At 42.6% G+C, this 72,089-nt stretch overlaps 1 protein-coding gene across 1 annotated transcript; it reads left to right on the top strand.

Annotated features, from left to right (window-relative positions):
* Positions 1–28,775: 28,775 nt before the first annotated feature.
* Positions 28,776–64,486, top strand: NARS2 (asparaginyl-tRNA synthetase 2, mitochondrial). The gene is made up of 15 exons (XM_075198619.1): positions 28,776–28,921; positions 30,719–30,909; positions 31,394–31,503; positions 33,539–33,659; positions 34,378–34,518; positions 37,139–37,219; positions 39,502–39,602; positions 40,637–40,769; positions 41,447–41,545; positions 41,984–42,021; positions 43,327–43,393; positions 43,995–44,132; positions 49,312–49,409; positions 62,082–62,108; positions 64,120–64,486. Exons 2-15 carry the CDS (start codon positions 30,772–30,774, stop codon positions 64,262–64,264), a joined length of 1,437 nt encoding a protein of 478 aa, XP_075054720.1. The 5' UTR covers positions 28,776–28,921; positions 30,719–30,771; the 3' UTR covers positions 64,265–64,486.
* The last annotated feature ends 7,603 nt before the right edge of the window (positions 64,487–72,089 follow it).

Raw genomic sequence — 72,089 nt, 5'->3', positions numbered from 1 at the left:
TATAGAACAAGTGTGTAAAAGACATAGGACACTGTTCAAACATATGTTCCTATTTTATTATGCAGAATAACAAATTTATGTTTTAATTTGAAATAAAACATCAGCAATATTTCAATTGCATTTCTGCATATTGTTAAATAAAAAAAAATATTTCAAAATAAACTGTGTGATTCTTGTTTATATTAAGCTGCACACACTCAAACACAATGATCATATTAGGTATAACTAGGTAACTGGTTGGTTATCAATGGAGTTCGGGGAGAATGGGGAGGTGATGACTGTGAGAGGACGGATAGGGTTCCGGCCACACCTCCGGTCCAATCAGATCCTTATTTTGGATATAGTGACTGGGAGAACAAATAGCTTCCTGCTGGTCTGCATGGTCATCCCCCATAAGCCAAGACTAGGGGGTGCCCATAAGAAGCACACGCACAGGGGCCCTAGAGCCCTATTGGAGGCCCTGAGTACCACGGATACAGACTGCCAGCTGATATACAGAGGAGGTTTGTTTATAACCAATCAGTGGTTCAGCAGGACATGAGCCGTCCCCATGCCGCAATACTCTGTGGTGTTATCTCATGTTAGGAATTCTGGGAAAGTAGTTTATTCTGCAAAATTACCAGATGGTAATAAGAATGGAAGGAAGGGTCACATGACTACTAGATAATCACTATGAATACAGATAGAGTTAAAGGTTATTTTACCTGGAAAACCATTAACCAGATAATAAAGAAAATCAGAAAGGAGGACTGTAAATAATTGCTGCTATTTGGTGATAATGTCATGCACACAGACATGATCAGAAAGTGTCTCCTTCAGTTACTGTGAGGAGCTCTGCTTCACTACTGTCAGGGGGAGAGGAATGCCGGGGGTAGTAACTGGAAAGACTATTTCTATTTATAATTTAGTGTATTTAAGGCAAAGTGCTTCAAAATATAGAAAAACCCTTCTTCATGAAGCATAGTCCCATGTATTTTGGATAATAGATCCCATAGCGGTAGTGTAATATAATGTAATGTTGATAGGTGATTTCTCAGCCTCTTGGTCACAGTGAATTTACATTGGTCACACTATGGGTAATCCCACTCCTACAGACATTGGCTAATTAATAACAGTAATATATATTTACATAAAACAATGTGTATGACATATGTAAGAAAAATACATATATAAATACGTAAATATTGGGACTTTTCTAGTAAAACCATAAAGAACAGCTCAGTGTATTGTTAAATAATATGAAATTCCTTATGTGTAGAATGCTTCATCATACGTTAAAGAACAAGATGTTTGACAGCTGGATACCTGGATCCGCCTCCCATAGGTGCAGTCAGTGGTCTTTTCACACCTTTATCCCAAGATTCACACAACAAAGTCATACAAGAAGTGAGAATTACAGCTTAGATCTTCATTACATGCAGCTCGGAAGTTTCTGACGTTTCTCAAATGTATATCAAGATGTTTCTGATTATCAGCTAAGGTTTTATACACTTTATACACTATACGTTGCTGTGTAGAACTGCAAACATCAACAGGGTTACAACATGAGCGGACTGACACTTAGCCATTATACACCTTACACATATAACTTGTGTTTCCCAGCTTAACAACATATTCCTGGACCATCTCTGTTCTGCGGTCAGTCTTAACTTCACAAGTAACCTGGTCCTTGGGACATCTGGGATAGTTCCTGTTTTTCTTCCTGTAAACAATTTATGTAATAATACTGAGTGAAGCATATTTAATTTGATACATTTATAATAACATTACACTCTTCAATCAATATAACAAACATGGCTGAACTATGGTTCACATTTGGGGTCCATCTGCTATACCACTTAACTGTTAACACTGAACCAATAATAACAAAACAACACAACCAATTAACAAAATAAACATAGGGATTCAAAGACTATTGAACACACGGCAGCAGCAAGTATAGTTGTTCTAAATCACTATGCAAAAATTAAACTGCTTATTTGAATCACTATAGATCCAATAAACACCAGCCGAAAAAAAGGGCTAAATTCTAATTATACTCCTAGATTAATAACTTAGTTTCATATATGCCCGTGTAAATGATAGAAAGAGCCTTCTCTAAAACCAGCAGAGGAAGGATGCTTAGTTAGGATACATGGTGAAGGACAGTTATGGTCACTTAAGATTTCTACAGTGACTGGTTCACGTTTCGTGTCTCCGGCTTCTGCTGCCTCTCCTCGTTCTGACCGTAATACACCTTCAATAGCTGCACAGAAATGCCAGTCTCCAAAGGCTGCATTATTATTGGGGGCTGTGACTGGATTTTTCCATTTCCCTACCAAAATACGGGTTATCGGGTTCTCAGGGTACACGGAGGCTGCTCCTGCGTCACGTATCTGTGCGACTGCGCAAATGCCCTGCAGCCACCGACTGAACCTGGAATGCTCTCCTAAATCTCCCCCCTCCTCTTGAGGCATATGTAAATATCTCATCGCACAACATGAAGTCTCAGGTTTGCATTTGAGTTCAATACAAGGCATAATATATATATAATAGTGCTCAGCGTGAACCAGGGACATAGGAAAGCAGTAGAGTCCTATCATTATTGTAAAGCAGTTCTGTAGAGAACAGTCAGCTACAATAGTTTACTGCTCAATTGCTATTAATATCAATCTTAAATAGACTTTACACAGTGGCTACTGGTTGTTGTTAATGCCTCACATTGCATATATCTAATAGTCATAGTCAGTATATACAGACTGAGTTACATAGATATCATTCTGAACTAATATATTCTTTGAGACAAACAGTGCTTTTGCTGTCAGACTATTAGCAGCAGAATCCAAAAAACAAACAGATTTCTTTCTTGTAAACTTGAATGTTTTTCTAGTGACAGTAATCTTGTGCGGGGCAGTGACAAGGGAAATACATTTTGAAAATAACTGGGTGTTTGCGTGTGAGATTCAACAGCAATTGCACATCCCCAAAAAAGCTATATATTCTAATCTTATTTTTCAATAATTGTCTATTTTAGAAGGGTCATTCAGTGAAATGTATATTTAAAGAAGGATGTTTGTGAGAGGTCAGCACGCAGCAGCACACCCCAAAAAAAACTATTCTTTTCTATTTTTCCATCTATTCAATTCTATCTAATTTGCTGTCGTTATATAAATAAATGAGAATGCTGGGAGACGAAGGTGTCATGCACCCACACTACAAAGATTCAAAGATTAGGCACACAATATAGGGCCTGGATAAGGCTTATGGCCATCCTAGGCTAATATAGCCATAGCACCCCCTCTCCCTCAAATTAATAAAGGGAAATTTATGATTATATTCCAGCAAACAAATTTAGACAGATTTTCTTACCTGTTCTTTCTGTTCTTTCTTACTGTTCTTGTAGCTTTGTTATCGCTTAGCTTTATCCTCATGAACGCCAAACAATACAGAGATCATGCTCCTTCAACAGCCATTTCATCACACCCTAGTGGCCAATTTATGATGCCCCTGACAATTTCATCACCCGTTTCTCAAGTTAATTCATCTCTTGCCTCGCAGCCAATTCATCATCTACCTTAACCCCCCACTGCAGAGCACACTGCCCCCCACTGCAGCACACGCTGCCCCCCACTGCAGCACACCATCCCCCTTGCAGCACACACTGCCCCTCAACACACTCTGCCCCTTGCAGCACAGTCTGACCCCCATTGCAGCACACACTGACCCCCTTATACCCCATTCATACTGCACCAAAAACCCGGGTTTTTGCAGAGGCACGCTGAAAAACCCAGGTCTTGGTGCAGTATGAATAGTCCAACCACAAAATCCCGGGACTTAGACCCGGGATTTTGCGAGGGGTAATTCCCGTGTTGGACCCCGCTCGCCTGCAGTATGAATGGTGCAACCCGTGTAATTCCCGGGTCTCACCATTCATACTGTAAAAAAAAAAATTGTGAAGTAAAAAAAAAGATTTTAATTACTAAAAAATACATAAGAAATGTGTACTTAACTTATTTTCAGCCAGCGGTGTTTCTGGTGCGTTGCCGGCTGTCAGGGGGACCTCTGGGTACTAAAATGACGTCATTTCTAATGGACTAGAAATGACGTCATTTTAGTACCCAGAGGTCCCCCTGACAGCCGGCAACGCCCCGGAGACACCGCTGGCTGAAAATAAGTTAAGTACACATTTGTTTTGTATTTTTTAGTAATTAAAATCTTTTTTTTCACTTTTTTTTTTTCTAAAACCCGGGTCGGGCAGGTGCAGTAGGAACCCGCCCGACCCGGGATCCTTGTTATCTTTACTGCCCTGTGCCCCGGCAATATCCCGGGTTAACAACCCGGGATATTGCCGGGGCGGCAGTATGAAAGTGGTATTAATCACACTCTGCTGTCCCCCTTATTTAACTATGCAGCTATGCCCCTCTTGGCTGGTGCAAGGTTTCTTGGTGCCCTAGGCAAAATTTCCTAGAGAATTTCACACACCAAATACCCACTTCCCAGACCCTCACACACTTGACTTGTGTAAAAAATAAATAAATAAATAAAAAGATAAACCTTACCTCCTCCAGCGGTCCAGATGCAGCGATGATTGATGCAGAACACAATCCAGTCTCCACTGCTGCCCAGGAGCAAACACAGGATTTCTAGATGGGAGGTGTCCAGGTGATAGATTTCGGAACAAAAATCACAATAAGTCTATGTATTATGCTCTTGTTAAAAGCAATGGACATCTTCCTTCCTTTATTGGTCCAAATGGAAATGACAAGTAATCCAAATAGACATCCCTAACATGTCCCTTCATCACACCACTGCTCCCCCTTGTGCATCACAGCACTGCCCCCCCCTCTGTGCATCACTCCACTGCCCCCTTCTGTGCATCACAACTCTGCCCCCCTCTGCATCACAACTCTGCCCCCCCAGAACATCACAAATCTGCCCCCCCTGTGCATCACAAATCTGCCCCTCCTTGTGCATCACAAATCTCCCCCCCTGTGCATCACACCACTGCCCCCCCTGTTTATCATGCCACTGTCCCCCCTCTATGCATCACACCACTGTCCCCCCTCTATGCATCAGACCACTGCTGCCCCCTGTGCATCACACCACTGCCCCCCCATGCATCACACCACTGCCCCCCCCTGTGCATTACACCACTGCCACCTTCTGTGCATCACACCACTGCCCCCTCCTGTGTATCACACCACTGCCCCCTCTTGTGTATCACAGCACTGCCCCCCCCTGTGTATCACAGCACTGCCCCCCCCTGTGTATCACACCACTGCCCCCCCCCTCTGTGCATCACACCACTGCTCCCCCCTGTGCATCACACCACTGTCCCCCCTGTGCATCACACCACTGTCCCCCCTGTGCATCACACTACTGCTCCCCTCATTGCACACAACTCTGCCACCCCTGCGCATCATACCACTTCCCCCCTTGTGCATCACACCATTGCTCCTCTGTGCATCACACCACTGCCCCATCATCTGCATTACACTGCCCCCCTGAATCACAGAGCAGCCAATGTCCAAGGGGATAGGTGGTGTGAATGTTATGAGGAGTATGAGCTACCTAGTGCTTATAAACCACTAGTGATAATATTAGTGGTGGTGCAGGTTGAAGGCCATAATCTCTCTTGGTTTGTGTGGCTAGGGGCTGTGGGACGTAGTTAGAGTATCTGTGGGATGCGGTGAACCTGTTGTATAAAGGTCCTACCTCACTCAACCTGCCGATCTGTGGAGAACTACCAACCGGTCACCGGAATCATAGGTGTAAGGACGTCTCACCTGCAAAGAGAAGCACAAAGGAAAATCTGAGATTTCCTGGACTGGGTGAGTTCATGGTGTGTAGCTGAGGTACGGCACTATTGCTCCTGTCCTGGCTACACTAGGTTGGGCACAGGGGGACTGCAGATGTCCTGCACGGACATGTTTCCTGCACGGGCATGTTACTCACACGTGTGTGATTGCAAGCCGGTTGCCTCACAACACAGATCCTGATCACTTTGATCTCAAAGGCTCTCCATGATCGTAGATTGTTCTTCTACACCTGCAAATATCAAAACAACATAGTTGTGAATTATTATTTGTGCTCCAATATGTAAAAGCAGCCTAAACAGTTTCTAAACTAGATGATACACAACATCTAAAGACCAAATGTGAAAACCCAAATAAAATTGAAATATTTCAGTACTAATCTTACCCCTAGATGTACCTCTTGCAGACCTAAATGTGAATGGTGAGTACTTTAACACTTGTTGAAATCTTCATTCATTAGTTCATAATCCCATCCTGCATAAAAGAAAATATAAAAGACAAAACATAGTTGTTGTTTTTTATATATATTCTTGTTAAATAATTTTTTGTCGTTTATTGTAAATTCAAGATCTACAAAAAGAGAGCGAGAAACGTCACTTCTGGTTTCGTAAAAAAAAAAATGGAAATTTGAAAATGAGCTTTTTTTTAAAGATGATTTTATGTGATAATGTTTAGATGGTTCATAAAAAGTGTGTTATGTAAGTTATTCTTCAGGTATTTTTAACTAAATTTAAAAAAAAAAAATGCTGACCCCTCCCCATATTCTCCGATTGGCTAACTGGAGTTTAAATATGGATTCAAATTACAAAATTACATAATACAAATGGAGAAGGTGATAAGCGGGAGCATCCTAGCATGAAGTAAGAAAACATTGACCCAACAACAGGGCCCGAGACGCTAAAGGAGGAGATAAAGTGACCGGCTAGAGTGAAGGGAGTACAGTAAAGGGGGACGGTAGAAAAACATAGGGAAGAGGGCCTTGTACATGAGAGCTAACAATCTAGAGAGGAGGGGCAGACACAGGAGAGGGTAATGCTGCCTGTCCGTAGGTTGAGGGGAACTTCTGGTCTGCGGCAGTGTCACATGAGAGAGCAGAGTAGGCTTGCTCCTTGGAGTACGCTGGGGAGACCATCAAGGTGCACTGGTGAAAAGTCCAGGTGTTTTGCAGTGCGTGTCAGGTTGTGCTTTGTGAATGATGCCCCCAACCTATGGCAGGAACCTTGTTTAAAAGGACAACTCACTGCACACTTGACATGACCAACAGGTATTTTGGTCTTAGCATATGTAGATTATTCTACATCCTACCAGCTACTGGTCTTGTTCTGTTTTTGACCTTCCCTGCTGTACAGTTGTGTACCGGTCACTCGATGATCAACCTACCTTGTCAATCACCATTCCTGTCTGTCCGTAACCCTGACCTTTGGCTGTTTTGAAGTGCCTCTCTCCTGCCAATGACGATATCTGTACCTCCTCTTCAGATCTGTCTGGCATCCACAGCTGCCTAGAGGGGCAGACTTGGAAGTGCGTCCAATGGGTGCCTCCCTGCACGGCTTAGAAGAGATGCGTACCATGATGTGCTCTAGGCAATTCCATGCAGAACCATGGGATTTTACAGCATTGTTACTGACATTTTTTATGTACTTTCATAAATGCTGTTGACGATGATACTGCTATGCCAAGCTACTTAGAAATAAATATATGATTGGCATTTTTCAAGTTGTGCTGATCTGGTTTGGGGTAACCAGACCCAAGTCTCATCCGCTACCTCTCTTCTGCCACCCTCTTTCAGGAGTTTCAGGGGCTTTGTGTAAAAAGAACTGGCCGTCACTAAGTACCGTAGGAATCATCCTGAAGACAAAGGGCTGTTACAGTCCTTGGTTCTCTGCTTAGGTGACAGATGTGAAAATCAGTTTATTAACTAATGTGGGTGCTATTGGCAGAGTAGCTAGTAACATTGACATACCTATATCTGTAGCACAATGTTTCACTGTAGACTGTTCTGGAATGACGAATGAGTGAAGGAGGATTTTAGCAAGTTCTAAAATCCTGTGATGTTTTTCCTGTATACAAAATTATTCATTAACACTAACATTAACATTAAGCATCCTTAGACCCAGCTTACTATGAATTCTCAAGTGTTTGCCTGTATCACAATGGAAATGGTATTGATCACTTTTCTTTAGTAGATAAAGCAATTGCATCTCACCCAAAAATTCTGCCCCTCTTCCCTTCTTATTATAAACAATTTTAAACATTTAACTCCTGTTACTTTTTTAATTGGAAAAGTCTAGGTACATAATAATAGCTATTCAAACTACTTAAGCAACTTATTTTTTTTAAATATTCCATTTATATTAAATATTAGACCATAGGAAATTACTTTTTAATGGTGCATGATAATGAACTTAAATTATTCGGCAAGGTTGAAAACTCTTACCTATGCAGTACTCATTGTCCTGGGGGATAGCTGTATTTTTAAGAACATTTTATGATATTAAGAGGGAACATATTTAATTGTGTATAGCTTCATTTGTTAAAGGGAAAATATACTTTTTTAATTTATTCACCAGATATTTTCATAGTACAATTGAGCATCATAATATATATGGATTATGTCAAAATAGCCCAAAAAAATAGCGATAAAAGAGAATGATTGACTCAAGAAAGTCAACCATATATAATGCAAAAGATTTAAGAACTATTAATTACAAAAATCCCAAGAAATCACAAAAGCTTTGACCTTCTACTTTAAAACCTTTCAATAATTAATAATGTTAAAAGTTAATTACACCCCACAAAAAATAGTTTGGGATGGAACTGGGTGACTTAAATTAAAGTTGACAGCTAGGAACAGTGAAAGCTATATATTATATATATATATATATATATATATATATATATATATATATATATATATATATATATTATATATTTATATTACATTATATATATATATATATATATATATATATATATATATATATATATACACACCTGTGTGTGTGTGTGTATATGTATATATATTCTTATATATTATATATCATTCGTCCGATTCAAGCTCTGTGCATCTCTGGGGTATCAAAAAAAAATTTTTTATTAATGATTAGTAATAGCATTTTGGAGGGAAAGTCTTAGGATTTGGGGAAGAAACTTAGTTACAATACTGGAAATGGTGATAATAGATTTAGAATATAAATTTCTCCTGTCATGAAACATTGTCCGAAAAAACTACAGTACCGCTTATGATCACAAGGTGGCGCTAAAGAGTTCTTCCAAATGAACTATGTATTTATTGTAGTTTGTAGGCTATAATAGGTCAGAATTCACATTTATCATACTTATGTTTATTGCATGTATGTTTCCTTTAAATCATATTACAAATATTTAGTGGCATTTGACAAAGAATAGAGGGGGATATCATTGCCCAATAGCCCCACTTCATAATCATCCCCTTTTATTTATAAAGCCCCACCAATTCCGCTGTAGAGAAAATATTTGTCATACACAACAGACCCCACTGGAGCTTACAATCTAAATTCCATAACACACACAGACTAGGGTTAATTTTGTCAGTAGGCAATTAGCCTGCTAGTATGTTTTTGGTGTGTGGGAGGAAACTGCAGCAAACCCATGCAAACGGGTGGAGAACATATAAAGATCACACAGATGCTTTATCTGTGGTCGGGAATCGAACTCATAACCGCAACGCTGTGAGGCAGAGATGCTAACCACTGAGCCATCGTGCTGACCACTCTCTTTGAAATTAATTTATCATTGAAACGTTGGTAAATTCCTGTAAAATTGTTGAGGTGGGGGAAACAAATGTATCATTTGTTGAGGAATGAAGTTATTTGGCCTTAAGTTAACTTTTGTGGAAAGACTATGCCTGCATCAACCAAAGTCTTTTGTCCACTTTAAATTCTATTCCCAGGTGAACTATATTAGATGAGACATAGCGGATATGTAATGCTGGACATGTTTGGTGAAATCTATGATAATGTCAGCAAATTGGCTCCATTGTGCTGTACATGTCATGCCAAAATAACCATGAAAATCTTTTGGCTCATTATTGGACATGTGAGTAAATCTGGTGAATAGAGGACTAATAACTGCCTGTGTGTACCAGTTGGCAACCACAATAACAGTTATACATTGCCATCCAGCCTTTCCACCGTAGAGCCTAACTGACTTATCTTGGACGCTGTAGCAGAACTGACCATCATGTTACCAGATTTACAATGCTAACTGTTACGTGAGGTAGAATAATATTTATATATTATTTACATTTTAAAGTAAGTGATATATGTTATGTATATAGCTCATATCAAGGACATGTGAGTAAATCTGATGAATAGAGGACCAATAACTGCCTGTGTGTACCAATTGGCAACCACAATAACATTTATACATTGCCACCCAGCCTTTCCACCGTAGAGCCTAACTGACTTATCTTGGACGCTGTAGCAGAACTGACCATCATGTTACCAGATTTACACTGCTAGCTGTTATGTGAGGTAGAATAATATTTATATATTATTTACGTTTTGAAGTAAGTGATATATGTTATGTATACAGCTCATATCAAGGTGGTAGTGGCTTCTTAGCATCTGAAAAATACACATTAGGGAACATTTTATGCTTTAGTGAGAAACGCAAGAGTTTGTCTATAAGTTGATGGTTGAGGACCTTAATTTATTGCCTCATGAGCTTCGCAAATTAAGAAGAGGAGATAAGAGACAAAATAAATAAGAGAATTGGCCTTTGGTTTTGTTATCTGGGAAAAGCGACAAACCCTCAGAATGCTCATTAGTATTATCTCTGGAAGTAAAGTACTCTCTGAAAGTTTATTTTATGCTGCCTAATTTATAACTTAAACAGACTTTACCTTTTATGTCTAGAAACACATTAGAAATAAAAAACACAAGGCTAAGGCTTGGTACACACTACAAAACATTTCTTGGATGCGATATCGTTAGCGATTTGAAGTCCTAATCGGCATGACGATTCATGCGCACACACTTTTAACGTTTTACACGATTTTTACACGATTTAGCGTCCGAGCTGCGGTTTTTGTCTGTCATAACCATCGTCTCAAAATATCGTGACTCCGTACACTGTACAGATATATGGCCAGCTTGGTGTATACAGTACGTTTCTTAAATGGGTTGGAAACTGCACAATTACTATGATTTATTTTAATGTACTGACCACAATAAATCAACAAAAGGCTTGTGGTTTTTTTTCTTCTGGCTATGGCAAGAAACACAGAGCCAGAGGGAAAGAAGAAGAAAGAATCTGACTTGTTGGACTAAGGACTGGTTGCTGAGGACAGACTACTTTTCTCAGATGCCCCTGCTACAGGAGATACAGGACAAGAATCCTGATAACTTCCGGTATTTCCTGCGGATGAATGATCCCACTTGCCAGGAGCTGCTTTAACTGGTCACCCCACTCATCCAGAAGGAGGACACCCATCTAAGGAGACCAATATGTGCAGAGTGGAGACTGGCTGCTACCCTACGAACTTTGGCCACTGAAAGGACACCAGCTGATCTGAAATACAGCACAGCTATTTCACCGCAGGCTCAGGGTATGATCATACCTGAGCCCTGTGAGACTATCGGACAAGTTCTGCATGGACAATATTGAGAATATGTATTTTCACGTGTGTTAACAATTCATGTTGTATACACTTGCATAAAGGGACACATAGATGACATATGGAGCATGTAACAAAGGTTTATTGTAGATTTAGTATAAATTCGCCATTATAAAAATCTATATTTCCATTTGATTCACGTTTTGACAACGTACCACGTAGGAGACATAGAGACAACATCATAAATTTAAATATACATGCCCAGAGAGGCGTCGCTGTTTAAGGAACCATCGGCAGATTGTCGGACAGACAGTCGTGAGCGCGTACACACTGCCGAATTGGGAATTGGTACAACATCGTTCCATCGATGAACGAGATTTTTAGTCCGGTTTAAAAATCATATGAAACGATACGATGTGCTTTGGAACGATAACCGCTCCTCGTTGCAGAGTACACACTAATGTGAAATCGGGCCGAACGGTCGTTTATCGTGTGATTGGCCTGATAATCTGCTGAAAACACTGTAGTGTGTACCCAGCATTAAATGTACAGCTGTAACAATATCTAAGTTACCTGCCCCGTGCCACCAGTGTACACAGCCCCCCCCCCCCCTCCCGCACACAAGACCCGGCGTTGTGTTTCTGGTGAGTGTGACATCAATTCGAGATGATGTCATGTACTTCTCTCATTGTATTTGGCACAGGATTATGCCTGACTCCAAGCCTGAGCTAGGAATTAGTTGTGAAAACACCACTGAATGTTGGGAGTGTGTAGCTTAACTTCTGCCAGCTAAACACTCTGGGCCTGATTCCTTAAGGAACATAGATGTCAATACGGGCTGAATGTTGCGTAAAACTGCTCTGTGCATACCCAGAAAAGGACTCTACACCAGTGAATGCAAGTAAGTGTATGCATGCCACAACATGTGTTTGCAATTAGAAAATGTCATTTTATACACAGTACCAGTGGCGCACGCAGGGGGGGTTTCTGAGTCTCCAAAAACCCCCCTCCCCCCTGCGCCAACTAACTGGCCACCATAGCGGCACTGTCCTATACAGCAGCCGCGGCGCTGTCAAAGAAGCGTCCGCGGCGGTGCTGTATTGTATACAGCACCGCCATGGACGCTTCTTTGACAGCGCCACGGCTGCTGTATAGGACAGCGCTGCCGAAATGCGCGGGCGCATGCGCAGCAGCTCTCTCTCTCTGGGTTTTTTTGGTGGGGGAAACCCCCCCCTGACAATCCTGCGTGCGCCCCTGAGTACACATTGAGAACATCTCGATAAATGTATTTGGTGTGGGGGGAAAAAAAGAAGAAAAAATATTTTTCTTAATGATTATATTATTAACAGGTGACAATAGTTGAATACTTTTTTTTTTCTGTGTGTTCTGCTGGGATGTTATATTCCATATATGTATTCAAATATCCTGCTCTGTGTTGTGTCTGTCTCAATACAGCAAGTGCCATATATGCAAAGCGATCCAAAACCTGTATTCAACAAGAAACGTATCTTCAAAGATCCGCTTGTAGTGGAATACGGACGTGTGTATGCCCGAATTACATGCAGTTTTTTAAAATATAAATATATAATAAATATATATATATATATATATATATATATATACACACACATTACGTTAGTTTTGGGAGCCTTGATGAAACAATCCTCTGTTTTCCCCCAACCTTGACATCGGCTAGAGTTTGCAGTTATTCTGTTGTCTCTATCTTCGGATAGGATACAGTTCAAATGTCTAGGTCGGATATTTTAGTCCATACTTGTGCCTTTGTCCTACTCCTGCCTGATACAAGCAGCGCTATAAAAACTAGAGATGCTCACTGACCCCGTGAACTAGTTTTGGTTTTGGATCTGGATTAGCTTCGTGTTTTAGTTTTGGTTTTGACAAAACCGCCGTCGTGTGTTTTGGTTTTGCATTTCTTTGAAAAATCCTAAAATATGCTAAAATCACATAATATTGCTCTTTCTTTGTTCCTACATTATTATTAACCTCAATAACACTAATTTCAAGTCATTTGCAGTCAAATTTGACCACCTCACAGATCACAATATTATTATCATACACTTTGGGACAAATACTGCAGCGACCTGGCTGGATGGTAAGCGACAGAGCAATGACACAAACACACGGCAGTTCCTACCACATCTAGGACACATTAGCACAGCAGTGGCAGAAAAGATAAATGGGGGTCTACCCTCCTTCCCACCCCTCGCTATGTTGGATCTTAAAAAGGAATTCAAAACTCGCGAGATCCGACGACGTAACGATGATGTTTTTGCCTCGTTTTCGATTCCGAGGGCGAGCGATGGTACCGAGCCGGCTCGCGAGCCGACTCGGAACCTCTAAGTTTGGGTGTGTCCGGTTCTCGAGGAACCGAGCCTGAGCATTTCTAATAAAAACCCGCAGTGGGACAATTGAACGGATAGGAATTTAATTTTATTGTTTCAGAGAAGTTTTATAAGACATGAGCGGATTACATGTGGTACCTGAAAAACACTCCAGACCAATCTTGGTTATTAATCAATAAAGTTTTCATGTCCAAGTTTTAATATTTTTTCCAATAGAACAAAGCAACGCTCCGCAGATTTAAAGGCTGTTGGGCCTCATTTATCAAGAAACATAAAATGAACGACTTGTGCTTTCTAAGGAACGTCCGTATTCAATAAGGGGCAGATCTGAACATACGTTTGTGGATGAATGCGGGTCTTGGTCCGCTGTGCTCTACTAGAAAAGACAAGATGCGCCCAATACATATGTGAAATATAAAGTCGCAAAAGAACGCACAGGAAAAAAACCAAACAATTTTTGTCATCTGTTTATAATATAGTTATTAATGACAAACCATTACGAAATAAAAAAAGCGTTTTTTGTCCTTTGTTTCCATTAAATACATTTATTACAATGTTCTTAATGTCTCCTGTGCAGAAAATTAATTTCTATCATCCCCATCATCATCATCATCATCATCAACAACATTTATTTATATAGCGCCATAAAATTCCGTAGCGCTGTACAATTGGGAACAAATCATCATCATCATCATTTATTTATATAGCGCCACTAATTACGCAGCGCTGTACAGAGAACGCATTCACATCAGTCCCTGCCCCATTGGGGCTTACAGTCTAAACTCCCTAATATAGACACACACACACACAGACAGTCAGAGACAGACGCACAGACTAGGGTCAATTTTGATAGCAGCCAATTAACCTACCAGTATGTTTTTTTTGGAGTGTGGGAAGAAACCGGAGCACCCGGAGGAAACCCACGCAAACACAGGGAGAATATACAAACTCCACACAGATAAGGTCATGGCACAAACAGAGCCGGATTTAGACCTCATGGAGCCCTAGGCAAGATATTGGTTTGGGCAACCCCAAACCAATATGCACAATACGGCACCATTCGGCTATGTAGTTGAGTTTATTCTGGGTATAATTTTCTCTTTCGCTTGCTGGAAAACACATGAATGCTTAAAGCTGCTATTTATTATAATTATACAAAATGTTGATGATAAACTCTCTTGTACTCTTTGTCAGAACAAGTTTTCCCGTTTCCCAGCTCCAGGTTAGGAAACATTATGTTCCCCTAATTTACAGATACATTCACGACTCCTCCCTCTGGCATTTCAGATCTATACCGTAAACAAGGAAAAAAATAAAATATTACATGCAGCACTAAAACTGCCAGAAGCTTCGGAGGCGCCCGATATTTTTTATGCGGTTGGAATTGTGTCTGCAGACTTCACCAATCCCTTGCAGGATTTCTCTGCCTTTATCTGCGTTCTACGCTGCTCCATCGCCAGACGTGCTAATATCATTGTGATGCAGATATGTTTCCCGGGATGGAGCCCAAAAGCTAAAAAAGAACATGTGTGCGGATTGATAATATGTGATTTAATAATTCCAGAGCTTGGGGTGTAACATGCTGTTCATATAATTGATAGAACAGTAGCCTGAGAACATTTTAGCTACAAGAGACGTACGAGTAAACTATAGCTGTGGTTCTTTTAATATAGGAAGTATCTTGGCTCATTGTAGCCGCAGCTACATATTAATTTTCGCATTTATGTTTTCAAGTTGTTCTGTAAAGAACAAAGACAATAACATCCTCATTCTATAACTTGAGCAGAGTGAGGACTTTGGCAGTTAGTATAGATCGGCGGTCCCCAAAGTGTGCGCTGCGGCTCCCAGGGGTGCCGCGGCGCTGTCACTGGGGGGCCGTGGGCCAGCCCTAGAAAAAAGAAAGCAAGCAGAAATTTACCAATCCGCGCAGCGCTAGGACCCTGCAGCCTCCTCTCTCCCGCAGCTGTCACTGAATATCGACGTCAGTGACAGCTGCACGAGAGAGGAGGCTGCAGGGTCCTATCGCCGCGCGGATTGGTAAGTTTCTGTTTGCTTTCTTTATTTCTATAGCTGGCGCCTGGTGCGGGGCAGAGGGGGAGAGAGAGCAGAGGAGGAGGGCAGATGGCAGAGGAGGGGGCAGGGCCGGATTAAGGGAATGGAGGCCCCTGGGCTAAGGGGGCCTCCATTCCCCCGTGAGGCCCCCAATGTGAGCCACCCGCCGCCCCTCCGTGAGGCCCCCCCCAAGCACTTATCTGTCAGTGCAGTCCTCCTTCAGTGGCGCGCTGTAAGCTCCTTATTGAGGAGATCTCGCGAGAGTTCACGAACTCTCGCGAGATCTCCTCAGTAAGCAGATTACTGAGCGGCGCCGGGGACGGAGGACTGCACTGACAGTGCTCAGCAGCATTGATCGGGATGGGGCGCCCCCACCCCCAGACCGATCAATAATGCTGCTGAGGACTTTGAAGGGCCTCCTGGATGCCTGAGGCCCCTGGGCTATAGCCCAGTTAGCCCTAGGGTTAATCCGGCCCTGGGAGGGGGACAGAGAGCAGAGGAGGAGGGCAGATGGCAGAGGAGGGGGACAGAGGAGAGGGACAGATGGCAGAGGAGGGGGACAGAGAGCAGAGGAGGAGGGCAGATGGCAGAGGAGGAGGGCAGATGGCAGAGGAGGAGGGGAGGGTAAAGGGCAGAGGAGGAGGGCAGATGGCATAGGAGGGGGACAGAGAGCAGAGGAGGAGGGCAGATGGCAGAGGAGGGTGACAGCATGAGAGGGAAGAGGAGGGTGACAGCGTGAGAGGGCAGAGGAGGGTGACAGCGTGAGAGGGCAGAGGAGGGTGACAGCGTGAGAGAGGGCAGAGGAGGGTGACAGCATGAGAGAAGGCAGAGGAGGGTGAGAGAGGGCAGAGGAGGGTGACAGCGTGAGAGAGGGCAGAGGAGGGTGACAGCGTGACAGAGGGCAGAGGAGGGGACAGAGGGCAGAGGGGGCAACGTGAGAGAGGGCAGTGTGCCTGGATGCAGAGGGGACAGTGTGTCTGGTTGCAGAGGGGGCAGTGTGCCCGGATGCAGAGGGGGCAGTGTGCCTTTTTGCAGAGGGGGCAGTGTGCCTTTTTGCAGAGGGGGCAGTGTGTCTGGATGCAGAGGGGGCAGTGTGCCTTTTTGCAGAGGGGGCAGTGTGTCTGGTTGCAGAGGGGGCAGTGTGCCTGGTTGCAGAGGGGGCAGTGTGCCTGGATGCAGAGGGGGCAGTGTGCCTGGATGCAGAGGGGGCAGTGTGCCTGGTTGCAGAGGGGGCAGTGTGTCTGGATGCAGAGGGGGCAGTGTGACTGGATGCAGAGGGGGCAGTGTGACTGGATGCAGAGGGGGCAGAGTGTCTGGATGCAGAGGGGGCAGTGTGCCTGGATGCAGAGGGGGCAGAGTGTCTGGATGCAGAGGGGGCAGAGTATCTGGATGCAGAGGGGCATTTTTGCATACAACTAAATAAGTATTTCTGTTGTGACCTAAATACTTATTACAATTTTTTGACCCAACTACTTCTAAAACAGGACTGCTCAGTAAATATTTTGGAGGGGTGCCTTGAAAAATTTTGGAGACTCTAAGGGTGCCGCGAACTGCAAAAGTTTGGGAACCACTGGTATAGATCATTTTCAACATGCATAATGTAAATCGCTTTTATTTAAGACAATAACTAGATTCTATTTATCATTCTCTAGAATGTATAAGATAAATGAGAGGTAGAATCTGATTGGTTGCTACGGGCAACACCTCCACTTTTCCTTTTTCGAAGGTTTGATAAATCTACCCTCTCGAGTTCTGATAAGGCTCAATCTCTGCCCTGATATTTACCCCTTTGTGATCATTTGAATATCCCATCCTGTAAAACAAATATTTTTACATGACTCACTGTCTTCTACAGCTTTTCCAGTTTGCCCTAATCCTGTCCCAAAATTAGGTATTAGGAAATAGTAGTGTGACCTTGGCAGGATTGGATTTGGGTTACAGGGCAAATGCCCACAGAGCTACCCTAGTTTTTCTGAATGCTGACGCTGATTTAAAAACATGTCGTCATGCATATGAAGCTGGCTGTATTGTTGTTGCGGCTGCTGTCTGAGATATTCAGCTGCATAACTGGTAATACGTGTGTAATACGTGATTTAAATGTCTGTTTGTATTTTATAGTTTATTTCAAGTGATGATAGTCACTTTAGTCAACTATAATAAACTATGCTCATGACTCATGCTCTGATGTCAGTTTGCGCGCCGTATCGGGAGTGGAATAGCTCCGGCAATGCTCCAAAACGGACCTTACGCCAATGAACGCAATAACAGGCAATTCATGTCTGACGGCAAATGACACATACGACTGCCTACGTCTTAAAGAGCGGTACAGGGGAGGGAGGGGGCGGACTAATGTAAGCAATGTACACTAAGGGCATGCCGACGACGCAGATAGGGCAAACTGAAGTCCTGGGTCTCTCATAAGTGCTCATTTCCACGCACTACAGGGCAGGTGTAAGTGCCGACTGGTAGTGATGAATAACACGCTATAGTCTTTGGTTTAAAAACTACATATTTGCGTGCCACTGGCTAGCACAGAACATGTTTATGCTAGGGAGCTAGACCAACACATAAAAACACATTATACCATACGCATTAACATGTTTATGCTAGGGAGATAGACCAACACATAAAAACGCATTAAACCATACGCATTAACATGTTTATGCTAGGGAGATAGACCAACACATAAAAACGCATTAAACCATAGGCATTAACATGTTTATGCTAGGGAGCTAGACCAACACATAAAAACGCATTAAACCATACGCATTAACATGTTTATGCTAGGGAGATAGACCAACACATAAAAACGCATTAAACCATACGCATTAACATGTTTATGCTAGGGAGATAGACCAACACATAAAAACGCATTAAACCATAGGCATTAACATGCTTATGCTAGGGAGCTAGACCAACACAAAAAAAACGCATTATACCGTACTCATTAAAACATTGGTTTATGCATTTTATCTATTTTTAGTTTGTAACAATCCATAATTTTATTAATAATTATACTGTTTAGAGTTATTCTTATTATTTTATAATAGAATTTTTTGGGACGTTCGTTCTGATGTGACCTTATATTGGATTAGAATATGTACCTGTTCCAGGCTGATTTTTTTTAAACGAAAGTCGCGTCACGGGGGCATATGCACATGAATCAGGCCTTTATGTTGTATATTTTCCTTCTGTATTTTTTAAGGTGCTGTTGTGTTACAGTTCTATAAATATTGGTTCTTTGTTTTATTCCTTTTTGCAACAGGTCTTTTTTATTTTAGTCCACTTCTACTATTGCATTCTCTAATATTTCCACTTTTGTGCAATAAGACTCCTTCCTCTGCAGCGCTCATATATTATATTATCTTTTTAGATAACTATGCAGAAATAACATTTCTATTGCAATATGTGGATACTTTATTTTTACACTTTGAAACTACGTTTATAAATAAAACTGATTGTACTTAGGGTGTAAAAATAATGTAACAAGTATAAGTGACCAGCAGTACTAGCGTATATCATATGTAGTTTAAATATAAATAATAGATGTAATAGTCATACAAAATGTCCAGTAATACAAATGTTACTGCATCCTACTGATACAAAGTAGAATTGTAATTCATATCCAGATGTATTTTACCTTCTTTATAAGTAACTTGTAAAAGAAATGTTGGCACATTTTATTTTCTATCTACAAAACGTTGAGAAAATTCATTTTGATGATGAAAATCTTTGGCCCAACATGGGCTGAGTTATATCATCCCGGCAAACTCATTTCTATGCACATCCGCAGGTCACACGCCATCCGCAGCTGTATATCACAGCTCCTGTCAGCTTTCAATATGTCATCGATCAAAGAGCGGGCTGCTCTGTACATACAGGAGCCATAGATCCCTCTTAGATTCACGTGTAGGTGCCCATAAATATGATAGCTGACACGGGAAACAATCTATTCATTGACACTGAATTCACACATGAGACGTCGGGGCAGGGGATGAGGTGGATTAGCAGCTTTAAGGTGGAAGGAAGGGATTCCACAGCCCTATTACGGCTCGGGCAACCGGTGGCTCTACAGCTCCTGAGGAACTACAAGTTCCAGCTGGAGACTTGCAAGGCACGCTGGAGAAAAACAAGCGGGAGAATCGAAGGCATAGGCAAACCGAGGGGGTTTCATAGTGCCTGGAAACCCCCCTCTACAAATCCTGCGTTTGCCCCTGGAAGGTTGCCTATGTTCTGTTCTGGTACTAGCCACATTCTGTCACTGTCAGTGAATTATATTTTTAGATGTCTACTTTTTTACACAGTAAGAGGGGTATTCAATTGTTAGCGAGTTGTTGTTTTTTTGACCACGTTAAGTAATTTTAACACTGTTTTTTATTATTTTTGAGCGGGTTAACTTTACCCGCAATTCAAATCCATTTTTAACGCTACGTGTTTTTGCATGAAACGGTCCTATTGAAAGTATAGGGTGTGTGAGAGGCAGCCGCGTTAAAAGCTATTCAATTGTTTTAGTGAGGCACATTAAACAGGCCAATATGCTGTTTTATCTCGCACCTCCTTGGGGTGTGTTAAAAATAAAAAACCCTCTGAAAAGTATTTGAAATCATGTAATAATGTGGGAAAAAAAGTTAAACTTATGTTTGTCGCTAATGCCTAACTTGTGTAAGTTGATTTTCTTGTGAAAAAATAATGAAATAAAATAAACATAAAAAAAATAATAATAATAATAAAATCACTATTTAATTATATTATTGTATGTTTTTGGTACAAATATGAATGTAGTAATGTGTTTTGACATGGTATAGATGATTGTGTGGTAAAAAAAATAGTTAAATTAAAAAATATGCTAAAGAAAGTACTGTAATGTAGATATTATCAATGTGTATTGCAATCTAATGTATGGAAATGTATGCAAAACCTTTTTTTTGTGTTATACATGACTGCGTTAAAACTCCCCTTCACTCCCCTAGAGTCTCGCAAACACAATTGTTAACGCACAGGAGCAGCGTTCCCTCTTTTTCAATTGAATTGCACGAGTTTTCCCGCTGCGCTAACTCAAAACGGGCGTCAAAAATCCGAGGGAGATTTTTTTTTTATTTTTTTTTACGCGGCGGACAAAAAATAAAACTCGCTGACAATTGAATACTCCCCCCCCCTATGGGTCATATATGAGCATGAAAAAATGCATCACCGCAGCACATGGGCCGTTATTGTGTGATGCAAGGCGCTTTTTTGCTGTAATGTGCTTGTGTTTAGGGGATACCAAGATGGTGAACTGTATGTGCGGTGTATAAATGTCTGATAGGACATACTTATCAACTTTTATAACCTCCCCTCAGGTAGATCCCAGAGGGAAGGTCAGGTGACAAGTGCAGTAGGGGGCGTGGTGTCATGTCACCCTGGCCCCTCCTCCTGCCATGTAATGCTGAGATTCACAGCATCGCACATGGCATAACTGGGGGCGTGCCCAATGATGCAAATCACTTTATTAAGCCCCACCTCCACCAGGATCTGAAAGGGTGGAGGACTCCCCAAAATTCAGGAGCCTCCTATAATTTCCAGGAGACTAGGCAAGTTTGTGATAGGAGGATCTGACCGGATGGGGGCGTTTCCGGCTTTGTTTACCTGGATTTGTGCCCAAAATTTGTTTTTGTTTTGTGAGACAAGATATTTAAATGAGGTTAAAGTTTCACTACCTCCAATACAATACATTTTACTAACCTCTTCCTGTGTGGCTGCTCCGTGCAGTAATTTTTCCAAAAAACAAATAATATTTTAGGGGAAAAAAGGTAAAATTTTAATGTAATGAAGGGATAGGTCATAAGTGGTAATGGCAGGGATGGTGCTGGACCAGATGGTCTCAGAGGGAGGACTTTCTTGCCACCAATGTCCCTTGACCCCTATAGTAGAATGCATTTTTACATGAACAAAAATATAAAAAAAAAGGTTTTACTTACTCCACCTCCGCTCCTGCCCGTTATAGGCTCCAGCGTGTCTGTGAGAGACAGCGGGCTAGACCAACTGACTGGGAGAAGGGGCAGCTGGAGATCAGATAAAAATGTACAAATAATTTCCCTTCCTGCCTCCCCCTGCCAGGGCTGCCACCAGAAATTGCAGGTCCTTCTCTCATTCCACCCGCAATTTAAATTATTCTCTTCCCCCCCATTATGAACACCCAGCCTGTCTCAAATACAGCAATCTGAAACAGCTGGCCATGACTGGAGTTACCTTGGTCACTTACCAATGAATACACCTTTTCTGCCACCACAAAGGATTTAGTATGGAGTCCTTATGTTTACCAAAACCACTTATTAATATTACACACTTAAATCACATACACATGTAGCATGAGCCTCTCTTGGCTTCATAAATTCACAAAAAATCACGGAGAATCAATCTGCTAGATAACATGTATTTAATCCCCCAAAAATTCCAAGACTTAAGTACAAAACAGTTAATAACAAGACATACAAAACAAGTTGCACAAATAAGTTTCAGAAATAAATTAGGAAATAAAACCAGAGTCACTAACTTACTAGTTTAAGACTTGGCGTGAGAGGAGTACACTTTGAGATGGATGTCACACTTCACATAGATACAGTAGGTCTTCTCTTAGAAATGAACACTATTATTGGGTCAGGCAATGGATTTTAACTCCTCACACTGCTCTCACCCCCACCTTTGGAACTTAGCTCTCGCAATGTCAGGGCAGATTAATTTCCAAAATGACACAGGGCTTTCGAAGTAAGTTATTTATCCCTGAGATATATGTCTGGCATCTCAGAGGGCAGGATATCTCACCTCTGCTCTGCTTGACTGGCCGGACTATTTACACAACTCTGGAGCGTCTCAGAGATGTTATCTGTCTAGCCTGGTTACTTTCAAAAGACTCTTGACACTTGCATAGGTCACTGGTGTCAGTCAGCAAAGCACAGTTTGACATTACATTACAGGGTTACCTACGATATACATATTGTCATACATGAATATTCAGGGGAAAAGTAACAAACAGTGATTAGGTGCATTACATAATCGCCACAGCCCCCATTCTCTACAGTCACCCCCCATCCCCGGCTCCATCTAACCCCTGCAGTAGTTTACTTACCTCTCTACATCTTTTTGCTGACTCCTTTCGGCTCCTCTCTATTGACAGCGCTGTGTCCTTATTACTTACACAACGTCATAGGTACCGCAAGGAGCCTCTTTGTCTTGTCGCGGCTCTCTGTTCGGGAGTAAGGCACCTGGGTGGTGGGGACTGGAGCAGGTGGCGGCTGCCGTGGGGCCCCGACATCTTGGGAGTGGAGGCAGACATGCTACCTACAAGAGGGCCCGCTGCTGCATCCTTAATTACGCACAGAGGTCTCTTCCTGCACCACCACTAACATCTCAGGAGCAGCTGCTGCTTATAAATGGCACCCGCTACCTCCCTTAATTCACTGCAGAAGCCCCCCTCCCTAATAAATTTGTTTGGTTCCAGTGCTAGTGGGGCCTCATCCCCTGCAGCCAGAGGTACAACCCTGGGGGGTGTAGTGGGCAGGGTTATGAAATTATGTTTTCACTCTTTTAGAAACAAAATAAAACTTGTTTAACAATGTAAACTATATAGAATTTACTATAGGAAAAGAGGAACCAAACAAATTTATTAGGGAGAGGGGCTTCTGCAGTGAATTAAGGGAGGTAGCGGGTGCCATTTATAAGCAGCAGCTGCTCCTGAGATGTTAGTGGTGGTGTAGGAAGAGACCTCTGTGCGTAATTAAGGATGCAGCAGCGGGCCCCCTTGTAGGTAGCATGTCTGCCTCCACTCCCAATATGTCATTTCTGCATTTATGACATACCTCTAAACACTTGTTAAAAAGTCCACAAAGGGATAGATATATGTGCCCGTCTCTAGGGGATGTGGGCATGTAGAGCACAAATGGATTGGCCATAGACTTTACTAGGAGATTTCCCAGTAGGCTGATGTCCTCCCCATAACGTTATGGCTCTGATTTGGGCAAGGCAGGCTGGTCCAGTCCCAAATGCAATGATTTGGGCCAGCCCACAATCATTTTAATAAATTAATAGGGCTTTTTCTCTTGTCAACGGGTTACTGCCAGCGATAATGCTGCCATTGCTAGCGGTAGCACCCACCGGCTGAAAAATTTTCTTGCATGTGAAAGGCTATTTATCAAGTATCACAGCTGTACTGGTACCACCAAAGTACCTGTTCTGTTATCGCCATCTCAGGCAGAGCCGGATTTAGACCTCATGGGGCCCTAGGCAGGATACTGTTTTTGGGCCCCCTCCCTGAAACAATCCATAGCACTATATTTTTGCAGCCTACCATATACCCCTATAGTTACGTAGAAGTGAAAGCATGTGCCGCCGCATGCCTACCATATACCCCTATAGTTACGTAGAAACAACTTAATAAATATTGAAGTCAGGGCAGAAATACTTACTTAAGTTGTTTGCAAAAATAATACGCATAAATCCAAGTATGTGCTCTTGTCACTTTTGTCCCTCTATCATCACACTGTGCCCCTTCATTGTCACTTTTGCCCCTTCACAATATCACATGTGCCCTTTCACCATCACCTCTGTGCCCATCACCATCACCACCTCTGTGCCAATCACCATCACCACCTCTGTGCCAATCACCACCTCTGTGCCCATCACCACCTCTGTGCCCTTCACCATCACCACTTCTGTGCCAATCACCATCACCACTTCTGTGCCCCTTCACCATCACCACCTCTGTGCCAATCACCATCACCACTTCTGTGCCAATCACCATCTCTGTGCCCTTCACCATCACCACCTCTGTGCCCATCACCACCTCTGTGCCCATCACCATCACCACCTCTGTCCCTCCGTTGTATTACTTACCTTTCTATTGCCTTTCTTCTCCGGCGCGCTGCTCCTCCTCGGTCAGTCCAGATTTTAAAAAAAAGTCACGTGATCGCTCGTCGGGTCCCAGCAGCCTCTTCTCCTCTCTCTCTATAACTGAGACACTGAGAGAAGAGGCCCCTCCCCCGATTCGCGGCACCCGATCCCCCCTCCCCCGACTCACGCCCCCCGCGACTCGGGGGAGGGGCCATTTTTTTAAAAAAAAATTGCTCCTGTCCCCCCCAGCTGTGCCCCCCGAGAGCCGCTAGGCCCTAGGCAGGTGCCTAGGTTGCCTAGCGGTAAATCCGGCTCTGATCTCAGGCATTGTTCCAGCTTACCATCGTCCTGGCTAACTGAGAAGGGGACCAATCATAATGTAATTATTAGCCAATAGTACAGGCAGTAGCTGCTGCAGAGTCTGCCTAATGCTTTTTGGTAATAAGCATCAATGGTGGGGTAACATTAGGGTGGCCCCATGACTTGAGAGGGTGACGTATCCCAAACATAGTGCAACAGCTACACTGCTATAACTAATAGATCACAATGCATTTCTAGTCTTGAAATCAGACGGCTCAACAAAAGGGCATTTGATGCAGAGGACTATGGGGTATATTTACTAAACTACAGGTTTGAAAAAGTGGAGGTGTTGCCTATAGCAACCAATCAGATCCTAGCTGTCATTTTGTAGAATGCACTAAATAAATGATAACTAGAATGTGATTGGTTGCTATAGGCAACATCTCCACTTTTTCAAACCCGCAGTTTAGTAAATATGCCCCTATGTGTGATTGTTGCCATAAAAGAAGATAGGTCCAGATGATGTTAGATACAGCTGGCACTTAAAACTAATTTCTAATTGACCGTGCATAATTTATGTGGTTATAGTATTGAACTAGTACATTCAGGTGCAGTACAACCAGTTGTTGGTAAATCAAAGTCATTTTTTTTGTCCATCAATAACATAATAAAGGTCAATGGAATGTTATTAGACAGGGCTATAGGGGCTATCCAAATATCGGATGCATTGGACAAATGTAAAGATTAACTTTATTGTATTTATTAAAAGAGATTAACTTATTCATCACTGACTAAGATTAATATCACAATCAAATCAGATCCAGGTATAATGTATTTTTGGAAAAAAAGAAAGGTCGTAAATAGATTATATTGTTTAATGGCCATTGAATTAAATAAAATCTGACTGCAGGTGGACAGACATCAACAGGTTGTGAGTTTGTGCAGTAGTGGGAGAATGGGCATGACCAATAATGAAGTGACTTTGAATGCAGTACGGTGGTAGTCCTGAGATGCACCTATATTAGTGCACCAAGAATAGGGACACTGCTGGGTTTTCACGTAGGATCGTGTCACTGGTGTATCAACAATGACCTAGTACCTAAATGCAGGGGTTTGCTGGGCTGGGGGACAAAATGTTTTAAAATGTTTCTAATAAGCTACTGAGCCGAGCTGTAGCGCCCCTAAAATACATCCTGCTGGGTGTAAATAAACAGGCCATGTTAATGGTAGCAGCGTAGCTCAGCGGTGCTCAACTGCTTTTACCTGGGGCCCCCAAGTCTCAATGGTGCAATTTTCTAGGACCCCAAAACAAGCAGCTGCCAACTGAGTGTACTGCATAGTTGCCAAGCAGGGCACCCCAAAAACAGGTTCTGGAATGCCGCTGGGGTCCTGACGCACAGGCTGCACACCTCTGAGGTAGTATGTGCTTTCGTGTGTACACTGGGTCCCCTGTTAGAAGTAAAGCCACAACTGAATGCAGTGGAAAAGCAATAGTGATAGAAGTGGCATCTACCACAACTTGCTATGCACTACACATGTGCTGTGTTTCCTTCCTACCCCCATGTGCTATGTGTTTCCTTCCTACCCCCATGTGCTATGCACTACACATGTGCTGTGTTTCCTTCCTACCCCCATGTGCTATGCACTACACATGTGCTATGTGTTTCCTTCCTACCCCCATGTGCTATGCACTACACATGTGCTATGTGTTTCCTTCCTACCTACCCCCATGTGCTATGTGTTTCCTTCCTACTCCCATGTGCTATGCACTACACATGTGCTATGTGTTTCCTTCCTACCTACCCCCATGTGCTATGCACTACACATGTGCTATGTGTTTCCTTCCTACTCCCATGTGCTATGTGTTTCCTTCCTACTCCCATGTGCTATGCACTACACATGTGCTATGTGTTTCCTTCCTACCCCCATGTGCTATGCACTACACATGTGCTATGTGTTTCCTTCCTACCCCCATGTGCTATGCACTACACATGTGCTATGTGTTTCCTTTCTACCTACCCCCATGTGCTATGCACTACACATGTGCTATGTGTTTCCTTCCTACTCCCATGTGCTATGCACTACACATGTGCTATGTGTTTCCTTCCTACCTACCCCCATGTGCTATGCACTACACATGTGCTATGTGTTTCCTTCCTACTCCCATGTGCTATGCACTACACATGTGCTATGTGTTTCCTTCCTACCCCCATGTGCTATGCACTACACATGTGCTATGTGTTTCCTTCCTACCCCCATGTGCTATGCACTACACATGTGCTATGTGTTTCCTTCCTACCCCCATGTGCTATGCACTACACACGTGCTATGTGTTTCCTTCCTACCCCCATGTGCTATGCACTACACATGTGCTATGTGTTTCCTTCCTACCCCCATGTGCAATGCACTACACATGTGCTATGTTTTCTTCCTACTGCCATGAGCTATGCACTACACATGTGCTATGTGTTTCCTTCCTACCCCCATGTGCTATGCACTACACATGTGCTATGTGTTTCCTTCCTACTCCCATGTGCTATGCACTACACATGTGCTATGTGTTTCCTTCCTACCTACCCCCATGTGCTATGCACTACACATGTGCTATGTGTTTCCTTCCTACTCCCATGTGCTATGTGTTTCCTTCCTACTCCCATGTGCTATGCACTACACATGTGCTATGTGTTTCCTTCCTACCCCCATGTGCTATGCACTACACATGTGCTATGTGTTTCCTTCCTACCCCCATGTGCTATGCACTACACATGTGCTATGTGTTTCCTTCCTACCTACCCCCATGTGCTATGCACTACACATGTGCTATGTGTTTCCTTCCTACTCCCATGTGCTATGCACTACACATGTGCTATGTGTTTCCTTCCTACCCCCATGTGCTATGCACTACACATGTGCTATGTGTTTCCTTCCTACTCCCATGTGCTATGTGTTTCCTTCCTACTCCCATGTGCTATGCACTACACATGTGCTATGTGTTTCCTTCCTACCCCCATGTGCTATGCACTACACATGTGCTATGTGTTTCCTTCCTACCCCCATGTGCTATGCACTACACATGTGCTATGTGTTTCCTTCCTACCCCCATGTGCAATGCACTACACATGTGCTATGTTTTCTTCCTACTGCCATGAGCTATGCACTACACATGTGCTATGTGTTTCCTTCCTACCCCCATGTGCTATGCACTACACATGTGCTATGTTTTCTTCCTACTCCCATGAGCTATGCACTACACATGTGCTATGTTTTCTTCCTACTCCCATGAGCTATGCAGTACACATGTGCTGTTTCCTTCCTTGCAACTTGCAAAAAACAAGGAAAAGGCATACGAGGGGCTGAGTGGAGACAGGACAGAACAGTAATAATGCCACACTGCCATGAAAAGAGGATATTGTTTGTGCATAGATAAAGTGTCAGTACTTATCATGTTCTTTAAATGTATACAGTATTTCTAGTTCAGATGTGGAATTTTAGGGAACTTATAACACACAAGTCAATATTCACAATTTTAAAAATGTGCAACTTAGGGGACATTCCTGATCCACGACAATGATGCCCAGATTAAAATAATATCAGGGTATAACGAATGTAAAGTCTTCTTCTGTTTCTGTGATGGAATAAATGACTGAGCACAAATCAACTACATTTCCCAGAATGCCTCATTCCAGCTTTTAGCCAGCACTTCCGCCCTTCAGCTCTACCTCAGTCTACTACACTGTGTGTCTCCTACACCGGAGCCATTTTACCTGCGATCCATGGGTTACACAGCGTGTGTGTGTGTGGTCTTCATAAAAATGGCCGCCGCTGCTTTTTCTTTCTGCCCTTTCCTATTTATCGAATGACTTTCCCTTTAGTGTGTTAGGTGACAGGTCAGTCAGACCCTGTAGCAGTTCACATGTGTTGGAGGAGCCACAGGAGTGCAATGTGAGGTGAGAGAGGGGGGTGGGGTCCATGCACCATGTATCTGCCCCTTATATAGTCCAGTAACATGAATAGTACATGCTCCCTATTTATTTAGTACATACTGCATCTAGCTCAGTCACCTCGTGGCTCTCCAGCTACTGTACTGTAAGTTCCTGCTGGGACTTGTAGTTATTCTACAGCTGGAGTGTACCAAGTACAATATGAGGAAGTGTCCTTTACTACCATTGTTCTCCGCTTACTATAAATTTGCGCTTAATATTAATATAGTAATTACATGACTATATGTTATTGTTATTTTTTTTATTTATAAGGTGCCACAAGGCTTCCGCACATAAGGGACACCTATGTTACTATTTATGTTATTATAATATGTTATAGTAATTGTATTCATATAATAAAATCATGAGGATGTAGGGAAACAATGTAATTTCTATTTTTAAAATATATTTAAAAAAAATTGATTAATTTATTACTGTGTTTACCTATTAGATTCGAGCAGACCCTCCTTTTTTTTTATTTTTTTATTTTATTCTCAGATCTTGTCCCTATTTTGCAATACTGATCAAGCCGTATAGTATATGATGGAAATCACGGTCTATTTTTGAGTATTCAAAATATACAAAATGACATTAGAAACATAGTAGTTAACGGCAGATAAGAACCGCTTGGCCCATGTTTAAGCTATGGTAACCTCAAACTCTATATGATCCTTAGTCCTTTGTAAGGATATCCTTATGTCTATCCCAAGCATGTTTAAATTACTCCACTGTTTTATCGTCTACCACCTCTGATGGGAGGCTATTCCACATATCCACTACCCTTTCTGTGAAGTAATTCTTCCTCACACTTCCTCTGAGCCTACTTCCCCCCCAGTGCATTATAATGTACATGTGATTGTAATGCAGCAAGGTCTGTTCATTGTTCTTCTTTATAAAACGCTGACATATTACTAAGCGCTGTACATTGGGAGAACATGAGACAAATAAATAACGTACAATGACATAAGACAGAGGGTAAAGATGGCCCTGCCCATATGAGCTTACAATCTAAAGTGTGGGTAACACTTCATACGTAAGATATCTTAATAACCGTTGTAGCTGTTGGTAGGAAGAATGTGCGGCTAGTATATGACAGAAGCGTTGTCAGCCACCAATGTCATCCGTGGTCACATAGCATGTTTCTCTGAATCTCTAAGTGGAATGAAGTTAACACAAGTTTCTGCAGGATATAAACTTTAACATAACAATTTCTGTTTAGCTACAGCATACATTTTGTAGGAATATAAATACTTTTCCTTGTCATGCAAGTTGTGTAATGATCATGCAATGCTCAGCTTCCATATTAATGTAAGTTACTGCAACCTCAATGACATCACCGATTCCAATATGACTAGACAACAACCATGGCTTTAATCAGATTATAGATTATAAATCCAGCTGAGGTTATTCTTGAGGCATAGACAATGGCCGATAATTTATATTTTTATCATATACTTGGGCACAATTTCCTTGCCCACCCTCAAGATAACAATTTGGGTTTTGGTACCTGGCACTCGGAGGCAAAGCAACTTGTCCAAAGTCTTATAGGGGTTACTCTGGGATTTAAAGCGGTATCAGCAACGCGTTTCACGTTTTCTTAAAGCAGTTGTGCGCCTTTAGAGGACTTTAATATATTGTTGTGTACATGTTCTCATGCAACTTTAATTTTATAGGGAGCAGCCTTTAAGGTCCTTTATTTTCCTATGCATACATGTTAGTCAGTATTAAGACACGTTATAGCATGGATTGTATGCTCTATTTCAGAGATGTTGAATGTCAGTGATATGTGACGTTGAGACCTCCATACTGCATGAACCATGTATGCCCCGAGGAAGCTGGCCGCGGCGTTCCTGGGCACCTGTCCTTGGCGTCGTTACCACCGAAGACACATGGGGATAAGTGTGCGCGAGGCGCTTAGTAAAGTTCATGGAAGCACAAAAGATATTAAAATTCAGGTATCTTTAAGATATATAGATTTTATTTAAAAAAACAAATGTCTGCAATATGGATACAGATGTGCACACAGCACAGCCCCGGATTTTCAAATCTTCTAATATATATTAAAAATATAAAGTAATGGCTCATTAGCTATTATTTAATGATAATCTGTCATTTCTTTGACAGGTTCTCTTTTGTTAACTGCATGTTGTAACAGCTTGTGGAAAACAAAAAAACACCTTCACATCCTCCAGTTCACTCATGAACGGGATGGATAGAAATCGTGCTCAGTATGCATGATTAGCATATTAGCCGGACTGATTAGCATACTAACTGCCTGACCCAACGCAACCTCTTTGGGCGAATAGAAGGGATCTTTTGGTTTTACAGACTATGACATTTTGGTAGTTAAGTAAAGGGGACCTATCACAGCCATCAGCTTGTGTCACTGTGTCTGTTATTTCTATATACTTTCTTTTAATTTCTGCCATCTTCCTACAGGGATGGGTTCGCTCCGTCCGGGCTCAGAAAGAGGTATTGTTCCTCCATTTAAACGATGGCTCTTCCCTGGAAAACCTCCAGGTTGTGGCTGAGCCCAGTCTTAAAAACAGGTCAGTAGCAGAAATATATGTCCATATAATGCTGCGTACAGACTGCATTAAACACTGCTTTGTAGATTAGCTTTGCATGTAATGCTTTGTGGATGCATTTGGTTTTAAGGAGTTCAGTTTACGCTAATTGTATGTTTATTGAGCCATTTAAAGCTGTATTATTAGAATTCTGTGTAGAGGTGTATTAATATTGCTGCACAGACTTACTTGGGACACATATGTGATCGTCGTCCGTTACCATTCTATGAGCATGTTAATGACGAGCACCAGACAATGAAAACAATTCAGAAATGATTGTTCACATAACAGGGAATCTAAATAACACCAATCGCTCTTACCAGCGCCCATCGGAGGGCTCCGATATCACACACTCAGTCTTTTCATAATGGGAAATAGGAAATTACGTGAGGTGCAGGTATTATGAACACATTGGCGTGGTTCAGGAAAAGATTACTCACTGGCTTAGTAAAAAAAAAAACTAAATTAAAAAGTAAGGATATTGAATCACCTTCCTCATCGATCATATCTATCATACAGTCCTTAGAACTGACAAATAAGCTGTTTTTCCGCTGCAGCCTGAATTATTCTACACATCGGTGAACAGCGGGATAGACTGAGGTTTCTGGGAAATAATCTTATAGCAGTCATGTGACGTGATGCAAGTGGCTTAAACTGCATTTTACATTATACTTAAAGAGGACCGGTCAGCTTCATAGTGATGCCCCTTCCCCCTGATTAGCCCTCTATATGCAGCCTAACCTACAGTCAGAAAGCACGTTCAGAATGGCTGTGGCTCAATAACCATTACCAGAATTATGTGAGCACTAGCATGCTCAGCTAAGCAGTATGTGCATCCCAAAATGGTTTTCCCCATTGTCTTCTAATATTGAGATATTGGATATCTCAATATTAGAAGACAATGGGGAAAACCATTAATATATCTCTAAAATTGAGATATACTGAACTCATTGTCTTCCCTCCCCCCAGGCTCCCCTCCCACCACAACCTCTCTATCGTTGTTAATAACACACCCAACTCCGCTGCCTGGGTGTCACCCTTGACTCCTCTCTCTCCTTTGCCCCCCACGTCCAATCTCTTGCCCAAACCTGCTGCTTCCAGCTGCACAACATCGCCCGCATCCGGCCCTTCCTCTCACAAGATGCCACAAAACAATCATCCACGCACTCATCATCTCCCGCCTCGACTACTGCCACCTTCTCCTCACTGGCCTCCCCCTCTCCCATCTCGCCCCCCTCCGCTCCGTTCTCAATGCGGCTGCTCGATTCATCTTTCTCTCACGCCGCTCCTCCTCTGCCTCCCCACTCTGCCTTGCCTTACACTGGCTCCCCTTCCCCTACAGGATCCTTTTCAAACTCCTCACCACCACTTACAAGGCTCTCTCCCAGTCTACTGCCCCTTATATCTATAACCTCCTCACCATTCACATTCCTGTCCGCTCCCTGCGCTCGGCCAATGACCGTCGCCTCTCCTCCACTCTGATCACCTCTTCCCACTCCAGCCCCCTGCACTGGAACAACCTGTCTCGCTCCATCAGTCTCTCTCCCAACCTGTGCTCCTTCAAACGGGCACTTAAAACTCACCTGTTCCCCAAAGCCTACCAACCATCCACCTAACCCCTCATCCACTCTTTTCGTTCTCCCGCTCTCCCCTGGCCCCTCTCTTCTCTTCCCCCTGCCTCACTGGCTCCCTTTCGTGCCTGTTTATGTTTACCCTCCCTTAGGATGTAAGCTCGTATGAGCAGGGCCCCCCCTCCCCTCCTGTCTCCATACCTGTTCTTCTGCTCCGTCTTTACCCCATATGTCTCCCTGGAGTTCCTGAAGCATTGGCACTTTTTGTTTATTGCTCTGTACTATGTCACCCTGTATGGTCTACTGTTTGTTCTGTGTACGGCGCTACGGCAACCTTGTGGCGCCCAACAAATAAAGGATAATAATAATAATAATATACATAGAGATGTGTATATATACACATGTCAGAGTACAAATACTATTTAGATGGTTATGTTTTGCGGCAGCGCCATCAGCTTTGGGAGTTCGGTGGAAGTCCGCGGGACGCTGGTGAATAGCGTGGGGAAAATGCAGAAGGTGGAGCTGAAAGCTGAAGAGATCCGTGTGATTGGAGAGTGCGACACAAAAGTAATTATTTAGTGTGTGATCTGTGAGCCCCTCAGCGCTGTGTTCTGTCCTTGCGCAAGGATCCTGTCTCCTGCTGTTGTTATCCATAGGTCGTAAGTGGACGTTTGGGTGTTTGACAACTTGTGCTTTTATGTTCGGCTGATGGCCTATTTGTTTAATAACTATGTGTTTATGGGGTAACGTGTAAGAAGCAGCGGTATGCACTACAGTAACTGAAATTCCTGCTGTCCTTATAGTTGGGTCAAACTTGGCGCTTTTATTTACAATGACTTAAATGATATCACAAACTTAAAGGATAACTCCACCTAAGCCTAGCGTGTGATTAAAATGGGATAGAGTGAAACTATTTCTTACTGTCCTAGGCGGGTCTAATGAAGCACACCCCTTCTCCTTCCGCTCAGTCTGTTTATAACAACCCGAGTGGTTGTCGATGCCCCTCCCACATTAGCTTCCTGTTGGAATCCAGCCGAGCAGGAAGAAGAGAGAGGAGTGCAACATGGGTCATCACAAAGAGCCTTAAATTCAAATTAACGTTATTTTCTTGTTTTGGTGGAGGTTCCCCTTTAGGATAAAGACATTACCTAACTCCAGTAAATACTTTTCTTCCTAAGTCTGGATATATCTATGTTAGAAACTCTGTCCTTGGTTAAGTAATGACATTAGTCGCGGTCTGGTGTCTGTCGCACACTATACCATTGGGTGTCGTTCTCTTCTGCAGGATTTCCCCTTTAAGATAAAGGAGCATCACCCCCCTGAATACATGCGTCAGTTCCCCCACCTCCGCTGCAGGACGAACGCGTTTGGGTCCTTACTCAGAATCCGTAGTGAAGCCACAGCTGCCATCCACCAGTATTTCAGGGTATGAATTTGTATTATTCAGTCTGTGTGAAGAGTGTTGTGTGTTTGTCAGACTTATTTTGTATATTTTATATCACCCTGGTGCAAATTACACCTTCCAGCTGCCCCTACTAGACCTATTCAGTAGTGTATGCTGGGACTTGTAGTCTGCAAACAAGCAGAATGCTACTGGTTGTCTACCTCTGTAATAGGGAGCAAGTTCTTCAAAGGGTAACTTAAGCTGGGTGCACATTACAGGTTTATCACCTGATTATCGGGCCAAACACATGATAAACGACCGTTAGGTCCGATATCCGATTAGTGAGTACGTTCCCACGATCTTGTTTTATCATTGCAGGGTACATTGTACCGTGTGATTTTGATTTTATAACTGGACTACAAACCTCTTTAAACAATGGAACGATGTCCTGCTACCAGCAGTGTGTACACATTCACGACCAGCAGTGTCCATAGATCTCCATAGAGTTTACAGAGTCACAATCTTTTCAGCTGATGGTTATGACAGATGAAGAGCACAGATCTGACAATAAATAGTATACAACGTGCGTAGTGTGTGCACAGGAATCGGCTGCTGATCGAGACTTACAGTCGTTAGTAAAATCGTTAAAGATATCGCATCGGGGGAAGTTTTCTTTAGTGTGTACCCAGCTTTAGTTGATAGAAATTTGTTTTAATTTTCCGCTTGTCTGGCAATCCAGCATTGATCGGTCACCGCTGAGCTTAATGCTTAAGTGGTATTATTATTATTATTATCATTTATTTGTTAGGCCCCACAAGGTTTCTGCAGCGCCGTACACAGTACAAACAGGAGACCATACAGGGTGACATAGTACAGAACAAAGTACCAATACTTCAGAAACTCCGGGCAGACGTATGGGGTAAAGACAGAGCAGAAGAACAGGTATGGAGACAGGAGGGGAGTGGGGCCCTGCTCATACGAGCTCACATCCTAAGGGAGGGTGAACAAAACAGGCACAAAAGGGAGTCATCGAAGTGAGGGGGAGAGGAAAGAGGGGTCAGGGGAGAGAGGGGAGAACGAGCGAAGGAGGTTAGGGGTTTAGTGGATGATTTTTAGGCTTTGAGGAACAGGTGAGTTTTAAGTGACCGCTTGAAGGAGCACAGATTGGGTGAGAGACGGATGGAGCGAGGGAGGTCATTCCAGTGCAGGGGGGCTGCACGGGAGAAGTCTTGGATTCTAGAGTGGGAAGAGGTGATCAGAGTGGAGGAGAGGCGACGATCATTGGCCGAGCGCAGGGAGCGGGCAGGGGTGTGAATGGAGAGGAGGTTATAAATATAGGGGGCAGTAGACAGGGAGAGAGCTGTGTAAGTGGTGGTGAGGAGTTTGAAAAGGATTCTGTAGGGGAAGGGGTAACAGATTAGACGTGTCCATATCTATCTGGTACAATGCAATGTGCTATGTAATGCAAGAGCCAGGATCTGACTAGCGCACTGTGTCCACTATTATGGGCGGTAATAAAGGGTGCAGGTAGGACCTGTTTTTTTAATGCAAAAAAACCCTTTAACAAAGGAAAATCCACATTCATATCCCTGGAAAATTAGAACTAACGTACAACTTTTCCACTCTTGTGTTATGCATCTTCTGTCCACTTGACCACACAACAATAGACGTTACACGCTTAGTAATCCTGCTTTTATATGTTTCATGTGAATATGGTTAATTCCACATTTTGGATGTTAAATTTGAAAGCATAGTCAGATTGCTCCGTTTGCCGGAATTATCCTCTGTGGTACCTGGTGAAATTTGGAAGCCGAGCTATCTCCGTCTCCTCTTCTGATTATCGAACATCTCGAGACACTGGCACAGGGGTCCCGGAAGGAGTAATAGTGGGGGCAAGATGACTTTTTAACATTATCCATCCAAAGGTGACATTATCCTTAACAATGTGCTTGTTAACTGCACTTCCCAGATATCGCCACATGGTGGCACACTTTGCATACAAAACGTGTGGCCAACAACTACAGACATGCTGAGAAGGGAACCAGTTTTAGTTATTTCATTTGATAGTTTTATTATGACTCTTCATTAATTATTGTTAACTATGTATCCATACAGTACAGATTTAGAGAGCAGGAGGTGCTTTATAACAACTCCTAATAATATTAACACAGTCACACTATACAGATTAAGCATAGTTTATTGCAATTGTCTGCGTGAGTTTAGTTTTGTTTTCTTGCTGTTGACTGTACTATCCTGAGCTATTCTTTACTAGACCAATCCGAGCTCTGTCACAAGATAGCGCAGATTCTTCATGTAAAACTTATTACGGTGCCACGTTTGCTGCAATAAACTCCGCTCCATCTGTTTTAATTTCTAATCGGCATTAATGATCCTGTCTATTGGCAGAAAGATGGACCACTGCATCTGTGTAGCCTTAGTGTTGGATTTATTCTAGCGTAGTGACACTGTTTATGTTAATCTCTTGCGCAGAATATAGTCTTTAAGTATTTTGCAAATCTCTCTATAATAATTATGATTACAATTATTGCATAGTGCATCCTGCATTAACCACTTTGCTGGATTGTGGTATGACTTCGGTCTAACGCTGCTGGAGATGACGTCTTGCACTGTAATCATACTCCTGTTATCTCTCCCGCTACAGGATAATGGATACGTTCACATCCACACTCCCATAATTACCTCTAATGACTGCGAGGGAGCCGGGGAACTCTTCCAGGTGGAGGTAGGTGTGAGCCTTAACACGGTTTATTTTAAACACGCTGACAAACCCTCTGTTCCCGTGCTGGGTCTGCATGTCAGGCTGTGATCTACATGAGACAATGCAATGACCGGGAGCAGGCTCATGCATTGTTATTAGGATTAGGGGCAGCACGTTGGCTCAGTGGTTAGCACTTCTGCCTCACAGCACTGGGGTCATGAGTTCAATTCCCGACCATGGCCTTGTCTGTGTGGAGTTTGTATGTTCTCCCCGTGTTTGCGTGGGTTTCCTCCCACATTCCAAAAACATACTGGTAGGTTAATTGGCTGCTAACAAATTGACCCTAGTCTGTGTGTCTGTCTGTGTCTGTGTCTGTATGTTAGGGAATTTAGACTGTAAGCTCCAATGGAGCAGGGACTGATGTGAGTGAGTTCTCTGTACAGTGCTGCGTAATCAGTGGTGCTATATAAATAAATGATTATTAATAATAATAATAATAATAATAATAATAATTATTATTTGATGAAGAGGGTCCTGTGACTACTACAGACTGTGCAATATTCTGTCCATGAGTAGTCTCTGCCTAACGCTACACACACACACACACACACACACAATCCCCCAGCACACTAAACTAAACTGTCCCCTAGTTATAAATAAAATGCAGAAGTGTTAGGTTCTGGAGGGTTGGAGAGCTTTAGTTTTAACTAAAAGTTAAACTGCCAGCGTTTCGCCTGTCCTACTCTATACCCCAAGGTCCCGGTGTCCCCCAACGGATTAAGAGAAACGGATTTTACGTAAGTATAAAAATCCCATTTTTCCCCGCCGTGTTAAAAAAAAAGCCGGCAATAGCGACTGTTTTGAGTTAGAGCAGCGGGAAAACTTGTGCAATTCAATTGAAAAAGAGGGAACGCTGACCCCGCACGTTAAACATTGTGTTTGCGAGATTTTAGGGGAGTAAAGGGGAGTTTTAACGCAGTCATGTATAACACAATTAAAATGTTTTCCATACATTTCCATACATTAGATTGCATTACACATTGATAATGTCTACATTACAGTACTTTCTTTTAGCATATTTATTTTATTGAACTATTTTTTTAACATACAATCATCTAGGGCAGCACAGTGGCCTAGGGGTTAGCACTGCTGCCTCACAGCACTGGGGTCATGAGTTCGATTCCCGACCATGGCCTTATCTGTGTGGAGTTTGTATGTTCTCCCTGTATTTGCGTGGGTTTCCTCCGGGTGCTCCAGTTTCCTCCCACACTCCAAAAACATGCAGGTAGGTTAATTGGCTGCTATCAAAATTGACCCTAGTCTCTCCCTCTCTGTCTGTCTGTCTCCCTCTCTGTCTCTCTGTCTGTCTGTCTGTCTGTGTGTGAGTGTGTGTCTATATTAGGGGAATTTAGAGTGTAAGCTCCAATGGGGCAGGGACTGATGTGAATGAGTTCTCTGTACAGCGCTGCGGAATTAGTGGCGCTATATAAATAAATGATGATGATGATGATCTATACCATGTCAAAACACATTACTACATTCATATTTGTACCAAAAACATACATAAATATAATTAGTGGTTTTATTTATTTATTTATCTTTTATGTTTTTTTTTATTTCAATATTTCACAAGAAAATCCAACTTACACAAGTTAGGCATTAGTGATAAACATAAGTTTAACTTTCTTTCCACATTATTACATGATTTCAAATACTTTTCAGAGGTTGTTTATTTTTAACATACCCCAAGGAGGTGCGAGAATAAACAGCATATTTTCCTGTTTAATGCGCCTCATTAAAAAACAATTTAATAGCTTTTAACGCGGCTGCCTCTCACACACCCTATACTTTCAATAGACCTACTGGAGCGTGAGAGGACTGTTACATGAAAAAAAAGTAGCGTTAAAAATGGAATTGAATCACGGGTAAAGTTAACGCTCGAAAACAGCGTTAAAATGACTTAACACGCTCAAAAAAAACAACTCGCTGACAATTGAATACCCCCCTCTGAATTATTCTCTGTAGTGTTGACATTTTTAAATGTTACAAAAAAAAAAAAATGTAGCTCTTAGAGAAAACAGTCACAAGTTAGGCTTTTTATCTACATTTTATTCTGCATGCTCAGAAATATAGATCGCCCAAAGGGAGAAGCCTAATTGATCTTTTGTAGGAGGAGAGGTAAACTTTATTAACCAGATAAATGATCATTATTAGATGATACTTGTTTGCCACCAGTAGGAGGCGCTATTACACCTGTCACTTAATGCGTTCATTTGCAGCAATGATGAGCCTTTGATGTCTTGCAGGCTTCAAACAGAGACACTGCGCCGGGGGGTGATGGTGAATTTTTCGGGGCACCTGCTTTCCTTACCGTGTCCGGTCAGCTGCACCTGGAAGTTATGTCAGGGTAACGTAGCATCTTCTGTTAGTTGTAATCTGGGGCAGGATGTGTAATAATCACACGATCACTCATGCACGATGCACATTTTCCAGCTGTAGTTTTCTACACAAGTTTGTTTTTTTGTTTTGTTTTTCATTTTACCCTTACAGTGTAGGCAATGGGAGTTACATTTTGTGTAAGAATTGACAATATTTTGCAAGCAAGTAAGATTTATGATATTCTCTCTACTTGTCCAAACGCTACAATCTGTTTAACATCTGCAGCAGGGTGATACTCTAAGCTGATGTGAATATTATTCACGCTTGCCTACATTGGATCGGTGGTAAAATTGCAGTAGCAGAGGGGGAAAGTCATAAATTGCGATTGCCCCGTTTCTTGCTGGTTGCAGATATACCTGGAATTTGCGAGTCTCCCGGACATTTCGGGAGACTCGCAAATTATGAGTGGGCAAGTATGATTTCTCATTGATTCCATTTGGGGGACACTTCTTACAATGAGGTATAGAGGGCGCTGTGCTGGGAGTAAGGCTCTACTACACTAAAGACTTGTCTGGCCTGCTCCTCCTCTTCTATGCCTTCTGCAGGGAGACTCATCATTTTTTTAATTAGTGGCCAAGGAGTAGGGCACTTTTTATCATTTTATTTAATTTATTTAATTTATATTATTAACGCATTAAGATTTATGTACAATTTGATCTAATTTGAATAAATCAGATTGTAACGTGTGGGTGGCTTAGGAGAGAGAATTTCACTTTATTTTTCTAGAAATATTTAATAAGCTTTAATAGCGTTACATCCCAAATGTCTTACAGTTACCCCAGGCCCCTGTGCATAAATCCACTAATTAACAGCTCTTTCCTGCAGAGCAGGACTGCAAGACTCACTCACACTCTGCTTACTCAGATATAGACATCTCCCTGCTAACATGGGAGCCTGCTGCAGAGGACATATTTAGTTATTATTTATACATACATAAGTAAAACGGGCCTGTATGTGTATGGAACTTCTGATGTTTTGTGCATCCTCCTTTCCCTTATCCAGAGGGCTCAGCAAAGTGTTCACCTTCGGCCCCACATTCAGAGCCGAAAACTCGCAGAGTCGCAGACATCTGGCTGAATTTTACATGGTGGAGGCTGAAGTTTCCTTTACAGAGAACCTGGAGGACATCATGCAGGTACCACAAGGAGATCTATAAAGCAATGTTGACCGTAGTGCTCTGTCACTAGGAGAAGGGAGGGTTGCGGGAGGGTGGTGGTTGGATGTTGAGGTGTTATTCAGTGTACATGAAATGTACGAGTTCTCCTGTCAGTGCTTCAATACGTCCTTTCTCACATATGGCGATGAGGTCCCGGCACTCGTATCCACATGCTCCGAGTAGTATGTTTCTTGTCTTCCTCCAGAACTTCAGTTGTCCCCTTTAAAAATACATTTGTTTAAAAAATAGAAAAAATCAAGCAGCCCCTCCCCCAGTGACGCCCACGGCGTGGATTGAGGGCCCCTCCCCCAGTGACGCCCACGGCGTGGACTGAGGGCCCCTCCCCCAGTGACGCCCACGGCGTGGACTGAGGGCCCCTCCCCCAGTGACGCCCACGACGTGGACTGAGGGCCCCTCCCCCAGTGACGCCCACGACGTGGACTGAGGGCCCCTCCCCCAGTGACGCTCACGACGTGGACTGAGGGCCCCTCCCACAGTGACGCCCATGACGTTGACTCCTAGGTTCTCACTCAATGACAAGTTCAGACTGATACTTCTAAAACCTTAAGGCCCCGCCCACCTACATTGCTAAAAACTGAAGGAGGGGAGGAAATGCTGATAATGAGCAATTTTAACTGCAAACTATTAATTTCTAGGTCATGGAAAATCTGTTTAAAAGCGCAACCACATCATTGCTTTCCAAGTGCCCGGATGATATGAATCTCTTCTTTAAATATGTATCTCTGGGACAGGAAGTAAGTGCGACATAATGACATAATAATCACAATGCTTGTTTTATCTAACAGAACTATATGATCATGTATATTGTACTGTAAATTATAAGGATATTACAAGTCGGCGAGTGAGTCTCTGATGGCATAAAACACACGACCAATCAGAGTATTAAACATTCACAGAACTAGACTAATCAGAGCAGTAGTACACTCAAAGAGCTAGATCAGCCTAGAGCCAATCAGAACATTAGAAAATTCAAAGCTAGATCCATTTGCAGCCAATCGGAGCATTGAAGCATTCACATAGCTAAACCAAAGGCAGTAGATGCTATTTAGTGTGCTAACATATTGGATTTAGTGTTTCCATTGATGTAATCAATATTGTTTTGAGTATTTATTATAAATGTTATAATACATGTTCAGCTAAGTCACTGTTGTTTCTCCCCACTTTTTTTCAAGGGCAGGTTGGATCGACTAATAACGAAAAAGTTTATTGTGTAAGTAGTAATTAATTTTGTCACTTGCTGTCTACTCAGTGAAGGCTCTTGCAGTTTTGTATCAAATTTAAAGGAAAATTAAATTGAATCGGTTAAAGCAGAACTAAAGACAAAACATTTCATGGAAAAACTGCTCATCTCTCCACTAGTATAACTGTAGGCGTCCTATACTTGGGATTCCTGCGGTTCTGCAATCACTACACCGCTGCACCACCGATGGTTTAAAGAGCCCAGAGTAGTTTTGGAAGTCCGCAGTTTAAATCTACATTGAAAGGTTACCAATGCACCCAACACCGTATACTGTAGTGGACGCCAAGATTGGGAGCCTTACACCTCGGAAAGGACTCGACAGTCATTGACATTTCCTCCAGTTTTAGAGGGTTCGTTAGTTACCTGTTCTGCTCTTCATCCAGACTCAACCAGTCATTAGCATCAAGGCATCTGTTAAGTTCTACAGAGGTAAATTCGGCCCTAGTTGGAGTAATATGAAGCGAGATCTATTTATGTTTACTGGGGAAAAACAGAAGACCCTTCCCCCCGGAGGGTCCCAGAGTCGGCTTATAATATAACTGACATCATTACCAAGATGCCTGGCCTGCCTTATGTCTGCATCAGCTAGTGTTTCAATCCTGAGAGCTAACTTCTGCAGAGAAGATAACACTAAAGAGAAGACCAAATAGATTGTGAAGTGTCAAAGCTGTATAACAGTGTCTGCTACACATAGCATCCAAACTAAACTATATTACCCAGGGGAAGGCATTGCTGTGCCTTCTAAACTAAAGGACTAAACTAAATTAGCAAATATGTATAACACAGAATATATTTAATGAAAGCCGAGTATTTGAAAGTGCAATTATCCTTTTAATTATGATTTTGTGTTGTCTGTCTTACAAGAACATCAGCCTGCTCCATAGATTGTGTTTAGTAGCTGGAAGAATTGTTCTAGCTGATGGTCTGTGACTGTTCCCATCCATTTAACAGTAATGATGGCTTAGTCAGGGAACCATGTTTAAATGGCAGTCCATTGAGTTTCTGAGTGTAATTGAGCCACAATTAGGACAGCAGTCAGGAATAGCCAGACTTAATTAAGTGCACTAATTGGCACTCATGAAAGCGGGGCCACTTAGGGAAAAATATGCTTTAAACACAAGAGAGTCTTATTGACCTCAAAATACCTTTCCTATGAAGAAAACTTTCTCTTCTAAGGTAGCGTCATTTCTATATAGGATACTGCTTCTGTACAGTCATAATATAGTCACACAACAGACTATATGTATATTCACTTCTTGTGTCTTACTTCCCCAGAATGTCTTATACCGAAGCTATAGAAATTCTGAAGAAAGTCACAGATTCATTCAAGCACAAAACAGAGGTTGGTGAGCTGGTATTTCCAAATACCTTGTATACTCAGGGCAAATATTTTGTTTTGACGAGTCGCGTATTATTATGGAAGATGTGCTAGTGAGAGATGGCTCTCACGGACTCGTGTGATAATGAGGTTTGTCATACATGATGGCTTCTCGTGTTATTTAGTAAGCGTGTTTCCTTCAACCACTTTGCTCTTTCAACCTTCGTCAGTGGGCCAAGCTGGTATTTATGTTAATATTCTAATGTTTTGGACCTAGTAAAAGTGCAGATTGTGGTTTGTTTCTTCTTCATTAATAATAATTTTTATATTTTGTACTTTTACCCAAGAATAGTTGATATTGTTTTTTTATGGTTTTGTTTTTTTTTATGCTTATTTAGTTTTTACGTTTTTGTTCCCCCCACTTTCATTTACAAAAACATGTGCTATCATTCTACAACATGTGTTCCCCATATATTTAAATCGCCATCAACTATATCATTCGTTCAGTTACTCAATAGACATGTTCCACAAATTTCCGTTTTAATATTTAAATAAAATGTTAGTGCGTATTTACATCTTTATTGTGAGAGCCTTTTCTATGCTGTAATGTAGAATTTCCCTGCAGTGGGGATGTGACCTACAGACGGAACACGAGAAGTATCTGGTCAAACACTGCGGGGACGTTCCGGTGTTCGTCGTCAACTACCCGTTTGACCTGAAACCGTTCTACACTCGTGACAATGAGGATAGTCCACGGCATACGGTGAGCAGGGACTGTTACTTATTTATACCATGGGGGCTATTTAATAAAGGACCTTTATTCTCTAAAGTCAACAGACCCAGTTGATGAAGTCTCTTAATATAATGTAACCCCTCCATTCCTATTACTACTAATAAGGTATCTATCGGTGCTCTTATACGGCCTGTTGTCTTCATAAAGTATACTGAAGTCTTTTTCCAATCTTAGATCTCCACAATTGTAGCTTTTTTAATCCATAATTGGCACAATCGTCACCAAGGCCCGACATGTATTAGTTTTTTTACTTCTGTACATTGAGCAGCATCCGACTACTCATTTTCATCCCTTCTGTAGTGACTTAACATCCTGCTTTGTGTTAATAACATCACTATGCTTAGCGGGTCCTTACACCAACGATGGCAAACATGTGGCCCCCCATGCCTTCACTTGTGGCCCCCTGTGCCTTCACTTGTGGCCCCCCGTGCCTTCACTTGTGGCCCCCCCGAGCCTTCCCCCTGCGCCCCCCCCCCCCCCGAGCCTTCCCCCTGCGCCCCCCCCCCCCCCGAGCCTTCCCCCTGCGCCCCCCCCCCCCCGAGCCTTCACCTGCGGCCCCTCCCCCGAGCCTTCACCTGCGGCCCCTCCCCGAGCCTTCACCTGCGGCCCCTCCTCGAGCCTTCACCTGCGGCCCCCCCCCCGAGCCTTCACCTGCAGCCCTCCTTCACCTGCGCCCCCCCCCCCCCGATCCTTCACCTGCGCCCCCCCGAGCCTTCACCTGCGCCCCCTCCCTAAGCCTTCACCTGCACCCCCCCGTCTCTTTCCTGCTTTATTGTCAGATGTGTTTGTTATAGTTTGCAACACTTGTGTAAAATGCTGCTGATCTGTTATTACAGATAGGTGTCTATTTGATTAAATGTATTTTATCTTATTACTGAGATTAAGGGATATGTGCAGACGTAATTTGGTTAAAAGTGAGGGCTTGAGGGAGTCAGTCTTTCGTCTTTCCCTAAACAGTAAAATGTTAAGTTACAGCTCTGCTGATCCCTACGGCTCCCCTCTAATAACTTCAGCCCGATCTGATTATATTATATTAATAACACCCCCAGCCAGTTATTACACAGTACATATTACTTCACCGGTCCCAGTGCTTTTATCTTATGTACCAATCGGTTACGCTCAACTGTATCAGATGCTTCTGCAGAATCCAAATAAACCACATTAACTGCGTCTGTAGTTTACAACTTCATTTCTCATAACAACTAATCAGATTAGTTTGTCCGGTCCCTTAAAAAACCACTTGACTCTTTGTTATCTGTTTATTTAAAGTACAATATTTCTGGCTGTGTGTATCTCAGCATACCTAGCACTGATGTCACGTTGTCTGTTTGGATTCTGTTCCATTTAATCATTTTAATTAAGTTTACGCACTGGGGCCACATCTGCCGTCTGCTGGTCTTGCGATACTAATCCTGTTACATGCATAAATATAAGAGATAATGGTTTGCGTCACATTCCCAGCGTTGTTTCCTATAAACATACGTGAAAAGAACATATGCATATAACCCTGTTTATTCTTTACTTCCTCCAATCAGTTCCCGTCTCTTCGTCACACAATATGCCAGCTTTTCATTTTTTACTATTTATATATTTAAAAAACTTTTGCTAGACTCGATTTCTTTGCCGATTTTTAGTTTTAAGGCTTCAGCCCCTGTCACCCTGCGTTCTCTGTTGCCTGGTTTGTTACATTCTATTTAAGTAATAACCAAGCTAATTGAGTCATTCTGTATTTAAGAAATGATCTCTGTGCTTTTACCTAGTTAAATGATGATACCTGACGCAGGATTCAGCCTTCTTATGCACCCAACCAATGTCCTCTCACTGTCACAATGGTTTTGTGTTACCAACCGGGGAAGACAAACTGTTATCTACTATATAGGAATGAGCAAAAAGATATTTCAGCACAGCTAAAAAGCACAAAAAAAATCTATATGTACATAAATATTTATACAAATAAATCCTTGGAATAATCTAACCTCTCTACTGCTCACAAACTTTGCAGATGGTTTGAAAGTAAAGTATAAATGTCCTTCGATCCCTTTCTAATGTGTTTACTCAAGGCTGTGAGTGTGTCGTCTGTGGTTTGTAACCTCTGAGCGGAGCCACCAATGAATCGCTTGTCCTTTGCAGCGTTAATGGAAAACGCTGGTTGTTGCTAAAGTGGTTGGTCTCTTGTTACTCTCAGTAAGATTGCTAGAACATGGAAGACTGGAAAAGCCAAAACACTGTCCAATGCAATTACCCTGTGATCTGCTGTCTGTCCTTTATTATAGAGACATGTCACAGTGAACCGTGAACTCACTTTCTTGTATCTTGAATTCTCCATTGGAGATTAGAAACGCGATTATAGATCGGGGAGTGTAGCTGACTTCCAGCCAAGCTTTGTGCAACTTTCTGTCCTTGTTTGGTCTTCCCATCCTTGGCTGCTTGGCTGGCGCTGTGTTGCACCTCATTACCACATATTTATCCTGTGTGACCGTAACTAAAATCTGCTCTGAAGAAACTGGTGGCCGCACTTCCCTTTAGGCAATTTCCACAATGTATTTTAAAACTGTTATTTAACGTTGAGAAACCAAAACTAATGAAAGGAATGTGAGCAAGTTTAAATGCTGTGTTTTAACCTGCCCTTGTCTGCACGGTAGCCTCACTTTCACCCGTACGGCAGCCTCGCCCGCGTGGCAGCCTCGCCTACATGGTATCTTGCGGTCAACCGCACGGTAGCCTCGCCCGCATGGTAGCCTGCCCTCACCCGCTCGGTAGCATGCCCTTGCCTGCATGGCAGCCCCGTCTGCATGGTAGCCTGCCCTCACCCGCTCGGTAGCATGCCCTTGCCTGCATGGCAGCCTCGCCTGCATGGTAGCCTGCCCTCACCCGCTCGGTAGCATGCCCTTGCCTGCATGGCAGCCTCGCCTGCATGGTAGCCTGCCCTCACCCGCTCGGTAGCATGCCCTTGCCTGCATGGCAGCCTCGCCTGCATGGTAGCCTGCCCTCACCCGCTCGGTAGCATGCCCTTGCCTGCATGGCAGCCTCGTCTGCATGGTAGCCTGCCCTCACCCGCTCGGTAGCATGCCCTTGCCTGCATGGCAGCCTCACCTGCATGGTAGCCTGCCCTCACCCGCTCGGTAGCATGCCCTTGCCTGCACGGTAGCCTCACTTTCACCCGAACGGCAGCCTCACCGTCACGGCAGCCTCGCTGGCACAGTAGCATGCCCTTGCCCGCGTGGCAGCCTCGCCTACATGGTATCTTGCTGTCAACCGCACGGTAGCCTCGCCCGCATAGTAGCATGCCCTTGCCTGCATGGCAGCCTCGCCTGCATGGTAGCCTGCCCTCACCCGCACGGTAGCCTCACCCGCTCGGTAGCATGCCCTTGCCTGCATGGCAGCCCCGTCTGCATGGTAGCTTGCCCTCACCCGTACGGCAGCCTCACCGTCACAGCAACCTCGCCCGCACGACAGCTTTCGCTGGCACAGTAGCATGCCCTTGCCCGCGTGGCAGCCTCGCCTACAAGGTATCTTGCTGTCAACCGCACGGTAGCCTCGCCCGCATGGTAGCATGCCCTTGCCTGCATGGCAGCCCCGTCTGCATGGTAGCCTGCCCTCACCCGCACGGTAGCCTCACCCGCTCGGTAGCATGCCCTTGCCTGCATGGCAGCCTCGCCTGCATGGTAGCCTGCCCTCACCCGCACGGTAGCCTCACCCGCTAGGTAGCATGCCCTTGCCTGCATGGCAGCCCCGTCTGCATGGTAGCTTGCCCTCACCCGCACGGTAGCCTCATCTTTACGGTAGCATGCCCTCGCCCGCTTAACAGTCTGTCCCTGCCTGCACAGTAGCGTGCCCTTGCCCGTACAGCAGCCCCATCTGCATGGCAACCTTACCTGCATGGTAACTTGCCCTCGCACGCATGGCAACCTTGCCCTTGCCTACACAGTGACCTACCTTTGCCCGCACGGTAGCCTGCCTGTGCCCCATTGTAGGCGTGGTAAAGATGTTTTCCTTATTAAAAAATGGGGTTCTCCTTTTATGTTTTTCAGAGTGACCCTCACTCTTCTGACTCTCCCAGTGATCACACCTTTTAATTAGTTTGTCAACTGATACAATGAATTTAAAAATTGATTTTGGAAAAGAAAATGTTGTGTAATTACGACATTATTGAATTTGAATACTTTTATATACATTTAAAATTGCATCCAGAGGCAGCGATTTTGTGGGTTGAACGAATATTCGGATTGTGGACTTACTGGGAGCTGCTGACATCACAAGTGAATGAATATTCTGCGTCTCCATCATTATTATTTCAGACCACAGAATGTCTGTGTGTGGGGTACAGTATAACGGGGGCGTCTACAGCCCTGGTCAAAACCAGCTAATGGCTAAGTGAGGCTAGAAAGAAAGTGGGCGGAGCACTTTAGTGCAGCAGAGACATCTGATTGGTTGTGAGACGCCCATAGTCAGGTTCCGCGAACTGAATGACCGTTCCCTCTCGTCGCTGTCCAAACAGCTTTCTGCATGTAGCACGAAATGTGTCTGCATCCTCTGTAATGTGTCCTAATCACCCAATGTATTCTCATTGTGGGGACTTGTTTGCTGGTTTGTACTGATGCATAAATACCTTACGGTACTGTATTGAATTTAGAGTGTTTCCATTACTCTCTCACGGTGGAGGCAGCCATTTTATGGGCTGAACCAATTTTCTTGCTAATACCGTCTATCAATTCAGCTAGTGACATTACTAAGGCATGTGGTGTCGGCACACAAAATGGCTGCCCCCACCGTGTGCGGGTGACCAGTCCACTTTAAAACTAACCCTGAGCACCGTGTTTGAAGCACAAACGGGTAAAACGGGTTATGGAAGTATAAAAAGGCTAAGATTATTAAACTGCCTTCATAGCAGCAATGTCTATGTTCAGTGACTAGCGCATATGGGATGGACTTTCACATAAATAATGTCAACATCCAGTGAGCAACTTCCATATGATTTTCTAAACCCATTATTTCTTGGCCTACTAACATTCAGATGGCACAGAATACCACCTTCTATCACATAAACACCACAATACCAGAGACTTATGTTCGCTGTAGTGCGACACAGGCTGCGCATTGTCACTATCTCCCCCTCTGGTCCTCACAGCGCATTCTGTCTCCTCTCCAGGCGGCTGCTGTGGACCTGCTCGTTCCTGGAATCGGAGAACTGTTTGGAGGGAGCTTGAGAGAAGAGAGACTGCCTATCCTGCAGTCACGTCTGGAAACGTAATTATTAGTTCTTTATTTTTCACGACTTAATGCTTACATTTATTTTCTATAACCTGACTAGAGGAACAGTAAGAGTTTCACCTCTGACATACACAGAATTCTTAAAAGGAAATCCATCATCATCATTTATTTATATAGCGCCACTAATTCTGCAGCGCTGTACAGAGAATTCACTCACAACAGTCCCTGCCCCATTGGAGCTTACAGTCTAATTCCTTTACACATACACACACAGACAGACACACAGACAGACAGACTGGGGTCAATTTGTTAGCAGCCAATTAACCTACCAATATGTTTTTGGAGTGTGGGAGGAAACCGGAGCACCCGGAGGAAACTCACGCAAGCACAGGGAGAACATACAAACTCCTCACAGATAAGGCCATGGTCGGGAATCGAACTCATGACCCCAGTGCTGTAAGGCAGAAGTGCTAATCATTGAGCAACCGTGCTGCCCGCCCTAACCTTTAAATGTAATACTGGGCAGAGTTCCACTGTGAAGATAAAATAGAGTTTTACTTACTTTGGGTACTGTGTTCTCCCCATCAAATCGGCCCCTGAAACATCCAACAGTCTATTGTTGTTTGACTCCATGCTACGGCAGCCAGGAGACTGTTTCAGGCACTTCCAACTTTTGAGTCAGAGTTACTTGAAGAATACAGATGTGGTGTTTGTTCCTTATTAATATGTCCTTATTAATATGTTGCTCAATCAATTTATAGGTTAACAGCAGGTGCTTGAAAGGGTGGGGTTATCCTAAAAGGAGCAAATATAGAGAGATATCCCCCAGCACACTGCTATAAAAAGTAACAGCTGCTATTTCTGCTTGTACATTAAACTGCAGTACGCACACTTAGGAGGTCATCAGTTACTGTCTGACCTATCTGAAAATCACATACTATTTAATCAGTTACTGTTTAAACATGTTTCTTTCTCATTCTACTCAATTTTACATCTGATTTATTGGCCTTTTGTCCAAGAACAATTCTAGTAGTTGATTCTGAAAAATATACCATAACTCCCTCCTGAAACTTAAGAGATGTGGCATTACTTCCACTAAAACTGGTTTACTTTTTCTGCACCAATACATAAGAAACATGATTATGTTCTATTGATTACTTGGGAGAGAGATGCATCATCCCTATAGTTTCCTTATAGAGCCTGTATATGTAGTTGAAACATGTTATATGGCTACTTCCATAAGTTACAAATTCATACAGAGGTCTTCGCAAACATGTATGATGAGCATTATAGCTTTGATCAATTATGTTTCCTATAAGGAATATACAATGACCTTGGATTGTCCCAAATATTTTGACCAATCTTTTAACGTCCTTGGAACGCTTAACTAGGCAATAAAAAGGCTTGGTTGTTCAAATATACCTGCCTGGGTGTAAATATATACCATTTGTAATGGCCACCGAAACCTGTGCAAAACATAGGCTACAATAGGCCATTAAAAATGATTTTATTGTGAAGGCGGAGAACCTCTTTCAACAATTATTAAATACCTTCCTAAGCAATAGTTAAATTAATTTGCAGGTTGGGTTTATTCCCTTCATTCCTGTTTCCTATAAAGGTTAAAGAGGAATTGTACCACAACTATACTGAAATTATAGATCTAGTTTGTGAGATGCCTCCTCATTTCACCTTCCAGAGGAGAGCAGAGAATTTTGAATGTCAGCTTTCGGACACCTCTTGTGTTGAGAGCTCTGATTGGACAGAGGCTCAGCCATCCACTCGGTGCTTTGAAGTGTCAGAGTCCTACCATTTCAAATTTCTCCTGCGTGCCCCTTCAGAAGAATTAATGTGTGTTAAGGTACCCTTTAAGGGGCAATGGACAAAGATAGAATGTCTCAAATGGTGAGGGTTCTGAATAATGGACCGCCGCTGTTCAGCTAGTTGAGGGGGTACAATATAATTTTATTTCTGGGCAGTGTCCTTGTTTAAAAATATTTTTTTTTATAAGATCTGGGATTCTTGATCTGACCCCGATACCGCCATCGATTCTGCAAGTTGAAGTATTGATTATTGTCCTCTCAATGTAGAGAGAATTCTCCTTCTACACAATGCACAATGCGAAACCTCTCTTAATTACACATATATGTCTCATTTCCATCACACCTCTTCTCATAAAATACATCCAGAAATATCTTGTGCTTGTCGGCTAATAAAACCCGTGCACAGTGTAACGCATGACGCTCGTCATCTGGCCCTGTTTTGGGAAGCTAATAAACGTTAGTACATTAAATTCATTGAGCTGGAGATAAAAATAGCACGGAGGCTTCATGGCTGACTGCTCTGGCAGTGCACAGATCGGTGGGCCGCACCTTGCAGACGAATCTGTAGAATAAATCAGGATAAACAGTTCAGCTGTGAGTGGATACTTGTTAGGAATGTAGGTGTCGTTACCCCCCCACAGACACCTGCTTAAGAACAGGTGTTACATTGCTGTGAGTGGATACTTGTTAGGAATGTAGGTGTCGTTACCCCCCACAGACACCTGCATAAGAACAGGTGTTACATTGCTGTGAGTGGATACTTGTTAGGAATGTAGGTGTCGTTACTCCCCCCACAGACACCTGCATAAGAACAGGTTTTACATTGCTGTGAGTGGATACTTGTTAGGAATGTAGGTGTCGTTACCCCCCCACAGACACCTGCTTAAGAACAGGTGTTACATTGCTGTGAGTGGATACTTGTTAGGAATGTAGGTGTCGTTACCCCCCCCACAGACACCTGCTTAAGAACAGGTGTTACATTGCTGTGAGTGGATACTTGTTAGGAATGTAGGTGTCGTTACCCCCACACAGACACCTGCATAAGAACAGGTGTTACATTGCTGTGAGTGGATACTTGTTAGGAATGTAGGTGTCGTTACTCCCCCCACAGACACCTGCATAAGAACAGGTGTTACATTGCTGTGAGTGGATACTTGTTAGGAATGTAGGTGTCGTTACCCCCCCACAGACACCTGCTTAAGAACAGGTGTTACATTGCTGTGAGTGGATACTTGTTAGGAATGTAGGTGTCGTTACTCCCCCCACAGACACCTGCATAAGTACAGGTGTTACATTGCTGTGAGTGGATACTTGTTAGGAATGTAGGTGTCGTTACTCCCCCCACAGACACCTGCATAAGAACAGGTGTTACATTGCTGTGAGTGGATACTTGTTAGGAATGTAGGTGTCGTTACCCCCCCACAGACACCTGCATAAGAACAGGTGTTACATTGCTGTGAGTGGATACTTGTTAGGAATGTAGGTGTCGTTACTCCCCCCACAGACACCTGCATAAGTACAGGTGTTACATTGCTGTGAGTGGATACTTGTTAGAAATTTAGGTGTCGTTACTCCCCCCACAGACACCTGCATAAGTACAGGTGTTACATTGCTGTGAGTGGATACTTGTTAGGAATTTAGGTGTCGTTACCCCCACACAGACACCTGCATAAGAACAGGTGTTACATTGCTGTGAGTGGATACTTGTTAGGAATGTAGGTGTCGTTACCCCCACACAGACACCTGCTTAAGAACAGGTGTTACATTGCTGTGAGTGGATACTTGTTAGGAATGTAGGTGTCGTTACCCCCCCCACAGACACCTGCTTAAGAACAGGTGTTACATTGCTGTGAGTGGATACTTGTTAGGAATGTAGGTGTCGTTACCCCCACACAGACACCTGCATAAGAACAGGTGTTACATTGCTGTGAGTGGATACTTGTTAGGAATGTAGGTGTCGTTACTCCCCCCACAGACACCTGCATAAGAACAGGTGTTACATTGCTGTGAGTGGATACTTGTTAGGAATGTAGGTGTCGTTACCCCCCCACAGACACCTGCTTAAGAACAGGTGTTACATTGCTGTGAGTGGATACTTGTTAGGAATGTAGGTGTCGCTACCCCCACACAGACACCTGCATAAGTACAGGTGTTACATTGCTGTGAGTGGATACTTGTTAGGAATGTAGGTGTCGTTACTCCCCCCACAGACACCTGCATAAGTACAGGTGTTACATTGCTGTGAGTGGATACTTGTTAGAAATTTAGGTGTCGTTACTCCCCCCACAGACACCTGCATAAGTACAGGTGTTACATTGCTGTGAGTGGATACTTGTTAGGAATGTAGGTGTCGTTACTCCCCCCACAGACACCTGCATAAGAACAGGTGTTACATTGCTGTGAGTGGATACTTGTTAGGAATGTAGGTGTCGTTACCCCCCCACAGACACCTGCTTAAGAACAGGTGTTACATTGCTGTGAGTGGATACTTGTTAGGAATGTAGGTGTCGCTACCCCCACACAGACACCTGCATAAGTACAGGTGTTACATTGCTGTGAGTGGATACTTGTTAGGAATGTAGGTGTCGTTACTCCCCCCACAGACACCTGCATAAGTACAGGTGTTACATTGCTGTGAGTGGATACTTGTTAGAAATTTAGGTGTCGTTACTCCCCCCACAGACACCTGCATAAGTACAGGTGTTACATTGCTGTGAGTGGATACTTGTTAGGAATTTAGGTGTCGTTACCCCCACACAGACACCTGCATAAGAACAGGTGTTACATTGCTGTGAGTGGATACTTGTTAGGAATGTAGGTGTCGTTACCCCCACACAGACACCTGCTTAAGAACAGGTGTTACATTGCTGTGAGTGGATACTTGTTAGGAATGTAGGTGTCGTTACCCCCCCCACAGACACCTGCTTAAGAACAGGTGTTACATTGCTGTGAGTGGATACTTGTTAGGAATGTAGGTGTCGTTACCCCCACACAGACACCTGCATAAGAACAGGTGTTACATTGCTGTGAGTGGATACTTGTTAGGAATGTAGGTGTCGTTACTCCCCCCACAGACACCTGCATAAGAACAGGTGTTACATTGCTGTGAGTGGATACTTGTTAGGAATGTAGGTGTCGTTACCCCCCCACAGACACCTGCTTAAGAACAGGTGTTACATTGCTGTGAGTGGATACTTGTTAGGAATGTAGGTGTCGTTACTCCCCCCACAGACACCTGCATAAGTACAGGTGTTACATTGCTGTGAGTGGATACTTGTTAGGAATGTAGGTGTCGTTACTCCCCCCACAGACACCTGCATAAGAACAGGTGTTACATTGCTGTGAGTGGATACTTGTTAGGAATGTAGGTGTCGTTACCCCCCCACAGACACCTGCATAAGAACAGGTGTTACATTGCTGTGAGTGGATACTTGTTAGGAATGTAGGTGTCGCTACCCCCACACAGACACCTGCATAAGTACAGGTGTTACATTGCTGTGAGTGGATACTTGTTAGGAATGTAGGTGTCGTTACTCCCCCCACAGACACCTGCATAAGTACAGGTGTTACATTGCTGTGAGTGGATACTTGTTAGAAATTTAGGTGTCGTTACTCCCCCCACAGACACCTGCATAAGTACAGGTGTTACATTGCTGTGAGTGGATACTTGTTAGGAATTTAGGTGTCGTTACTCCCCCCACAGACACCTGCATAAGTACAGGTGTTACATTGCTGTGAGTGGATACTTGTTAGGAATTTAGGTGTCGTTACCCCCACACAGACACCTGCATAAGAACAGGTGTTACATTGCTGTGAGTGGATACTTGTTAGGAATGTAGGTGTCGTTACCCCCCCACAGACACCTGCATAAGTACAGGTGTTACATTGCTGTGAGTGGATACTTGTTAGGAATGTAGGTGTCGTTACCCCCACACAGACACCTGCTTAAGAACAGGTGTTACATTGCTGTGAGTGGATACTTGTTAGGAATGTAGGTGTCGTTACCCCCCCACAGACACCTGCATAAGTACAGGTGTTACATTGCTGTGAGTGGATACTTGTTAGGAATGTAGGTGTCGTTACCCCCACACAGACACCTGCTTAAGAACAGGTGTTACATTGCTGTGAGTGGATACTTGTTAGGAATGTAGGTGTCGTTACCCCCCCACAGACACCTGCTTAAGAACAGGTGTTACATTGCTGTGAGTGGATACTTGTTAGGAATGTAGGTGTCGTTACTCCCCCCACAGACACCTGCATAAGAACAGGTGTTACATTGCTGTGAGTGGATACTTGTTAGGAATGTAGGTGTCGTTACCCCCACACAGACACCTGCATCAGAACAGGTGTTACATTGCTGCGAGTGGATACTTGTTAGGAATGTAGGTGTCGTTACTCCCCCCACAGACACCTGCTTAAGAACAGGTGTTACATTGCTGTGAGTGGATACTTGTTAGGAATGTAGGTGTCGTTACCCCCCCACAGACACCTGCTTAAGAACAGGTGTTACATTGCTGTGAGTGGATACTTGTTAGGAATGTAGGTGTCGTTACCCCCACACAGACACCTGCATCAGAACAGGTGTTACATTGCTGTGAGTGGATACTTGTTAGGAATGTAGGTGTCGTTACCCCCACACAGACACCTGCTTAAGAACAGGTGTTACATTGCTGTGAGTGGATACTTGTTAGGAATGTAGGTGTCGTTACCCCCACACAGACACCTGCATCAGAACAGGTGTTACATTGCTGTGAGTGGATACTTGTTAGGAATGTAGGTGTCGTTACCCCCACACAGACACCTGCTTAAGAACAGGTGTTACATTGCTGTGAGTGGATACTTGTTAGGAATGTAGGTGTCGTTACCCCCACACAGACACCTGCTTAAGAACAGGTGTTACATTGCTGTGAGTGGATACTTGTTAGGAATGTAGGTGTCGTTACCCCCACACAGACACCTGCATCAGAACAGGTGTTACATTGCTGTGAGTGGATACTTGTTAGGAATGTAGGTGTCGTTACCCCCCCACAGACACCTGCTTAAGAACAGGTGTTACATTGCTGTGAGTGGATACTTGTTAGGAATGTAGGTGTCGTTACCCCCCCACAGACACCTGCTTAAGAACAGGTGTTACATTGCTGTGAGTGGATACTTGTTAGGAATGTAGGTGTCGTTACCCCCCCACAGACACCTGCTTAAGAACAGGTGTTACATTGCTGTGAGTGGATACTTGTTAGGAATGTAGGTGTCGCTACCCCCCCACAGACACCTGCATAAGAACAGGTGTTACATTGCTGTGAGTGGATACTTGTTAGGAATGTAGGTGTCGTTACCCCCACACAGACACCTGCATAAGAACAGGTGTTACATTGCTGTGAGTGGATACTTGTTAGGAATGTAGGTGTCGTTACTCCCCCCACAGACACCTGCATAAGAACAGGTGTTACATTGCTGTGAGTGGATACTTGTTAGGAATGTAGGTGTCGTTACCCCCACACAGACACCTGCATAAGAACAGGTGTTACATTGCTGTGAGTGGATACTTGTTAGGAATGTAGGTGTCGTTACCCCCACACAGACACCTGCATAAGAACAGGTGTTACATTGCTGTGAGTGGATACTTGTTAGGAATGTAGGTGTCGTTACTCCCCCCACAGACACCTGCATAAGAACAGGTGTTACATTGCTGTGAACTTCTACCCAGCATGGATCACATTAAAGAAAGGTTACGTAGGGCAGAGAAACTGGATTATTACATATTTGTACAGGTACACGATCTCTTATCTGGAAACAATTACCCTGAAAGTTCTAGTAGCTAGAAGGAAAGAAAAAAAAGGAAAAGGAATCACTGCTGTTACTCTGAAAACGTTCTACACATAGACATGAACACCAGTCGCTCCTGTGGCAGACACTGTAAGGAGCACTGCTAAAACGTTTAACGAGAAGGTGAATGCTCGGGGCAGTTCAGAGAAAGACGGGGGTCTGTTTGTAAATGTATAGTATAAGCATGGAGCTCCAAATTACAGCAAAAATCCTTATCCGAGAAAACTTAAGTTCAGCGACAATCCAATTTTTTTGCAAAGTTTTGCGCTAAGTCGAGTTTTGCTGTTGAACAGGCCGCTTCACTAAGAAACAAAGTTGCAGCGGTATAATCTTTATTACGCTTTTGCATCATCATTCCATGGACTGCCATTCCGTGCCATGTGTGCCCTTAAGACTCATTTCTTTATTCAAGCCTATTGTCACGGTTACAAACAGGAGTACAGCTAGGGGCCACGAATATGGTGAAAACACTCTGTTTATTGCAGAAAAGTATAAATAACAGGTAATCAAGAGTAGTAGTAAATACCAGGTGCAAGCTGATGCAGGAAGCAAAATGAATGTTCAGAAACCAGGAGGTACACAGCTAATGCAGGGAAGCAGGAGGTATGAACAGTTTCCAAGCAGCATGTAACCAGAGGAGCAAGGCAGGAGGAAGAATCCACAGGGTGCAACAACAGGATATGACATCAATAACCAGCAATGTGTGCTGGGAGTGACCGGTATATATAAGTGGAATGAGACACACCGAGGTGCATGGAATAATTAGTGAACAGTGTTAACTCCTAAGATACTAGGAGCACAACAGGCACAATAGCAGCACCTCTGGTGAGTAGAGGTACTGCTGCTAAGACACAAAATGAACACAAAATAGTAAAGTCTGATAGTCCAGGTTAGGAGCTGCCATGCAAAGCAGTATGCTGCAGGCAGATCGTGACACCTATCAGTCCTGCTCCTAACTCTCTCCCCCAGTTAGTACCACCCTATTTGTGTCTCCCCTTTCCTTTAGGATATAAGCTCTCAGGACCAGGGCCCTCTTTCCTTGTGTGCTCCTTTTACTATTCCATCACCCTCTGTACCTCTGGACCTGCTTCCCTAGCCCTGTTTTCTTAAGCTTCGGCCTACTTCTCGCTGATTTCTACCATCACTTTCACTCATTGTTCCAGTAATAATTTGATTTGCATTACCATGTTACCTGTGTCTGTGTATATATTTTTGTTCATTTTTGTTCTTTCTGTATCATGTTGTGTCATGGCTCACTGTTTTTGGTATGTTATGTACGGCGTTGTGGACCCTTTGTGGCACCTTATAAATTAAAGATAATTATAGTAATATATTTAGTGAAATAGCCTATCAATACGGCTGGAATGACGACATTGAATTCATTCTGCTGTGCTTAGAGGTTGGGGTAGGACTCAAACCACTATAAGGCAAAATTGTGGAACAGTTTTGAAATTTTGTATTCATTTCTACTCATACGTTCCATGCATTCTGGGTAATACCTGTATACCTGGTTTAAAAGATATATGTAAAAAGATGCTAATTATTTTTGCAAACAAATATTTATCGGAAATTCTTATTGGTTTGTTCCTGATAGGTTGTTGTCATTGTCACATCGACGTGCAGTTGTGGCATGGAGATTTTAAATCCCTACTGAGTATGTTGGCGCTATATAAATAAATGTTAATAATAGAGATTTTTTTTTTTGATTGATGGGTGGGTGCATATTACAGGAGATTTTATGTAGCGTCATTTGTAATTAAATTACTCACAGTAGGGACAAATATATGAAATAGCTTTCAGATGTAACGTATGTGTACCTAGCATGACAAAGGGAGGTGTTTCTCACAGGCTTCTAAAAGAGGAGACAGGAATTCAGCTGGCAACCTGCAGAGAAAGGCTGTAAGCAGGGTTTACACATTTGTGCAGCAGTGCACCTAGCGTAAAGATAAACAGATGGAGGACATATGTGTGACAAAATAATAGTATAGCGTCTGATTTAACTACCTGGTTTGAAGGTGTCTTTTCCCACAGATACAGCAGGCTGACAGGGTGTGTCAGCGGTGAGAGCAATCAAGCAGAGCAGCTGATGAGAACTCCTTTTTAAAGGGCAGGTGGGAGTGTCACCTGTCCATCAAGCTAGGGCTGTGGGAGGAGTCTCAAGTATAAGAACCTGTCTGTTTCATTGTTCAGTGTGACCGATGCTAAATAAGTCGGCCGGTGTCTAGAGAGCTGGTCTCCGTTAATTAAGAGTTAAGGTCACAAGAAAGTGTGTAGAATCTCTAAAGTACTTTGTCATCCTAGAATTAATTCACAGTAAAAAACAAGAAGTTGTTTGCGTGTGCTTCACCAGAAATGTGCTCTTGCCACACTAGGTTATGAAAGGTTATGTTTATTTTCTTTATACTTCCTCTGTTCCATGTGGTGATGTGTTATGCTTTCTTATTTACAAAGCTCTTAGAATTTTTATTTCATAGCTTGAATGAGGTTGACAGTTAGGACAGACTTGCATTAAGTTTTAAAGTGGGTTTTACGTTTGGGTAGGTTCGTGTTTGGGTTAATGTTACTGAGATTAAACAGTTAAGATCAATACTGTTTCTTGAGGATTACCAAGGTCAATGGTCAGGGAACAGGGTTAAATTACCCCAAATGGGGTAAAAATGAAATTCCTGGGGGTAATGCTGCCGATTCACATGCTGTCAGTTGGATTGTAGACCCCTTTAAATGTGAAATTGCTGTTGTACCAGAAGAGCCTCAAGGGTTGGCAGAGGCACTTCTTGAGCTTCGATGCAATAATGAAGCATGTATTGCATTTGAAAACAAAGCAGATCTGTCATATTTTTGGATGTCAACAGCTGCAAAGGCATCAAAATTGCACATGAGGAGGCAGTCAAAAAGTTGCTGCCTTTTGAAACAACCTACCTTTGCGAACAAGGATTTTCCACTCTAACGAACATAAAAACAAAGCAGGGAAATCGTTTGGACGCTGAAGACTGTATCCAAATAGCTCTGACATCAAAATGCCCCAATATTGATGCTCTCGTATCAAAAATGAAGCGACATCATTTCTCCAAAACCTGAAGTTTTGAAGTTGAAGCTTTCAAAGAAATTTTGAATAGATTCAATAAAAATTTTGAATTCCAATAATTAATAATATATGATTTCCTTCCTTTCAAATCAAGGGGGTAACGTTGGCCTATCTAAATATATTTGGGGGTAAAAGGTAAAAAAGTTCCCTGACTCCTGACCTAGGTCTAGTGATTCAATTAAAAAAAAAAAAAAGGTTTTCTGCTCTTTGAAACAAGGATCTCCGGTCTTATCCTAGGACACAGGGGGCTGAGATAAGACCCTCTTTAAGATCTCTGATATCCAAACTCCATTACTAGGTAGTCTAATAGTGGTCTTCGCATCCTGGTAAGCCATGGATTAATACCTCTTTTGCCCGTCTGGTAAAATTACCTTGCTTCACCCACGCTAACCATTATTGACGTTTTTTGTCTGTACTTAAAAGAGTTCTCAACGTAAAAAATTATTTTGGCCATTCTTCCTATCCTTCAACTCCAAAACACACCCGTTTTGGGTAATAATAAATATACACGTGTTACTGACCATCGTCGTCAGGAAGGCTGGAGATACGGACAGCTGTATAACGCCTCGCTCCTGTCTGTCCCGGGCTCCTCCGTATTGTCGCAATGTGGCAGCCGCCTGCGGTACAGCGTCTCGAAATGTAATCTTTCTCCGCTTACCAGTTACGTGTAAGAGATGAACACGAGGGCACCGCGTTGATCTTGGACGGCTGCTGGCGTTGGTATGTGCCAGCCGGCGATGTCATAGATTGAAGCAGATTATACAAAACTTGCTTCATTCGCTTGGAATGTGTTATGAGCTTCTTACTAGGATACCAAGGTTAAAACAAGTTCAGTTATCTTTTCCTTGGCTGCCTCTCTGGGCCATCATCAACAGTATATTTTCTTTCTACTAGGAAAATCTTCTTTTCTCTAGTTTTAATACCACCATTCCTATGTCCTGCAGTTATTTGCTTTCCTGTTACTGGGAAATGTCAGGTGTAGATTTAGTCTGCACGTACTGGCTTTACATTGTTACATCTTCTTTGCTTAAGTCTGCCCAATACAGGGGAATGTATGTACTAGATATAGTTTTATTATATCTCTCCGTGCTGGTTAGGTACAAATTTCAGGGGTTGTATCTGTCACTATATATATATATATATATATATATATATATATATATATATATATATATATATATATATTAGTCAGTCAATGCTGGTGAATTTATGTGCTGCATTCTCACTCTCATAACTGGCTGGCAAAGTGTGTCTAAGTATTCCACTACGCTCAACAGCTGCAGACAAGCCACAAACCCAAGAGACATAGGTTGCCTAGTGTAGAAATTGCAGGATTTCATAGGGGGAGATTCCTAATGGAAAATTTATAGTGGAGTGCGAACAAACATGATTTATATATAGTCCACTCTACTATTTTACTATTTTGACATTTTGAGATAAAGTGGCCTAGTGGTTAGCACTTCTGCCTGACAGCGCTGGGGTCATGAGTTTGATTCCCGACCATGGTCTTATCTGTGAGGAGTTTGTATGTTCTCCCTGTGTTTGCGTGGGTTTCCTCCAACACTCCAACAACATACTGGCAGGTTAATTGCCTGCTATCAAAATTGACGTGTGTGTCTGTGTGTGTATGTTATCGAATTTAGACTGTAAGCTCCAATGGAGCAGGGACTGATGTGAATAACTCATTCAGTGCTGCGGAGTTAGTGGCGCTATATTAATAACTATATAAATAACTGATGATGATGATTGAGAGATATATATATATATATATATATATATATATATATATATATATATATATATATATATATATATTCCTGCCATTGTAAAGTCTATAAGTTAAATTGCACAGTAAATAAACTGTTTGAAAAGCATTGCATTTAGTGACTGTATGGTTGCATGTATTTATATCCATTGCTTTTGCACAATATCTCTGATTTGGGCTATTCCTTACTCTGTACATTCTTTACTTCCTTACAGGCGTGGACTGGCTGACACCTACCAGTGGTAAGCAGACATCCCATCGCAGAGCACCTACACTATAGATTAGCTGTTAAAGCTTCTGAAAGAAATATTCCAGTGTTCTCATAGTTATAAGATTGTGCGGAACGTCTCAGGAAACGGCGGCGATCGTCGCAAAGGCTTACAGTCTAGCAGGATAACATGGACGGGCCTTTTCCATATAAATGGGATGGCAGTGGTCTTATCAATGGCTGATCGGATTCATGTTGTCTTACATTTACACACACAGATGTATCTTGGATAGTAAACGATAATCTAGATTAGTTTTCAAAGCACCAGCAACAAAGTCCAGTAAGTACCGTATGCATCATAGGCACGAAACCACTCCACCTGCTGGTCCAAAGTCATACCTGAAGGAGAACTCTTCTCAAAAATTATTTCCCCTAATTAAAATCATTACAGTGAGTACTACAATTTAATGGAATAACTCCCCAAGCTTGAAATAGGATTTATGCATGAAATTGTCTGTTGAATCCACGCTGCAATTTGGCGGATAGTTTGCAACCGACCCTCCTTAGCAGCATATGTAACCATGGAAACAAACTATGGACTATATGTTGATTGTTTCCATGGTTACAATTGGTGCAGAGGAAGAGCCTGACTTATATTAATGAGGCCTGACTAATATTCATGAGACACTGGTTTCCTTGTGAATTGATAGGCTACAAGCTAATACATATTCATTCAGCCCATATAATGCTTGCTACCACTGTGTGTAGGTGACAGGGGCACTATAAGGTGCTTTTCCCATATAGTATAATTATTTAAAAGACTTAAAAATGTTATTGTAAAATGTTTATTTGAAACGGCTGTCTACTTATTTTTATATGTGAAACATTTACGTGTAATTGGTTTGTACTGCAGGGGTAAGGACAATGAAATGTACATGCCTTGTTTCCTTAGAAGAAAAGCGTCCAGTAACATTTATAAATCTAAGTTTCAGAAATTCCATAAAAGATTTTTCAGAGACGCCGTGATCCGGGGGTGCAGGAAACCATCTGAACCTTAAATGGGCAATAGCAGATATCACGGTCTACGTACAATGTGCAGTATGTCCTGATATAAGAGCATCTATCTATATTTAATTGAATATTCAGCATTGAAGATTATATTTATACAAGTTAACCCGTGCATGATACTCATGCATTTTTTTTGTCAAATAATGTCAGTATACCAAATTTCAGGTCATTCGGATGAGCCCTTTCTGAGAAAATAGTTTTTTCCACAGACACACACACACTAACACACGACGCTACACATGCAGGGGCGGATCTAGAAAATGTCTGTTCCACGGGGGGATGTTAGGGCGGGGCGATTTAGGCCCCGCCCCCTTTCCGACTTCTGAGGCCTCCCGGGGGCTGCACAGTATGTGCAGGTCCGCTCGGCAGTGACAGGCAGGGACAGTGTGCTGCCCGGCTGCTCTGTGTTTTAAACACAATCAGAGCAGCCGGGCAGCACACTGTCACTGCCAAACGGACCTGCACATACTGTGCAGCGGTCGGCAGTAAATCCCTGCTAGGTGGGGGTGGGGGCGATTGCACCGATCGCACCCCCCTGGATCCGCCACTGTACACATGTGTGTTCATGAGGTAAAATTACCTCACGAAAATGAGTTTGACCCCTCAACTCGTCAATAATGTCAGTATACCAAATTTCAGCCCTTTTTGAGGTTTTTTTTTCCACACACACTAAGAATTTAGTAGGTCAGGTAACCCCGTGCATGATACTCATGCATTCTAGTCAAATCAAGCTACTTAAGGTGTTCAAAACTCCCCACTGTCACCCCCGGCAACCACCAACCACTCCCAACTGTCACTTCTCCTTCAAGAAATATATAGGTCAGTGTATAACTCTGCCCAGCAGGTGGCGCTGCAGCTTGGTTTTTTTTGTTTTTTTTTACACAGACAGACTAACACACGCCACTAGACATTTATATTATAGATGCTGTCATACATGGGTTGTGGGACTTGTGGCTCTCATATTTCTCCCTCTCTAGGTATTTAGATTTGCGCAAGTACGGTTCTGTCCCGCACGGCGGTTTCGGCATGGGATTTGAGCGCTTCCTGCAATGCATTCTGGGAGTGGACAATATAAAGGACGTTATCCCATTTCCGAGATTTCCCTATTCATGCCTCTTATGAGAGTGTACAACACCCTGAGCACAGGGATATACAATATAGAGATGAGATGAGATGTGAAGATCGCAGCAGTGAAGGCTCGTCAGCCGTACAAATGCGGCAGCGCAAAATGTCATTACTGCCAGTGGAGCCTGTGAGCGGACAGCATCTCTGCAAACTGGAGAACGTTATCCAGGAGGATCTGACCGAGACATTATAATAAAACATAACTTTATTTTAAAAACACCACACATTTGTAAAGTTCTTTTTGCATCATGACCAAATCAGTTTTCAAGTTTGGGGTGTCTCCGTTTCATCGTACAGAACTTTATTTGAATAATTTTCAGTAAACTTTATATGTATATTTTTTTTCTCTGTAGGGTCAGGGCTTTTCTGTTCGCATATAGGAATCAAAATGTACAGGATTAAGTCTGTTTTATAGTGCAAACTTAGAGAAAATATATTTGTTAAGATGTGTTTGGCTGAGGTCTCGGCTCTTTATTGTATAAATCCACCGCTCGTCTGGGGGTTCTCTCTTTATAAGCCAATCGTAATTGATCGTCTGTCGTAATCCGGGCTCACGTGATACTGTGCAGGCCCGCACTGATCTTAAGATGCATGCGGATCAGCCTGTGGGTGGAAATACGCAGTTTTCATGTGCATCTTTTTTGAGCATAAATTATGCCCAATTTGCTGCCTCCTCTGCACCAGGCCCAATACGTGGAAAGTCTAATACTATTGACAAATCGCCAACATTGACAAAAAGACACTTCACACACGGATTGCTCTCTACGCAGCCTTATTTAAAAAAATTGTCAGGCCTGATTAATGCAAGGTGAACGGGAGTTACATTGTAAGAAGTGTTCTACTATCTAGCAGTAAGACGTGCTATTACCCAGGCCTGACCAAGAGCCTGGCTATGTAAATCTGTTCATTTAGCCAATAAAGGGTATCCCTTTAATGTATTTTTTTTCATTCTGCAGAAGATAATGGCTCTGCTGTGAGCGTACAGTGGGAGGCGTTTAACTGCCGCCTTTAAGTGTGTTATGCGAGATAATTGACTCTCTTCCTAAAAAATTCATTCAACATTAATTCATGTGTAATTAGAAGTAAGCTGTTTACACTTTGCTTTTCTACTTAAGAGTACTTACTCAACACAAACACAATACTGTTAATTTATTCAGTTATTGATGCATAATTAAACAGCAAGAATGTTTTTAATGCTGGAATATAGCTTAAACGTGTAGTTTTTTTTTCTGCTGCTAACTGACATTTGGAATAATACGTAAGACATCAGCAGTAAATGGAAAAATTCAGGGACTATAAACAGTAATATAATATGTAGGCTGTTATTTAACCCTATCTAAACAAGTACAATGGTTAAATTACGTGCCCTTATTTCAGTCCCTAGTAACCTGTTGTTTTAATGACGACAGCATTAAAACGTATTAAGTCATGGCAGCTCACCTCTACAGAATTAGTATCATGAGCATGTATTTTATTTTGTAGAATAATTAATCACACCTCTTAATTGTGAATATATTTTGTGATGGTCTTATCGGCATTGTTACTGTATTTATTATTATTATAAACTTTGCTGGAGGAAGCAGGCATCATCTAGCTTGTTTCCGTAGCTGTATTCATTTTCTCCCAGTTGGTCCTACTGTCTCTCACCCCCCCCCCTCCCTCTAGAATGTAAGCTCTCACGGGCAAGGTCCTCTCTACCTCTTGTCTCATGTCTGTCCTCTGTCTGACTCCCTCGTATGTCATGTCTTTTGCTGCCCTCTGTGTGAGCCCCCATACCATTAGTGGCGCTATATAAATAAATGGTGATGATGATGATTAACCACACTCATCTGTGCTACTTATGTGTATTAGCTCTTTTTTCTTTTTTTTGTACTTCCTTCTGTATCTGGCGCTATGGAATCTGTGGCGCCTTATAAATACATAAATAGTGATAAGAATGTGACACATAGTTTGTAGAAAGATTGCCTTGGTTTTGGTGTAGGGCAGTGGGTTTGAAGGGATACAGTCCCCCTGTTGTTTTATTATAACCCATCTTTTTCTTACATACAGTACTGTCCAAAAGTTTTAGGCAGATGTGTAAAAAATGCTTAATATAGAATATACATCGCACTGGGTAGATCTCCTTTCCCCACACTAATAAATATTTGATTGGTCATTCACTAATTTCACATTGACCATACCCCCATAGACAACAGGGGAGAGGTGCACCCACACATACAAATAACTTGACAGGAACTGGAAGAAGAGAGGAAAATGTGTATTTGGGGCACTCAGAGATCCAAATTAAATAAAAAATGCTCATAAGCTTTATTGGTATGTATTAAAACATTCTCAGGTAGTTGCAAGAATTCCCTCAATCAACAAAAATCAAAGTTTATTCGTGAAATAATTAAAAAGGGATAATGGATACAAATGTGAAGATGTATGAAACTGTTAATAAGCTCCTATATTGTCATCTAAATCAATTCAATATTTGGTGTGACCACCCTTTGCCTTTAAAACAACATCAATTCTTCTAGGTACACTTGCACAAAGTTTTTGAACTACGCACAAGTTTTGTGCTCTTTTTTTTTTTTTAAAAGCACAACTTTGCGTGCAAGTTGCTTCAGAATATGAATCGGGCCCAGACCGTATATAAAGCAATATTTGGGGCATATGACACATTAGGTTGACATAGACAGGGCAACTTTGTACATAGGTCTTGCGACCATAAAATTTGTGACTTGTGTCTAAAAATAAATATCACATGACGAGGCATCATCACTTTTACACAAGAAACATTCTGAAGTCTATTGCCAGTGCTAATCAAATAATTGTAAATCGGATTTAATAGGAACTGGTCTGATCATAACTAACACATCCAATTTACCAAGAACCTAATAGTTCCAACAGGATATGAGAGACATAAGAAAACATGCTACATTTCCTCATCCAAGACAAAAAAGGGTAATTTTAGTATTTGCAAAATAGTTTTGCACAAACTAAAATGGAAAACAGTAACTTTATTGGTGCTAATGAGACAATGTAACAAGTAAAATGGCTCTACCTAATCTGTTGGCCAAATATGACATATGAGATTCACAAATAGAACAAATCATTATATGTATTTACAGCACAAGCCCAAATCCCATAACAAGAGTATGCATGAATGAACATATTTATTAAGCTGAATAAAACTTTATTTTTTAAAAAAAAAAAAAAAAATTGTAAAGCAGTTATAGGGTAAATATAGTATAAGTCATCAAGTTTAGGATCAAAACAGCATTGTACAATATAATCACTTCAGTTGCTTATTTATCACGTTCCTCTCTAGGAGCTTACTAGTCCCGTAACAATTATGAAAATATTAATGGTCTATTCATAGCGGGTCCCCCTTTCTTAGTAGTAGAACGTAGAAAGCCCTGCTGGCTGTAGATGGGTAGCGTAGGTGGTTAGCATAGCTGCTTCATAGCGCTGAGGTCATGGGTTTGATGCTGATTAGGACTCTATCAGGGTGGCGTTTGATCAGCATCACCCCGTAGGATAGAGCGACTAACAATAGCATTGGCTAAGCTCTGAAGCTAAGATTTTCGAGAGCTTGATAAATTGGTCCAGACCGCAATCCCCATTGAGAATTACGGGAACCGATAGTCTAATGCAGGCGATATTCCTGATATCCACTGTGCTTGGTTTTTGGTAAATAGCCTGTTTACTCAATTTTGCCTAAATCATGTGGAAACAGACGTTTGTGCATAATTTAACGGTTGATAAATAGGCCTTTATATGCGGTCATCATTCTACCCTGACAGTGGTGACGCGTCCGTTTCAGCCTCTGGCTGATGTGTTTGGCATATGCTGATCTATGCGGAGGACAATGATGTAAAATGTCAAACTTTGTGTAGGACATTTCGTTTAGAATGTTCAGAGCCAAATAATTGTGGGAGGGCCTTAAAGAAACATGCAAATCCTGTAGCAATCAAATTTTTTAGGGGTGTAGCTATGTAAAACAGTGGGTGTGTGTAATGATTTTGTAGTATATTTAATCACTGATTGTTATTTTGTGGTGAATTCATGTATGACAATGTATAGTTTATGTAACTTTGTAATGTAATCTCAACGTGTGCTTTGCTAGATGACATGAGTTTGAACCTATGCAAGCCTGGGATAGATAAGGATCTTGGAGGAGTTTGACGCCCCAAAGTTGTAAACCATCTAGCCACTCAAGCAGAGCAGAGGTGAGAGATTCCCTGAGGTACCCAAGCATATCTTAGTGATAGATAATTTACTTTGGAAAGCTCTGTGTCATTTTGGGAATCAAGCTGACTTAATTGAAAATGTAATGACGAAGGTGGGGGTGAAGAGCCTGTAAGAAGGGTTTACAATCTTCTGCCATAGACAATAAAGTGTGTCTATCAAGACTAAAATGCCCCATATTTCTCAATTGTGTTCCTTCACACACCAGGTCTTAACTAGTAAGTAGTGACTCTGATTTTATTTTTTCTATTTTATTTTCTGAAACTTATTTGTGCAACATGTTGTATGTCTTGTTATTGATTTTTGTAATGTTTCCAAAATTAATTTTAGAAACATTTTTCAGATTAAATGAATTTAATGATTTAGTGTAAAACATTAATAAGTTGTTCTGGTGAACGTAAGGACACCATAATAAATCCTTTGTGGTGGCAGAAAAGGTGTATTCATTGGTACATGTAAAAGGACCTGTAGTTGCGCCTCACATGCGCACACTATCCTCTTCTTCTGTTCTCAGATACACTCGTTATTAAACTCGCACTTTTATGCACTTTTCCTTACACAATGTTGCCTTACTCAGTCTTTTGACCACACTAAATAACACTTAAGCTTTACAGAATTATTTATCCAATAACCACTGTATCTCAGTAGTACTTCACAGTATATATTCGTTATAAATAACCAATACTCACAACATATGTATGTATTTAAATCAAAGTATTTTACTGTTAACACAGAAAAGCTTGCATTGAGTTCACAAATATATCATAACGTTGTTCAACATAACATAGTATATCAATATAAAATTAACCCTATCCTAGCTTTACAAATGTATCCTTGATAAGAATTACTATTTATAATATTGATTTAACTATCACAGATATCAAACAATATATGAATATGCATAGTCAACTCAACATTACAAACACATATAACTTTATAGATATATATATATATTATTATCAATGATGCTTATCAAGTTCTTGTATCCTGAATCCAATTCTTTATCTGCAATGTAGGGAACGTTCCTGTAGTATAGAATATTTTTTATAGCGTAGTGTAGGTTTTCTGTAGTATAGTGTATTCCTATCCTTTGCTGTAGTGTAGTGTAGTATAATATATATTTTCTGTAGTGTAATATATATTTTCTGTAGTGTAGTGTATCCCTATAGAATAGTACATTGCCTTTCCTATAGTGTAACATATATAGTTTCTGTAGTGTAGTGCTCGTTGTCCAGGGGCAGGCAGAGAGAGGGAGAGGTGGAGTCCCGGGTCTGGCTTCTATAGTCCAGACCCAGAAACTCCCAGCCTCCCCAGCGGCATCGTGTGTGTGGTGATTCAATACACACACATGTGGACCTTGTGTGTGGGCCAGAGGTGATGATGTCATCACCCCTGGCATCTTCCCCCACTGTGTGCGTGCTGACTTCAGTTGGCACACATAGTGGGGTTCCTTGTTATGACTGCATATGCGCAGTAGCTGCATCCATGCACGCGCCGAGATCGGCGTGTGCACTGTATGTACTGCGCATGCGCAGTTAAGCTTTTTACATTATGCGCACGCGGTTGGTGCTCGCATACACCGCGGGCCCCCCCTTCACAATACGTGACTAAGGTGACGCCAGTCATGGCCAGCTGTTCAGATTGCTGTATCTGGGACAGGCTGGGCGTTTGTGACAGTGTAGTTTTATCACAGTGGTTGTTTCTGTATTTTCGAACACAAATCTATTTCAAAGGATACACTGCATGGCATACTGATGTAATGACGAGTATGATAGTACGACAAATAAAAAGGCAATAAGGACGTACTTAGCGTAGCACTGTGCGTAGTTTGGTGAAAGAGTAGCCACTTGGCACGTGTGGTATAATAAAAGACTATTCAGTCCCGGTGAACACCATGTCAAGTAATTTAATATAACTCCTCAAGTAATAAGGCCATCAAGATGTAATATGGCAAGTAACGCACCCAGCAAAACATCCTGGATGTGCCCAGCAAAATGCTTTGGATGCCCAGATTGAGCCCAGCACTGTGCTATGGATGTGCCCAGCAGCCACCAGGGCACCAAGCTTACAGGCGCCTTATACTCTAAGGGGCGTATTCAATTGTTAGCGTTAACGCTAACAAACGAGCGCTCAAAAAATCTTACCGTTTATACGGTAATTACTCGCGGAATTTCAGCTCGCCGCTCCCTGAGCGGCGAGCTGAAATTCCGCGAGTAAACTACTGTATTAACGCTTTTTCGCACGCAATATTACTGTATAAAAACGGTAATATTTTTTGAGCGCTCGTTTTTCAGCGTTAATGCTAACAATTGAATACGCCCCTAAGACTCCACTGCAGGGCTCCCTGATGCACATAAAGTAACTTAAGATATGGACGGTGGTTCCCAGTTAGATGTTATCCTGATTGCAGTACACCTGGTCCCTCTTTCCCATAGATTGCACTTCATTTGCCACAAACTTTCACCACTATAGAGGGTGGAATGTATTGAAAAATAATTCTCATGGTGGACACTGAAATACGGACACAATGCCAACACCTACCGCTCAGTGGTTGTACTGAGAGAGCCTCTGGTTCACACTAATTAGTGTACTTGAAATGGATAGGTATGTTTCCGTTCCAGGTTGTTTCCCAGATAGAGAATAAATGTAGCTTTAGCATACAGGGATATTCCAGAGTTTTGTTGTTAAAGTGCGTGTGAGACAATTACGTTGATGTTTGTAACTCTGGTAATACAGACGTCTGTTGTCAGTGATCAGTCGTCGTACTCTGTTCAGAGGCTGCAGAATATCCTCGATCTCTCCTATCATCGTCTGCTCCTCCCCAATCTCTTATGTGAGTCTTAGCTAGCGCCAACCCCTTGTTTAAACCAATGATACATACAATGCACACCCCAGTCCACATCACCATGGACGCCAAAAGGATTTTTGGGACCCGGTATAGCAAATTCTTGGGGTGCCGAAGGAGACGTGACCACACCAGGTTGATGGCTGATGGAAGATACTGTATTTGGAGTTTGTCGCCCTACACCAGGCCTGGCCATCCTGTGGCTCTCCAGGTGTTGGGAAACTACAAGTCCCAGCATGCCTTGCCAGCTATCGTCTGGCTACCTACTGGCAAAGCATGCTGGGGAGCTACAGCTGGAGAGCCACAGGTTGGCCACGCCTGCCCTAGATGAATGTGGGTACTGATACCTAGCTCAGGACAAAAAATAAATAAACATCCTTTCCCCACATATAACATTTTTTTAATATAAAAAAACAATTAGCATTTTAGACTTTGAGTTCTATTAGGAGCGCTGTCTAATGATGTTCTTGCACGGCGCTGTTGAATTCACAGCTTCTAACATTGCAGCGAAGCCTGGTCAAGGAACCGGTTGAATTGTAACCCAGTACAGGTGGCATCCCCGTGTCTCCTGAATCTGCTTCTATTTGTTCAGAAGCAATTATACCAGCGTCTATGCAGCCCACCAAAAATATAAATGTACATCGGGGTCTATAATATTGCGGCTATGTAAATGTCATTAACTATATCCTCATTACCCCCTAAAGTTGCGATTTTGTTCAATCAATATTTTTATTTCTTAGCTAG

This window comes from Mixophyes fleayi, chromosome 2, assembly GCF_038048845.1.
Source record: "Mixophyes fleayi isolate aMixFle1 chromosome 2, aMixFle1.hap1, whole genome shotgun sequence".
Classification (NCBI taxonomy): Eukaryota; Metazoa; Chordata; class Amphibia; order Anura; family Limnodynastidae; genus Mixophyes; species Mixophyes fleayi.
This window is presented reverse-complemented; position numbering and strand designations above follow the sequence as displayed.

Coding starts and splice junctions, on each gene's coding strand:
- NARS2 (XM_075198619.1), top strand. CDS start 30,772: ATGTATGCCCCGAGGAAGCTGGCCGCGGCGTTCCTGGGCACCTGTCCT. Junction 34,519..37,138: donor CCATCCACCAGTATTTCAGG/GTATGAATTTGT, acceptor CTCCCGCTACAG/GATAATGGATACGTTCACAT. Junction 44,133..49,311: donor AGGATAGTCCACGGCATACG/GTGAGCAGGGAC, acceptor TCTCCTCTCCAG/GCGGCTGCTGTGGACCTGCT.